The sequence below is a fragment of the Brassica napus genome, chromosome C6 (assembly GCF_020379485.1).
Source record: "Brassica napus cultivar Da-Ae chromosome C6, Da-Ae, whole genome shotgun sequence".
Lineage (NCBI taxonomy): Eukaryota > Viridiplantae > Streptophyta > Magnoliopsida > Brassicales > Brassicaceae > Brassica > Brassica napus.
Window position 1 is genome coordinate 26,551,856 of NC_063449.1, and position 72,089 is coordinate 26,623,944.

Genomic DNA, 72,089 nt, shown 5'->3' on the forward strand with positions numbered 1-72,089 from the left:
GAGTCAATTGAAAAGTTTTAGAGTGATCCAAGCTTGAACGATCACCGTCTGTTTTGCACGTGACTCCTACTTTCAAAGAAGGTATCATTTCTATACACCTTCTCGATGTCTACAACATTGCTCTACGACAAACCAGCAACCCCCGGAGGAGTTGAAGACGTTCTTCCAAGTGAAGCTCTTGAAATTCTCGGAATGATCTACCCTGCAATGCAATCTTTTGAGTGATGAATTTACTGAGATAAGGGAGCCTACAATAAAAAAACAACATTAATAAACCTGAAAATTGTAAACGTTCTGGAAAGTTAACTTTTAAAAAAATATTGATACCTTAACAATGCACTCATTTAATCTTAAAGCTTTATCCCCTTGCCAACACTGCTCTGTTTGCAAGTACCATCGATTAATATCGTGTTAATAATCACATATGATTGTATTGTAAGTGAAAACAATCATTATATCAAGAATAAACATAGGTTTATTGGTCTCCTCGGATTACTGGTAGCCACTTACCATAACAATTAGAAGTTTATCACATCAGGATGACAGGTACAACACCAGAAACTTTAGGAAACCAAATCTTGTTGACCTGACCAGACCAGAAAACAATTAATCTGTGAGGAAACATTTCCTAAAATATTATATGAAAATTCTTGCCATCATTTGATAGGTCCCTTGCCAAGGGCAATCAATGTTGATCAAAACAAGAACACAAGAACAAGAACACTTTGGTTCTCAAGGACAAGTTTACTGCAATTTTCTTTTCATATTCCTTCTCTTCTCAACTCATGCTTAAATACAATACTAAAGAAATAAACTAACTGCTACGTGAAACAAACGTGGGTAAGAAGCAATACACACCCTTAAGTTAAGGAAGCATAATCCCACTAAATAAAATGCAATATGGAAACTAAACTATCTTAACAATTAATTTATGGAGATGGCCACGTTCTCTTAGTATCTTATCAATACTCCCATCCTCCAAACAACCTTGTCCTCAAGGTTTGACACAAAACATTGAAGCTTCTCTGAATCCACGTAGCTTTCTGAGGAGCAAATAATTTCCACATAATAAAACATCCAGAAAACAAACGCTTTCTTGTCTCACAAGCCAACTTTGGAAGACACGTTCAGGTTTGATAAGAAGAATCGCATTGTGGCAGAGTGGAGGTGAATGACTTGTAGCTAGAACCCCTTTTCTGAATACACATGACGGTGTGAACTTCTTATCTCCTAACGGTGGTGGTTTACCAGGAACTGGTTGTTCTTCGTTGAGCATCTTTGGTTTTGAGGTCGGCGGTTCATGGCTTTGGATTGGATGCGTAGGAGCAGTAATGGAGCGCCCATATGTTTTGTGCGCAACGCTTTGGATCCAAAGTCGTGTGATAACGGCTTCAATATGGGACACATCAATGAATTCTTTGAATAAGTCCTTGTTCGGTAAAGGAGCAAAGCTTGAGTCTTCAACAATCTTTGAATCCATGGCTTGAATATTTTTTTCAAAATACTCAAAGCCTAGAAACGGCGAGTCTTCATCACCATTAATCGGAACCGCATCATCATAGACATCATAGCTTGGCTCTTCATCGTCATAGAAATCAAAGATAGGGGCTCCATAGATCTCGGTGTAGAGGTCCATAGATTATGCCTCCAAGGATAGTTTGGTTCCTGCTGAACGTTGATTCGTCGGAATGCCGTCAACAAGAACAGAACTGCTCTGATACCACTGATAGGTCCCTTACCAAGGGCAATCAATGTTGATCAAAACAAGAACACAAGAACAAGAACACTTTGGTTCTCAAGGACAAGTTTACTGCAATTTTCTTTTCATATTCCTTCTCTTCTCAACTCATGCTTAAATACAATACTAAAGAAATAAACTAACTGCTACGTGAAACAAACGTGGGTAAGAAGCAATACACACCCTTAAGTTAAGGAAGCATAATCCCACTAAATAAAATGCAATATGGAAACTAAACTATCTTAACAATTAATTTATGGAGATGGCCACGTTCTCTTAGTATCTTATCATCATTAAACCATGTTAGCCCATTAATCAATCTGATATAGAATCTATAAACAATCCATCACCGACATTTCCTACAGGTTAGTTCTGAATCTATAAGCAATTAAATTGAAAATAAGGCTAACTTTCTCTATAATTGACGCTTTACATTTCCAGTGGTTTTTTTTGCAGTGGATAATAAGTTGGGAAGAAGGTAATTTCGAGGCCAAAGTGGTTTGTTCTGCCTTGCATGTTTGAAGTTGTCCACCCTCTTTTAATTCAATTCCTTCCCAATACTCTGTTAATTTCTCAAAACCTTGTAAGTGATAACATCGGATTTTCATAAAATGGTCAGAGAAGAAGGCTTAAAACAAAACCTCAAAAAAAAATTTGTTCAAAGAATTAACTTTAGTTTCCTTTTGAAGAACTTCATCAGATTTCATAAAGTAGTCAGAGTGGTATGAAAGCAAACCCTGGAAACTCGATCTACCCAGACTTCATCAGATTTCATAAAGTAGTCAGAGTAGTATGAAAGCAAAACCTGGAAACTCGATCTATCTGGGACCCTCAAAATCATTGTACGGAGCCTTCTTAGATCTGCAGCAACCAAATTGTCATTGTATATCAAATCAATAAAAAATTGCAGATGAGAGATGAGGACGAAAGAGTTACTCATGTTTTGATGCAGCCACGAAGACCTGGTTTAAAGCTTGAGTTGATTGCATCTCAAAATATCATGAACGCATGGAATCTTGATCGCCCTTATGTTCACATATTTATACCTAACACACACCATCTCACAGAACTCATCGTGAGCGACTGAATCAATGGGATTTAACACGAAAGCCTTAAATCGGACCGTTTCAGATAATCTGAAGAAACTCAGGCGTCGACGCCGTCAAATGAAGGGGAGAGGATGTGTTTTGTCTTCCTGAGACAATTGTCACTTTTTTAGAGCATGACTTTTTGACCTGTCTGCTGAGAAGGTGGCGCGTTCTGGAGTGAATAAATTCTATTTTATATAAATAGATAATTCACTAAATGTTGCGGATCTGAACGGTGATTGTTTTCATAAAAGTTCTATATATTGGAATAGGTTAAAACGTTAAGTGCTTCGAGTAAGTTTGTTACGATCTATGCTTATAACTTATTAAAGTTCTCCTAATTTGAAAAAAAAAAGGTTCTCCTAATTTGTGTGAAACTTTGATTCATGTTTTCTCACATCTGAATTTAGTTACTAAAAATCTGATTTGAAATTATTTAACAAACTAAATTATTGGAATTTATAACTGGTTATACTTTTATAAATAACTTATTAACCATAAATTTCACATAAATGATAAAGTTAATACCATTATAAATATGAACAATGATAAATTATTTATAAACTTTTACAAACTAACTTCATAAACTATTATAAATAACTTATAAGCCTTTATAATTTTGGCATAAAATATTAATTTATTAAGTTTTGTAGATTTTTATATGATTTTAAATTCTTATAAAAGGGAGTTATAAGATATGAATATATTTATAAAATTACAAAATTATTTTATAAATATTTCGTAAGCTTTATCAATGGTTTTAGAAACCTTTATACATGATTTATAGATGTTTCTTTTATTAAATTATTTTTCAAACCATGATAAATATGGGGAATTTTCTTACACTACCACATTTCTTGTACCATATTTCATTTCTATCTTAACCATTTTTACGATAAAAATTTAAAATAAAAAATACCATTGTATCCCTAACTAATTAAACCTAAAATTAATCTCTTTCTCCCACGACTTTTTCAATTCATGAGCTTCACCAAATCGGACGATATCTCAAATTCTCTACAGCGAAATCTGATGAGATTTGACGACGCTGACGTGTTCTCCGGCGAGATTTGACAAGCTGACGAGTTCTCCGGCGAACCTAACAAACTTTACAAGCTTAGACGATCTATGTTCTATATGTGGAAAATAAAAACTAATAAATGTAATTCACTGAGATTTCATAATTAATGATGAATGAGGATCTTCCTTTAGTATCATTCATGAAAATATCATCTACAATGATTTGATTGGGGTTGTTTCGGAAGATTCTAGAATTGATAACAACAAAAAATAGTGTAAATCTTAACTATATATTACCTTCAAAATTAAACTTTGGTACATAAGAGTTTCTTCCAGTATTTATTAGGAATGATCATCAAGTAACATAATATCTAAACAAACTTCAAGAGTATGGAGGACGTCTTCATCTATGTGTAATGATATACCAAGTATTTTACCACATTTAAACCATGGTATATGTACTTTTTAGCGTCTATATATGTGTTTGGAGTCTATTTTAGAGTATTTTCAATTTCATGTACGTTTTGGAGAACTTTGGTGATTCTGGAGCTTTTTGAAGTACAAAACTGCACAGACGCATCATAAGTTTTGGTATGGATGGAGACCTTCCTTCGGTGAGATTGAACTCAAATTTTAACACAACATAGAGCTTTGAGTTTATTTTCCAATGCCACGGGTGTGAAGTCTATCTGACCGTTAGATCTAAAGTTATGCTTGTTTTACTGACAAGTGGTACGTCTGCTTCGCGAGAGGAAGCTGTCTAGGATTAGAAGGAGTGTCGATCGACAGCACAGCCTAGGTCTCGCTCGACACTGATGCCAGAAGACGGTCCGAGTATATTTCAAGACCGACTTAGGCCTAGAAGTCACCACAATTAATCAGAATACCCTTGGCGGACTCTAAACCCTATTTATGTATTTTATTCTTTGTTATAGGGTTGGAGAAATAGATTAGAACTCCTTCGGAGTTGATCTGGAACTCCTTAAGAGTTGACCTGGAACTCCTGTGGTTTTGTCATTGATTGATCTTATTCTATTATTTATTCAGACTATATCTTGTGTTTCTTCTATTATGTATGAGTAATCATCTTGTTATATTTAGGGATTTCATGAACTTAATGTCAAACTGATAATCTATTAGGATTGCTAGGGTGTGACTGTTTAAAGATCTCTACACCAGAGTAGCTTGTAATAATAAGATTTAGAGTAGTTGGAATAGCACAAGAGTGTAACTGATTATCTGAACCTAGAATCATATGACAATTAACAAGCACGAAAGTGGAATTGATTAACGGAACCCGAACCCTGAATGAATTAGATACCTAGGCGCATACGAGAGTTGGTCTAGGATTTAGTTGAACATTATCCATTGAGCGTTAATACTTAGTTTATACTTGATTAGGCATAAGAACTTAGGAGATAACTTATAACTAAACTTTTTCGATTTATAATATAAATTTAACATCTAAATATTTATAAGCACTTATACTCATGTTATACGTCGGAAACATTCAGACACAACATTCTCCATAAATGACTTACAGTACTTTTATAATATAAGAGCACATGCAACGCAGGGTCCATAGGAGAAATCCTTTAAAAAAAAATATTAAAAAATTGATTTTTTTTGTTTTCGTGTCGGATCGGAGCCGAAAACTCCCAAGCTAAGGATTGATCTCAGCTGAATTTCGTTACTGTGTCGCGGGCCCCACGACACGTGGCGGCCTACGATTAATTTTTTTTTTTCTTAATTAGACGAAAAAAGAAAAAAAATTAATAAAAAAATAAAAAAAGCATTGGAAATCGAGCCTGGTGAGACTCAGCGTTGCATGTGCTCTAAATTACGTGTGGGATTTTAAAAAACATTAATAGTTATTACAGCGCATTATCTACTAATATATATATATTAGTTACTTTAAATCATATACAATATTATTTCAATTGTTTGTCAACTAATATTAATTCATTCTAAAATTATTTTTATTTTTAAACATGATTAACATAATAAAATTTATAAAACCAGCAACCAATCAAGTTATTATAATTCTTAAAATATTCTTATGAGCTACACTTAATTACTTAGGTCATTTCTTAATATGATATTACCAAGTAGAGCATATCTTTTAACATTGGTTAGTAACTTAGTATAGTATTACAAAGTGAAAATGTTTTGTAAATTTTTCCTCCATAAATCTGCATTATTCATTTTTTGGGATTCAAAATCCAAATTTATCATTAATAACCCATTAGTCAAACTATAACTGGTTTTAGTTTATAGGAATACGTGGAATGAGATGAATTAAAAAAAATGGAATACAAGCAAATGGAATGATAGCAGTTAAAGAAATAAGATGAATGGAATTACAAATCCAGTATAACATCTATAAATTAATACTCGATAAATTAATAATCTCTATAAATTAATAAATTTCGCCGGTCACAACTTGGACCGGTTCAAAATTTGACATAAATCGATAAAATAATAAGATAATATCTTTTTAGAAAATCCTATGTAAATATACGGTCCAATTAAAATTATAAATTAATAATTTATATGTATACATATTTTATATAAGTAAAAACCTATTATTATAGGGCTTTTTGCAAAAGTGACTCAAAACTTGAAGTCAAACAGAAAACTAACCTTTTCTTTTGACTCCTTTTTTTTTTGAGATTTTAACCCCACACCTGCATTTTATCTACGAAAATGCCATTAACATTTTGTTTTTTTTTTTTCGAAAATGGCTTCTTTACTGTCTCAACCTCATCTTCTTCAAGTATTTACAATATTGCCACTGCAATGAATAGTGGCAACAACCTTGTACGAACTGTTTGGAGCTTTTAATGCCCTTTAATGCACGTAAATCTCTTTACACTCTCTCTGTTTCAATTGTTATGAACTAAAAACAACATTTCTTTCACTTTCTCTCTATATTCATCCAAAAAACTCAAGCTTTTGATTCAAAATATGGGCTATGGTTGACAGAGCCATATTTCTTTCGTTTTTACTTACGGTTGCTTTCGTTTGAGGTTCTGGGTGGTTGGAGAAGACCCTGTGTGCAAACGAAGTCATCTCACCTAGTTTAAGGTACGAATTTGAATTTTTTTTCAAGATCTGTTCGCGTAGAAGACTTACTAGTAAGTCATCTGTATGTAGAAGACTTACTGATGAGTCTTCTGGTCAAACGGACGACTTAAATTAAGTCGTCCAGCTTTGTTTGTTAAAAAAAACACTCCAGACGACTTATATATACGTCGTCTACGAGAAACGGGCTAGTTTTGCATTTGACCGAATCGTGTCAGATCTTTGACTATTTCTGGACGACTTATAATTCAGTCGTCTCTGGGAAAGTTAAAATTTTAATATTTTATGAAAACTTGACGACTTACGTGTAAGTCGTCCTAGGTTAGTTTTGTAATTGAAAAATAAAACTTCATAATTTAACTTTAACCAGACGACTTAATATAAAGTCGTCCCTCCAGAAGACTTAATTTAAAGTCGTCCGGGGAAAGCAAAGTCGTCCAGAATTTTTCCCAATTTTCTGGTCAAACCTTGCTTATCCCGGACGACCTTAAATTAAGTCGTTTAGCTGGACGACTTTCATCTAAGTCGTCTGGAGAAAGTTAAATTTCAAGTTTTATTTTTCAATTACAAAACTAACCTAGGACGACTTACACGTAAGTCGTCAAGTTTTCATAAAATATTGAAATTTTAACTTTCCCAGAGACGACTGAATTATAAGTCGTCCAGAAATAGTCAAAGATCTGACACGATTCGGTCAAATGCAAAACTAGCCCGTTTCTCGTAGACGACTTATATATAAGTCGTCTGAAGTTTTTTTTTAACAAACAAAGCCGGACGACTTAGAATTAAGTCGTCCCTTTTAATTTTCAATTGCAAAAGTGACCTCTTTAGACGACTTACCTTTAAGTCTTCTGGACGACTTAATGCTAAGTCGTCTGCGGCAATGTTTATTGAACTTCTTCATTTTCTCTATGTTTACTAATGTGTTTTATTTTGAATATTTGCAGATGATTTTTCAGTTACATGCAGTGTATGGAGAATGGTTGTTGAGAGATTTCCGTTGGGATTTTGTGGTTGATGATCTCAAAGGAGCAAGATTGTTTTTATTGAATGAAGATTCAACACATGCTGAACTTGTTGCAATGGCTCAAGAAGATTATAACCTGGACATGAGAACAGTGAGTGTGGAGATTAGCTACTCATTACCAGCAGAAATGATGATGGCTCCAGGCAGTCTTCCCATTCATGTTACAAGTGATAGACAAGTTCGAAACTTGCTGGAGATACTCAAAACCCATAGAGTATGTCTTTGTGTATCAAGCCGCAGCAAGGTCGAAACGGTTTCAGAGAAAAGGGATATTGATGAAGCTGGTGAATGGGAAAAAGATGTTGGTGATAATGATGAAGCTGGTGAATGGGAAGAAGATGTTGGTGGTGATGATGAAGATGTTGGTGATAATGAGTTTGTTGAAGATGAAAATCAAGATGGGGAGGAGGAAAATGGGGAGGAGGATGCTGATAATTCTATTGTTGGTGAAACGGATCAGAATGGTGGGGATTACAGTCTTTATGGAAAGGTTCCAGATGAGGACGAGGAAGATGATGATAATATTTGTTTTGAAGAAATCCAAAAGGCATATGCTAAGACAAATGCTATTGAAGGAGGAAAATCGAATGGTACCATCTATGTCAACCAGAGTTTTGTTAGCAAGGGTGCACTGCTTTCAGAGCTGCGGTTGGCAGCAGTGAGGGGTAAGTTTTCTTTCAGATTATACAAATCAACGAAAACTCTCGTTGTGGCAACATGTCCGGTTAGCTATTGTGGATGGAAGGTCAGAGCGAGTGTCAAACATGGGACAAACACGTTTTGGGTAACAAAGTATGTGGAAAAACATTTATGCTCAGCGGGAGACCGAATCGCTCAGCGGAGACACTGTACTCCGAAGTATGTAGGTAGTCTTTTCATTGATCGTGTTGGAATCATTGATGGGATAACTCCGCAGCATATCACTGATGCAATGAGGAACATGTTTGGCATGGCGCTTGATTACACCACTTCATACAGAGCACTGTTATATGCACAAAGATTGGTGAGAGGATCAGCAGAAGAAGGGTATTCGCGTCTGGCATCATATCTCGAGCAAATCTCCATTGCAAATCCTGATTCTATCACGGCGATAGAACTTGATTCTATGAAAAGATTTAAGTATCTATTTCTCTCTTTTGGAGCTTCTATCAAAGGTTTTAAGTATCAGAGAAGGGTCATTGTGGTGGATGGAACTCACCTAAGTGGAAAGTATGGAGGAACTATGTTAGTTGCAGCCGCACAAGATGGCAATTTTCAGATATTCCCATTGGCTTTTGGGATCGTGGATGAGGAAGATATACCTTCTTGGGAATGGTTTTTCACAAAATTGGCTAGTTGTATATCTCATGACAAGCCTCTGGTGATAGTCTCCGACCGGCACAAGGCCATTAAAAGTGCGTGTGATAAGGTGTTTCCTTGGGCAACCCGAGGAATATGTTATTATCACCTTCAAGATAACATTGTCAAAAAGTTTAAAGGGAAACATCTCATGTACTTGGTGAAAGGGGCTGCTTATGCTCACACGGTTTACGATTTTGACCGGTACATGGCTGAGATACGGAGTGCAAACCCGGAACTTGCAACGTATTTGGAGAAAGCCGACGTCAGGCTATGGTCAAGGGTTTATTGTAAGGGGAACAGGTTCAACATAAAAACAAGCAACATTGCTGAATCTATTAATTCCGCACTGAAGCGAGCAAGAGGATTTCCGATTACGTTCCTGCTGGAGTTCATAAGGCAGAAGTTAGGAAAATGGTATTGGAAAAGGAGACAAGATGCTTTGAGTCTCACAACTGAACATAGCCGGGCTGTTGAATACTTGCTTGCTGTTCGAGAAGAGATAGCGGGTATGATGACGGTCGAACCAATTGATGGATGGCATTTCTTTGTCAAAGGTGGCAAAATGGACTGTGTGGTTGATTTGGAACATGCAAAGTGTGATTGTGGTGTCTATGGAGTGGAGAAAATACCTTGCTCTCATGCTATAGCTGCTGGAATACATGCTGGTTTGCATATCTCCACACTTGTATGTCCACTGTACTCAAAGAATTATCTGTATGCAGGATACTCAGAGAATATATATCCTATCGTGTCACAACATATTGAGGAACGAGAATGCTTTCCTCCAGAACTAAAGCGTGGTCGGGGGAGACCGAAGAAATCAAGATGGCAATCTTGGTTGGAGCTATCTAGGATGAGAGGACACAAACCCAGGAAGAAACACAGGGCACGGAGATGCTCAAACTGCAAGGAAACTGGCCATACGAAACCACAATGTACACAACCAGTTGACTAGTTGTCCAGACGACCTAAATTTAAGTCGTCCCGTCTTGATTACCCGTCCAGACGACTAAATATTTAGTCGTCCAGTGTATTTTATTTTTAGACGACCTTCTACTAAGTCGTCCAGTGTATTTTATTTTTAGACGACCTTCTACTATCCCTTCAAGTGTATTTTATTTTTAGACGACCTTCTACTAAGTCGTCCAGTGTATTTTATTTTTAGACGACCTTCTACTATCCTTTCAAGTGTATTTTATTTTTAGACTACCTTCTACTATCCCTTCAAGTCGTCCAAACCTTCTAGACGACTTATTTGTAAGTCGTCCAGTTGGAAAACCTTCCAGACGACTTATAATAAGTCGTCCAAACCTTCTAGACGACTTATTTGTAAGTCGTCCAGTTGGAAAACCTTCCAGACGACTTATAATAAGTCGTCCAAACCTTCTAGACGACTTATTTGTAAGTCGTCCAGTTGGAAAACCTTCCAGACGACTTATTTGTAAGTCGTCCAGTTGGAAAACCTTCCAGACGACTTATTTCTTCCAGACAACTTATATCATGTTCAAATACAAAAATCATGTTAAAAAATCATGTTCAAATACAAAAATCATGTTAAAAAATCATGTTCAAATACAAAAATCATGTTAAAAAATCATGTTCAAATACAAAAATCATGTTAAAAAATCATGTTCAAATACAAATCTAATCATACATGCCCACGAACTTATCACCATCCACATTTTCTTTCAGATGCTGATCAACAAGCTCCTTCCATATATCCACCGCCATATTATCCCTCATTTTCTTCGCGTTGCACCTAGCAAAGTCTTTAGGGTCAAAGGAGCCCCCGAGCGCATGACATTCAATGTACTTTACAGTGTACACGCCACAATCACCATTGTTGGCCGTGGGTACACCTTTCAGCGGTCTCTCATATGTGTATGGCTCCAACCCGTATTTGACCCGCATTTCGTCGGTGGCTGCGCACTCAACAAGCAGATAAGGGACCATCTGGAGAAAAGGCTCCATTATCGCATCCCATGCGTCTGGTACACTAGATGAAGGTATGCTGTCCCAGACGACTATGTGCCTCTTAGGGATCGATATCCAAATAGCAACCCAATGCTTGTCGTCCAAGTTCACTGGCGCATAGATATCATCAATGTCCTCCCCCCACTTCTTGTTTGATTGGCAAAATGAAGGTATTGATCCGTCATAAAAATACGACGCCCCACCAGGTAGAACTCTTCCTAAACCTTTGTGATCAGGTTCCGATGTTTTGAAGAGCTGATACTGCTCTCTCCAAGACTGAGAAAAGTTGTGATCCAGGAAGCACATTCGCTCGCTCCTGAAAGCTTGTGGGTTCTCCTGATACCTCTGCCTTAGCACATTAATCCAAGCATCTATATGCTGCATATTAAATATAACAAGTTAGAAGTTACCAGACGAAGACGACTTATATTTAAGTCGTCTACGTGGTCGTCCAAGTAGACGACTTTCCAGACGATTTATCTTTAAGTCGTCTGGAAAGTAGTCTACTTGGACGACTTTGTAGACGACTTAAATCGTGTGCAGAAGACTTACGCAGTCTTCCAGCCATCCTCTGGCTGTCCGGAGGAAGTGGTACCACCTTGTTGGTGATGTACGTGGTTTGTCCTCGATCTTAGTTAAATAATGACTGCAAAAAAAAAAGCAATCAGTTTTGGACGACTAAATCAAGCTATTATGGGTAAAGCAATCACTTACGGATCAGTTTTCAACCAATCAGCGAGTTCCTTCAACTTTTCTTTGTTTACTGGCGGAAATGGATTATAGGCTGCCACTTTATCTTTTTTTTTCTCTGCCATATAAGGAGATCTCACAGTAGGAGCAGGTTTCTTCGCTCGTTTACTCTTTGCACGCTTGTCCAATACAACCAGGCTCGGTTGTGAAACTGGATCGCTTGGCTCGGTGGAAGCGAGGCTCGGTTGTTGATCTGTGGAAGCGAGGCTCGGTTGGTGATCGGTGGAAGTGACAGCAACAATCTCTTTGGAGGTGACACCATCTGCTTTATTTACCGAGTTCGCCTCGGTTGCTGTATCCTCCGGCAACCATCTCTGCAATAAAAGTTGCACACAAGTTAACCCTGGACGACTTAAATAAAAGTTGTCTGGACGACTAGTTGACCCTGGACGACTTAAATAAAAGTTGTCTGGACGACTAGTTGACCCTGGACGACTTAAAATTAAGTCTTCCGTGGTCAACTAGTCGTCCAGACAACTTACGTTTAAGTCGTCCAGGGTCAACTAGTCGTCCAGACAACTTTTACAGTCGTCTGGACAACTAGTTAACCCTGGATTTGATACTAACATATTTGATTTGAGGAGGCTGTTTCTTTTGAGGAGGAGGCTGTTTCTTTTGAAGAGGAGGAGGCTGCTGCTGTTTCTTTTGAGGAGGAGGAGGCTGCTGTTTGGTTTGATGAGGAGGAGGCTGGTTACTAACCACGGTTTCATTGGCATGAGGGGTAGCCTGTTTGTTTCTACCCCCGGTTTCTTTGGCAAGAGGGGTAGGCTGTTTATCTTGAGGGGTAGCCTGATTGGTTAGAGGTGGAGGGGTAGCCTGATTGGTGACACCAACCTTCTTCTCCACAGCTTCCAATCTATCAGACAACTTCCTAAACTCCCTCATGCACTTATTAAACCCTTTTTCATAGCCTCAGCTACGCCCTTGAACATAATTTCCAACTCCTCTCTGGTCACCCCTCTAGCCTCTTCTCTAGCCTCTTCTCTAGCCTCTTCAGGAGCCTCTTTACGAGCTTTCTTCCGAGGTCTTGGATTGTCTTCCTCCTCCTCCTCCTCCTCCAACACAACCATCTCTTTGGCCTTCTTCGATGGAGTCACAACCTTAGGTTTTGTATTGACCTTAGTACCAGTGACTTCCCAGCAATCCATGGTCCACTTCCACGGTCTCCGCTCATACATGACTTTAATGATGTTCTCCGCGGGCAGGTCCTCAACCTCAGAGTCCCATTTTGGCCACATTTCACTAATGTCCTTCTCAACAAAGTTGATCACGCGGGTCTGCAGTAAATAGAAGAATCGAGTTAGATATTTGAAAAAAAATACTAAATAGACGACTTAATTATAAGTCGTCTACTAAGTCGTCCAGCTGGAAGACCTTCCAGACGACTTATAATAAGTCGTCTAATAAGTCGTCCAGATGGAAGACTTTCCAGACGACTTAATTAAGTCGTCCGATAAGTCGTCCAGCTGGGAAGACTTTCCAGACGCCTTATTATAAGTCGTCTAATAAGTCGTCCAGATGGAAGACCTTCCAGACGACTTATAATAAGTCGTCTAATAAGTCGTCCAGATGGAAGACTTTCCAGACGACTTAATTAAGTCATCCGATAAGTCGTCCAGCTGGGAAGACTTTCCAGACGCCTTATTATAAGTCGTCTAATAAGTCGTCCAGATGGAAGACTTTCCAGACGACTTAATTAAGTCGTCCGATAAGTCGTCCAGCTGGGAAGACTTCCCAGACGACTTATTATAAGTCGTCCGATAAGTCGTCAAGCTGGACGACCTTCCAGACGACTTATAATAAGTCGTCTGCGCAGTCTTTTGGATTGAAGTAAATACCTGACTCAAGATAGCAGCTTTCATTGATCTGCGGCCTCTGCTGCCCTCGTAAGCCAGTATCGGTGGAGACGGACTGTCTGCTCTGGGACCACCAATACTAGCACCCAATTCCGGCATAGCTGTGTACGTCCAGACTTGAAGAACTTGTATAAACCCATCCACGGTGTAACAGCCAGCAATTTCTTTGTTCCACAAAGAGTCCATCAGCACCTTAAACGCGACTCTCCCCCATGGATAATTCTCAAACCGTTCTAAATCCATCACTAGCCTTGCCAGAGTAGATCGTGTAGCGGTTGAAAACTTTCTCCCTTCAATGAATCCAGTGAAGATGGAGAGGTACGCGAGCCGCTTGCGATCTTCCCTGGACCAATCCCCGCATCTCTTCAGTGCTGCTATTATCTGATCAGTAGTTGGCCCAGCTTCCAGATGAACTCCCAGCATCCCCCAGAAAGAAACCATCTCTGGGGTAACGTCACATTTTGGTGTCTCAAGGTCCTCGATGTACTCGCAGTTTAGACCAGTGAGGTTTTCAAACTCTAACAGTGAAAACCTCAAAGGTTCTGGACCAACGAGAGACCACATCTCATACTTCTTCTTAATGTCCAGCTTGAAACTGAGCATGTAGTGAACCAGCCTTGAAGCCCAACCAAATCCCTGCTCCTTGAACTTGATGAAAACTCCCAAACTCGACTCCTTGAGCTCTTCAAATTCGTCATCAGTAAGAGCTTTCCTAAGAGCAGTATGCAACTTGCTGTTATCCGTATGATACGAAATGCTATTGTGGGCTTCTGGCTCTTCCCCTGATGTGTATAACCTACGGGGGAGTTCTGGAATATCCATCCTTTTTGTCTGCAAAATAATCAAAGACAACAATATAAGTCCAGACGACTTAGTAGACGACTTATAATTAAGTCGTCTGGAAAGTCTTCCAAATGGACGACTTATATTTAAGTCATCTACTAAGTCGTCCAGTTGGAAGACAAAGCCGGACGACTTAAATTACTTACAAGTCTTCCAGTCGCAGAAGGAGTTGGAGTACTCGTCATTGCGGTTATAGATCTGAAAAAATAAACGTGAAACGGTGAGAATGAGTAAATTGATAGAGACAACGTTTTATGTTCATCTTTTCCTCGAGATTGATGACTTAGCGGCGTTAGGGTTTACAGAGAAACGGCGCTAAGGTTTACAGAGAAGAAGCGGCGGCGCTAGGGTTTAGAAGAAGCGGCGGCGCTAGTGTTTAGAGGAAGCGGCGGTGAGAACGTTGGTGACCACGGTGGCGAGGGCGACGGTTTGTTCGGAAATAGTGGAAGCGGCGGCGCTAGGGTTTAGAGGAATCGGCGGCGCTAGGGTTTAGAGGAATCGGCGGCGCTAGGGTTAGAAGAAGCTGCGGCGACAACGGTGAGAATGAAGTGAGATAGATAGCCGACGTTGAGAACGATGGTTTGTTCGGAAATCGTGGGAATTCGAAATCGCCTTTGAGAGAGAACTGTTAGGGTTTTGAGAGAGAACTGTTAGGGTTTCTGAATTTCGCGAAAAATGAAACAAAAAAAAAAATCACCTTATATATTGGGTAAATAATCCGGTTAGCTTTAAAAGTACATTGGTAAACTTTAAGGTTTGGTCCGGTTTAGACGACTTATTCTGGCTGATAATGTACAACAGACGACTTAATATTTAGTCGTCTGTTTTCAGACGACAAAATATTAAGTCGTCCTAGACCCTAAAATGAACCCCTAAACTAAAATGACTAGATTAACTAACTAACCACGTTATAAAATCAAATTATACTTAAATAGTGTTTACTATACACAGAAATGAACACGCATAAGTAATTTTAAAAATTTTCAAAAACGGTTTTAATGCTTTCCAAAATCTAACCCTAAGAACACATACAATACTACAACATATGTTGATGAAACATAAACTAAAGAATATCATGACTCACTACTTTCACTCATCTATGCTGAAAACAATTGAAATTTGTTATATCTTAATTTATACCTCCTAAGACATATGTTAATTACATAATTCCCATTTTTCACTTATCAAAATATTTTTTACAAAATTTTTAAATTATGTTTAAGACTAACTGTCCAGACGACTTTCAGTTAAGTCGTCTGGACGACTTATTTTCAAGTCGTCTAAACAGACGACTTGCGAGGGGTAGAAACGTAAAAAAAATTCTGTTTTTTTGTTTGGTCACAAGGGGATAGTTGTAATTTCAATAGCCTTTTAGGTTACTTTTGCCTTTGACCCAAGTTGGGGTATTGTTTTGGGTTTGACTCCAAGTTTTGAGTCACACTTGGCAATTCACAATAAAATTATCTTTATATTTTCTTAACAATTAATATATTTGACTCCAAGTTTTGAGTCACACTCCAAGTTTTGAGTCACACTCCAAGTTTTATTGTTTGTTTTATATTCACAATAAAATTATCTTTATATTTTCTTAACAATTAATATATTTTTGATGAGATTTAGTAATATTATATCTAAAACCACATTTAAGTTCTATACAATATATATTATATATACCAAATAATATAATATAATTAATATAAATGTCAAATTTTAGAAAATAACAATTAATTTCTATACACTAAAATCAAATATTTTTCTTATCTTAGAATAAATATATCTTAAAATAAATAATCTAAATAAAGAAAATTTTGTAAATTAATATTTCTATAAATTAATAAAATTTCAAATTCCAAACATTATTAATATATAGAGGTTCTACTGTATTTGTGTAACATAACTGGTAGTCTTTTACGGGAATATAGTGGGATGGAAACAAATTTAATTTAAACTTAATAGAACTTTCTAAATAATATAAACCTGTTATTTTATTTTTTCATTCTTCTTATTCCATCCATTCACTGAGACTTTTTGTTTATGAATGATTTTTACTTCATCACATTCCTTTCCATGTATTCCATTGGAATTGATGGAATAAAGATTTTTTTTTCATTCAACTCAAATGGCAATTTTTCTGTGGAATTTTCATGAATGGCTCATTTCACATCATTTTATTCCAAAAAATAAATATCCAGTTGCAGCCTAAAAGGGCTTTTCCGTATATGCACTTTACACAAGCAAGCGAATAATGTTGATCTGATTAAGACATCAGACTAAAAACATTTCAAGAACAGGTCAAAAACGTTCCAAAATTGTAAATAAGAATCAAAGTTTCCTTAATTGACCCACATTTTCCCCCAAAATAGTATAAAATATCCTCCGAGAGCAACATTAATCATCGGCGGCCTCTTCCTCGGGAACCACCACGTCCACGCACACCTCCTCCTCTACCCCGGAAACCACCACCTCCTCTACCTCTGAAACCGCCTCTAACAACATCCTGTTTCAGTCCAAGAGACTGAACCCCTCTCCTCTTGTTTCTTTCCCCGTCCCCATCCTCGTCATCTCTATCTTCTCTGTATGTGGATGAGCGTCCAGCGTTGAAAGAAATCTCCCGAGAACCTCCAGGGCCGAACTTAACATCTTTAGAGGCTCCAAAGTTGCCACGCTGGTTCTCCATACCCTTAACACGCTCGCCCATCGGAAGACTGTCTTCTTTAGCCAGTGATCTCCCGTTGTGGAAAGCTTCAGCATGCCGCTCGTTTTTCACTACAAACAACCTGACACCCAAACCTTCCACATTAGGAAAGAACAAAAACATATAATGTGATGTCTAAACCCTGGAATGTACTTAAAACGGCACCAACTTGGGAGTTTTCAATTTCTTGCTTGGCCTCCCATCGTCTGAACCACGTGATACATCAGAATCGCTGTTCTCATCATCATCTGATACAGCTTCAAAGTGTTCATCTAACAAAGAAGGTTGCTTTGTAGAAGAAGAAGCAACAGGGTGTAGGACACGATATTCATATGATTCTGGATCGATTTGGAAGTCCTGAAACCAACAAAGAGATTCTCAAGAACAGAGCAACAAAAAGAAACAAACAAAAGCCTCCAAAAGATTGTTGTTATTACCGGATTATGGAACATGTTGTCAAACCGACCACATGAAAAATCCTCGCCACTAAGTCCAGGTTTCTTCTTCTTCGACACTTTCTTTACAGCCTCCTCATCCTCAACACTCTTCTTATCCTCTTCTGCACCCTCCTCGTTGTGTATGGTGGCTGCTAGATCACGGTTTACCTTTGGCAAGTTTATCTTCTTCTGCAGGAACAACAACAAAACACGCAGAGATGTATGTAAGAAGCCAACGTACCCAAAATGATGAATCTGCTTAGATGTCAGAAATACTAACTGTGATTCTCAGGCTACGTTCCGCTTCTAGTTTCTTTTGCTTATTGCTTTCTTTGTAATTATCATAAGCAAAAGATTCAACCTCTGCCAAAGCCTTTTAAAAAAAAAGAAAGAAAGAAACATCTTAGAGACTAATCTAAAGTTACTAGTGTATGACAATGTTAAGGACTCACATCTTTGTATAGATGGTGTTTCATAAAATATCCATGCATCTGAGCTTTCAGAAGATCTGTGCCAATCAAAGGAGTCAGCTGCAACTTCTCCAGCTCTTCCTTCGTCACAAACTTGTAATTATCGTAAATAGTTGTCTGTCCAGTTTCCTCCATCTCTTCCTGAGAACACGATTTTAAGAAACAAGTGTTTAGTAACAATGGTCACACCAGATTAGAAAAACATTTGGAATCAGAGAAGTATATACCGTTAGGTTTTCGAGAGGAGAACACCATTTAGGAGCAGGACCAAGTTCAGGTATGAAGTAAGATGGGATAAGGCTAGAGTTTAAAGCGAGAAGCATAAGTCCACTTCCAGGGAACACATAAATGTCGTTTATTTCTCCTCCGCTGAGAGACATATGTGTTGTCGGTTGAATGCTCGTCATACCTTCTCCCTGAAAAAAATGAACACTATCAAAAGCTGTACCTAGCCAAACTTTGTAGTATATAAAAACCACTGTTACTGGGAGAAGCTTACCGTATTCGGATCCCATATTCTAACAATGTGCTTGTCTGTAGTAATCAGCTTTGGTTCTTGAGTGTTAAGAGTCCGTTGCCACTTAATGCTCAAAATTGGGCTCTCGTACCTGCAAGTTATAGAAAAGTCAATGGACACAGAGGAAACAAATCTTAAGGTTATATACATGATGAGGTTCAAGTTAGTAATACTAACATGTGATCCTTCACTTGTATGGGAGCTGAAGTGCGCAAGTCGTATATGAATACCTGTAGATAACAGAACAGCACAATCAACAGATGATAGCTATACATAGCCAAATTGAAATATAATGTAGAATCAAACCTTTCCCGCACTACTCCCGACAGCTACTTGAAGACCTTCACTGTCGTCAAACTCTATAGCAGTAACCTCCTAACAGAGCCAATACACAAATATGTTATTGGAAGCTACAAATGTCTAATCAGTATAGGAACCATGTGTTAGAATAATTACTGCAGCAACATCACCGCCATGTGCAACCGCATTGATTCTAGCAGCAGATAACTTCATTCTCATATCGAAACATTCGACAGCACCATCCTCACCACCACAAGCAATTAGTCCATGTAGATTGCTGGATGACAAACAAATACAGTAAGTACTCAACATTTTCCTAGTTCAAATCATGAGGAAAATGCCAAAGGATACACAAACCACCTAGAAACAACATTCAGCGCTGGGGATTGAGTGCTGAGAGGAGATAGAAATCTTCCCTAAGGAGACAAGGCATATCTCACAAATCATTAATATGGCCACACAGACTAATAACATCTTGTTTATCAAAACTAGCGTACCTGCTCCAAGTTGATTCTGTACAGATCTGGTGAAGAAGCAGCGCAAATCAGATCACAGGACCGGTTATCATATGTCAAGTCCCTCCCCATCCTACATATAAAATTGAGCTTTTAGACCAATTCCACAGTACAAATCTCACAGACAAACAAAAGCTAAAATACCTTGGGATTCGTAAACTGTGGTGTTTCCCGTATTTGGCGTGTAGATTAATAGAACGATCAACACATAAGAAGGCAAGCTTTGAGTAGTCATCATCCAATATCTGAAGAAGAGCCCAACATACACATTCTTGAAACCAGAAACAACAAAAGGGATGAAGCAGTAAACTAATGTTTACCTCGAAATCAACAATTGCAGAGTCCAAATGTCTCTCAAACTTCAAACCAAGCTGACCTAGCTCATAAACTTTGACCTGTGATGGATATGTACCTGATTCATTCAACAACAACAACGATTAATCAGTGAGAACGCACAAGACAAAACACTTCTTCACCACAAGAAAACAACAAAAGAAGATGAAAAATTATTACCTGAAGCAATAAGATACTCTCCATCAGGAGTAGCTTTGATTCTAGTAGTTGCATTCCCAAACTTGAAATCCTGAATCAGCTCCACTCTTTGCATATAATCTTTGACAGAACATACCCACAAAACATTGAATTTTAGAAAATTTTAAACCTAAAGTTACACTCACATCACAAGGAACAAAAAGTGAGTAGACTTTGAGCAGAGAGTTAACGATTACATACGTGGGTTTTTGCGGAGAGCTCGTTGCTTCTTAGGGTTAAGCCAAGTAGCAACATTGGGGGCACAAGAAACATGGTATAACTTGACTCCGTTAATGGATGTCGACTTCACTTTATCTCCATAAGTCGTCATCTTAAATTCAAAGCAAAGTCCACAGTAAGCCTCTACCCTTTGCTTCCAACCCTTGACAGCGAGTTACAGTTAAAACGGAAAGTTAAAGAGAACACGAGTGGAAGGAACCGCCACTTGTTTATATAGGTTTCTGCTCTGGTCGTGCTCCGGCAGAACTAAAGTAGACGACGACCTTATGTTATATAGGTTTCTGGTCTCTATTAGTTTATTAGGCCCATTGAAGCAAAATGGGCCTTTTAAGAACTTTATATTCAGTAGCTGAAACTATGCGCGGGGCGTTCGGCAATGTTTTTAAAACCGGACCAAACCACTATTACATCAGATTCGACCACGTAACTATGAATCGGTCAAATAGTCAGACTGGATCTCAAAATTATTTAATTTTATAAATATCATTAAAACAATCAAAAATATATAAACTAACCATATGAACAAAAAATAGTTTATATATATATATATGAGATATATATTTTATATTTGATATTTGATATTTGGGAAATTGCCAAAAATATTATTTTCAAACAACCACTTCTCATGTTTACACTAACCATTTTTACCTTAATGAAGGGTAAAAGACATTTATAACTTTTTGATTACCTTTAACAAAAAAAAACATATGCTTAACTTAAAACATAATTCTAAACCCTAAATCATCAACTCTAAACCCTAAACCATGAAACATCAACTCTAAACCCTAAACCCTAAAACTTCAAATCTAAACCCCTAAACATCAACTCTAAACCCTAAACGTAAACCCTAAACCCTAAATCTAAACTTAAACATCAACTTTAAACTCTAAATCATCAACTCTAAACCCTAAACCATGAAACATCAACTCTAAACCCTAAACCCCAAAACATCAACTATAAACCTTAAACCCTAAACCTTCAAATCAAAACCCTAAAACATCAACTCTAAACCCTAAACGTAAACCCTAAACTCTAAACTTTATATTTTTTCTGAAATTCGAACCCTAAACCCCAAAACCCTAAACCTTCAAATCTAAACCCTAAAACATCAACTCTAAACCCTAAACGTAAACCCTAAACCCTAAATCTTCAAATCTAAACCCTAAAACATCAACTCTAAGGTTTTAGAGTTTAGGGTTTAGGATTTAGGGTTTAGGGTTTAGAGTCGAAGGTTTAGGGTTTTAGGGTTTAGAATTGATGTTTTAGGGTTTAGGGTTAATTTTTTAGTGTTTAGGGTTTAGAGTTTACTTTTTAGGGTTTAGGGTTTAGTGTTGATGGTTTAGAGTTTAGAGTTGAAGTTTAGGGTTTAGGGTTTAGAGTTGATGTTTTAGGGTTTATAGTTGAAGGTTTAGGGTTTAGGGTTTAGAGTTTATGTTTCGGGGTTTAGGGTTTAGAGTTGATGTTTCAGGGTTTAGGGTTTATTTAAAAAAAAAGGTTTTTTTTTTTTTGTCGTCAACTATTACAGACTCATACGGACTCTGTAAACCAAACCAGGTGATCTGCATCCAATTGAACGACAAAAAGGTTTTAAGATTGATGATTTAGGGTTTAGGGTTCGTATTTCAAAAAATATAGGGTTTAAGATTGATGGTTTAGGGTTTAGAGTTGAGTTTTAGGGTTTAGGGTTTGAATTTCGAAATAGTATAATTCAGAAAAAAAATTAAAAAATTGTTTTTTATTTCTTTAGATTTTTATTTATTTAAATAGTTATTTATTATATATATAAAGAACATGAGCGTAATAATCTTTTGCCTTCTAGTGAAAAAGGTATTTTTGAAAATATCTCTTTAGTGGTGGTAAAAATGAAAAGTGATAGCAAGAAAGTGGTAAACATATAATTTTCCCTTGATATTTATCTATAGTTTAATTATGTGGTATATTTACTAACTTTACTTTTAAATAAATATAATATTAAATCATGTTTGATCCAGTCAAACCATATTGATGACCCAATCTGGTTCAATTTCCGGTCCGGATTTAAAAACACTAGTGTTCGGATACCCTTATGAGTTCAGTTCAAATCTATTCGGGTTTTGATTTTTGATGTTAAAGATTTTAACCCAAATTGGATATTTATAAATTTCAGTTTGGTCGGATATTTGCGGATTCGGTTCGGGTTTGGATAACCCATTTAAATTATTTTAAAATTCATACATACTTAAATTTCTCAAAATTAAAATAAATAAATATATATATATATATATATATATATATATATATAACATAAAAATTTGAATAATATATGCCAAAATACCTAAACTTAACATAGAAAGTAGTTTAGCTTGAATGTTTAAATGGAGAATCAATAGATTTCAAGTAATTTTGGTTTTTGAGTATTATTTTGCTTTTTTAAATATTTAATTTTGACAATTTGTATATATATTTAAGTATTTTGGACAACTTCAAAATATCTTATATAATTTGGATTTTTTTATATTAAATCTAAAAATAATTAATATATTTGAATATATACATGTAATTCAGATCTATTTGGATACCTGAAATATTTTGGTTCGGTCCGGGTCGGTTCGGTTCGGATTTTGTAGATACCAAAATTTTAAATCCTATAGAATCTTTAGCCAGTTTCAGTTCGGGTTATAATACTACCTTTTTGGGTCGGATTCTTTTTTTTTTTCCGTCCAGCCCTAGCTGAGACGATAAAACGAAAGCCGCCTTTGAAAAAATCAAACCAGCGTTTAATGGGCCTATATATTTGTTGAGCCTGTTGAAAACCCTAAATCCTTAATGGGGCTAGTTTATGGGGCTAGTTTAAGAATAACAAGCCTTTAAAATGTCACCGCCGGCTCAAAAGGGAGGGCGAACTACGCATCCGTCCGGGCCCACTCTAAAATCAACCAAATTTAATTACAAGAGGGGCCTAAATTATTTTTTTCTAACCAAGGGCCCATAATTTTTTTAAAATCATTTAATGCATAAAAAAAGTTTTGTCCAGGAGCCTAATAGAAAGTTAAGCCTGCCCTTTCAACAGCATGTCTCCTCTGCTACACGTCTCCTCCCTCTAGATCAATCATATCTGTCTCAGATCAGATTCTCAAGTGTTCATCCTAGCAATCTCTTCGAGAAGTATGACGATGGATCTTCATGGAGTCCTTTCCGACATTGACTCGGCTTTCTCTCCGTCTTCGTCTTTCTGGTCTTGTTGTTTTCAGTTTACTCCTAGGGCTTTAAATGTCCCAACGGACTTTCTAGCTAAAGCCTGTATTTCTTCAAATTTGGGCCCGAGGCCTTGAACCCTTGTAAGTTTAATGAAGTTATGTTGACAAAAAAAGGGGTTTATGAATTATGATACTTGAATTTTCTTTGGAAGCTCAAAGGTATGGGAGTAAGCGATATCTTTTACTCTCTCTTTATTTGTTATAGAGCTGTTCTTTATCATAGGGTTAGATTTGAATTGAAGCTATATGGAACTGTGATTGTTTGCATTGATACGATGTTGTTTGACGTAAAAGATACCCTTGATTATTTGTTGTATGAATTCATTGCCAGTAAGGGCGGGAGCACATGTCAGTGAAACATTTGGTTATCCCTCCAAAATTTTAAAGATTTTATACATAGAAATAGGTCTTCCAATTATTTAAAAAAAAATTATTAACTTTTATTAAATGTCTATAGCCTCAAACTCTCATATTCGGCCATCTTGCCACTAGTGAATTTGTGTTTTATGTTTGTATTTTCCTGAGAAAAGGTTACGCCTTTAGCGTCCGAATCTTTTCTTACTTGGATTAGCACATAGATTCTGAGGCAAAGATGGTGGGCCATATCATATGGGATTAAAGTGAACAAGGGGAAGGAGAGACAAGAGAGGTACGATGAGCAGGAAGAAGAGGAGGAGAAGCAATCTAAGTTTGAGCAGAAACGTAAAGAAAGTGTGAAGAAGAAGGCTAAAAGAGAAAGCATTTCAAACGCAGAGGAGGAAGATAATGAAGAGAAGGAAATAACTGAGGATGCAACAGAGAATATTGATGTGGGAATACGTGTTGTCCTCTCTAATGATAAAAGAGAAAGCATTTGTGCTTGAGAAGGCTTCTCTTGAAGTTGCCAAAGTTGGAAAGGTACATTTGCAAGAGCGGTCATTGTTCGTTTGGATGTCGCTGTGATCACTTGTGATGGAATGTTGTTAGTTTTTCTGTAGCAGCAGCATCTTGTGCATAGTCGCCTTGACATGCAAATGAACAAGACTAGTGTTTGCTATCTTTGTGAAAATAGATAATTTGTGAGCCTCTTGTTTACTAATATTTTTCTTTATTCTTTCTCAACAGAAACCCTGCTGATTACTGACCAGACATCACTCATCAGGTCGGAATTTCAAACATTTTTACCTTGTATTTTATAACAAGGTTGCCACTCATCTTGAGTGATCTTTCTCTCTCTTCAGGCTCTTTTAATGATTTGGATAGTCCGGTCAACAAGGCTGGGTCTGCTGGGAGGTTGAAAGCAGTATATGTTAGAACAGAACATGGTGTTCTTTTTGAAGTTTTCTCTTCGTATAACAAGAACTTACAAGCGGTTCGCTGGAATCATGTGTGAGTTCTCCACTTCTCCCTCTCATCCTCGGCTATGTTTTGTTACTTTTAACCTCTCAGGTAGGCTCTTGATTCTTAATCTCGTCTTGTTGGTTTTTTGCAGTGCAGTTGCTACAAAACCTTAGCATTACTGCAATTGCAGTCCTCAAAAACTTTTACGTGTGATCAAGAACCCTTTTACAAACTATCTACAGGAAAATAGGTAAAATAAAAGCTCCACGTTTTTATGACAACCTGCCCGTGGGCTCCAGGCTAGCTCTGCAAAGCACCGACCCCAATTCCTCACCTGTAAACCCTAAGCTCTCCCACGGTAGTTTGTTGGTGCGTTTGGTGACAACCGGAGAGTTGTTAAAGGGTGAGGTTTTGGGTTCGAGGAATGCCAAACGCATCAACAACCTATCTGAGGAGAAGCTTAGGGCTTACATGTGAGGGGTTGGTGTCGGTGCTCAATTGGTGATAACTTGTTATGTGGGAGGATTGTTAAAAGTTGAGGTTTTAGTTGCAAAGAACGTCAAGCACACCAACAACCTACCTATAGGAAGCTTAGGGCTCACTGATGAAAGGTGGGATCGGTACTCTTCAGAGCCGGTCTGGGATCCATGAAGCGGGCGGGTTACTATAGTTTTGTTATGTTATCTTGCATTATGATGAGCTAAAGATTTTTTTTTCTCTTTTATCAGGCTTGTGAAACACCTATCTACCGTCTGTAATGAGATGGACATTGTTTTTGTGGTGGTTAATGATCTCCAAATATTTCTCTCTCAGTTCTGTACAATATCCAAATTCATTTGCTTAGTTATAGGCTTTAGCTTTCAGCTTCTATATAACCAAACATGTGCCTTATCATTTCAGCTTGGTGCGATGTCACATGGGAAAATAGAGTGTGACTATGTCGAAGAATTTGTGGCCAGTAAGTCTTCTTCTTCCTTCACTCATCCTTTGTAGAAAAATAGGCTTTTGATGATGGAAACATGATCTGGAACAGCTTTTTTATTTCTTGATTACTTCAGTTTCAGGGTATCCTCTTAGTGCAACGTACTGTGTCTCAAGAATTTGCGAGGCAATACCAACAAATTGAAATATAATATAAGAGAATATTTATACTATATTATGGTTCCTTAATTTTTCTCTAATGTTTTGATGGTGGAACCACTTTGATAGTATGAAGTAGATTCTGATCTGCCTTTCAAAAAGAAGGTATATTTTTGTTTTAATTTTTTTTAGAAATTTAATTTTTATATTTGTGTTTTCTTTATAATCATATTTGTGTTTTTCTTTGTAATCATATTTATGTATAAATCTTAATAAAATCCATTTTATAAAATAATAGCAATTTAAAAGTTGATCCGCATACGCTCGGTTCTTTGTAATCATATGCCCATGTACCCGTTTCTTTGTAATTATATTTGTCTGCCCTATATCTTGACCCGCGGGTATAATGTTGGTTTGTAATTTTTTACTTTTTATGTTTCTGTAAATATGTAACTCATATATGGTGTTTTTAATACTATTATATGTGTTCTTTGAGTTAAATCTCAGTTCTAATTTGTGCTTATTTGATATCATTCCAGGTTTGGAGCATGTGAAAGAGTAAAGAAAAGAGTGCCATGAAGGAAGAAGTCATTTTGGAATATCTAACGCAGAACAGCCAGTCGGATCAATCCAAAGGTTGTTCCCAAAAAGAGCAAGCGACTGACTGTTCCCGACTATTAAAGAAACCTCCAAGATTTCAGGGGGTTTGCCCTAGATTTTCTCTCCTTTCTCAGCTGCCGGCGCTTCCATATAAAAAGCCTATGCTAGTTTTACAAGAGACCTAGAACTATTTTGGATTTAGCAACTTGTAAGGGAGAAGGCTTCATCTCTCATTTTCACGAGAAGATCATCCTGAACCCTTGTCTTTCTACTTTATTTTATATGCAGTATTATTCAGAAATCATGTCTGTGTCATCTTGCTTTATGATTGAGTAGTCGGCTAAGCTTGCTTAGGGTTTAGGGTGTCAATCGCATGAGCTAAACGCAAATAAGTGATTTTAACTGTTCTTCATTCATATTGTTCTTACTGCTTGCATTGAATTGATCACTTAATGTTCGATCTCTAGTTTAATCACCTAGCTAACCGCTCAGGAGATAAATTGATATATATTGAATGAGCTTCATATCCCTAATCAGCGAGAGTAGATATTAGGGTATTAAGTGAACTAATCGGACCTGATGTCTAAGGTTTGCTATCGCGTCTTGTTCCAAGTGAGAGCTTAGGACTCAAGACCGATCAACAAAGGGAACAAGTCCGCGATAGTGGATTGTTATAGCCGAGTGATCTGAGTTCTAGACTGCACCTCATTGCACTTGAATAGTTGTTTGGTTCCACATTGACACCTGATGAACAACCCTAAGCCGGCTTTCATTTAAATTGCATTTGAATCTCTAGGTATTCTAGTTACTTGCATCACCATTGATTTAAAACCCCACTTGTTTCCCAGCTTAATATTGAACTCATAAGAGTAAAGAGTAAACTAGTCCTCTGGATTGAATCTCAAATATTACGATTATCACTGTTAACTTGACAGAAGCAAGGATTCATTTTTAGTGTATCAAGTTTTGGCGCCGTTGCGACGAGGACCAGGCTTTTACCTTTATTTTTCGGTTTAATATTTAGTCTGAGATATCTAACTTGCTTTTAATTCTTTGTTGGAACAGATGATCCAAGTGCATGACCAGTAGACATACTCGGAGCAACGCACAAGGACCACTACATCAACTGACCAACGACGAACTCGCAAGATTAGAAAGACAGAACCGTCAACGACCGAGAATAACCGACACCAACATGGGTGATCACGGCAATCAGGATGACCTCACTGCTGCACTGACAATCATTCAACAATAAATGCAGACTCAGCAACAACAGATGTTGCAGATGCAGCAGATCATCCAAAATCAGCAACAAGCTGCTCAAGAAGCAGCTGAGAACGCCACGCGAGAAGAGCGTGGTGCTCCTATTGGGGAGCGGAACCTTCCGCGGAACTTCGCTACTAACCGCTCCCCCATCAACCCTCCTCCTTGCACTCGGCAAGACTATGAAATCAAACCTGCACTGATAAGTCTGGTACAGAAGGGCACGTTCAGCGGTCTCACTACTGACATCCCGATGGACCACATCGAAGCCTTTGAGAGAATCTGCAATTTCTCTCGCTCTAACGGAGTGCCACCAGATTATATCAAATGCACGCTGTTCCCATTCTCTCTTGAAGGGAAAGCTTCTCGCTGGCTCCAATCTCTGCCGACCGGTTCTCTTACCTCATGGGACCAGGTCCGATCAGCGTTCCTGAGCCACTTCTACACAAAGTCTAAAGTCGCGGCTCTATGGCACAAGATCTCCAATTTCAAGCAGAAGTCTGATGAACCTTTTCATGAAGCTTGGGAGAGGTACAAGGAGTACCAGAGAGAGTGCCCGCACCATGGGTTTGACGATGACTATATACTGGAGGTGTTCTATGATGGAGTGAGCTATGAGTTTCGAAACACCCTTGATTCTTCGAGTAATGGAGACTTCATGACTCAAACCACACCTGGTGCGTTCGAGCTGATTGAGAACATGGCTTCAAGTTCACTAAACAAGAACAAGGAGCATGACCGCTCGAAGAGTGTGAACAGCATAGATGATCTCGCTGCAAAGGTGGACCAACTGCTTAAGGGAAACCAAAGCTAAATGTTCATAATGGAAGAAGCAGCTCCTGAGAAGAGTGTCGGTGACCTGGCGTTTGATGATGAAATATCAGGAGACGATCAGCAAGAGGTGAGCTACGTGAATGGGCAAAGATGACAGCTCAAAAACTACCACCCAAACCCTAACGTGAGGAACAACCCACAGCTTTTCTGGCCTAAGCAAGACAAACCAGCTGATCCTGCACAGAGTAACCAAGGTCAGTATTCCGGGTATCAAAAGAACTACCAACCCCGGACCTATGTTCTAAGCCAACCGCAGAACAATCCACGTCAGATGCAGAAACACCAGAACACTCAGCCAGCTACCTCCGCTCCTGTCGCTGTTCCGCAAGATGAGACAAAAGCTATGTTGCAGCAGCTACTCCAAGGACAACAACTTCAAGGACAACAGCTCCAAGGGAAGGCTCTAAACCAGGTTACTACCGAGATCAATACCAGAATGAACCATATGTTCAGCGATTTGAGCACCAAGTACGACAATGTCGCGAGTCATATGAGACAGATGGATATTCAGATTGCTCAGACTGCTGAGAGCGTCAAGAGGCAATGCGGTTGAGTTGAGAAGTGGAAAGCAACTGTCTGAGCCGGTAAAGGAGAGGTTCACTGCGGCTGAGAAGGGGAAGCAGAAAGAGTCGGAACAACCACCAGTCGATACCCCGACAGCTGAGAAGGAGAGGGAACCAACAGTTGGAACCAATTCGCTAGGACCAGAACAACCAGCTGAGGCTGTCCGCCCGATCCCAGAGCCTGTTCCTGCTCTCGAATACAATCCTAAAGTCCCTTACCCTGTTCCAGCAAAGGCTACTCGTAAGTACCGAGAGGAGATGAAGTGCATAAAGATGCTGGAGGACCAAACCGTCCGACTCCCCTTGATGGATGCGATCCAGATGATGCCCTCCATGCGCAGCTTTATGAAGGGATTGATCTCAGGAAAAATAGCATAGGAGAGCGAATTCATGACTGTGTCTAAGGAGTGCAGCGCCGTGCTTCAGAACAGGCAGATAAAGAAGCGAGGAGACCCTGGCAAGTTCGTCCTCTCTATCCAGATTGGAAAGACAATTTTCTCATGCTCCTTGGTTGATCTGGGATCCAGCGTAAACCTCATGCCCTACTCTGTAGCACGAAGTTTGGGATACACGAATTTCAAACCAACTAAGATGTCCTTGGTGTTCGCGGATAGATCAGTTAAGTCCCCGGTTGGTATTCTAGAGGATCTCCAAGTAAAAGTCGGGAACACCTCTGTTCCAGCAGACTTCGTAGTTCTAGAGCTGGAAGAGGAATCCAAAGATCCTCTCATCTTAGGAAGACCGTTCCTATGTACTGTTGGAGCCATCATTGATGTGCGGCAAGAGAAGATTGATCTCAATCTGGGGGGCATAGTCATGCAGTTCGAGATGGATGAGCTGCTGAAGAAGCCGATGCTGGATGGACAGACCTTCGAGGTGGATGAAGGGATTGATCCGCTGCAACCTCGCGACGGGATGATCGAGGAGATTCTTACAGAAGATCCACTTGAGCTTGCACTAGTAAGAGCTGAGGCCAAGCAGAGTGTCGAGAACATTGACGCAGACGGGTATGCTAAGATGCTTGACTCCGCAAGGAGTATGGGAAGAATGGTGGCGAGTCTAAGTCTGGGGGAAGAAAGCAACAAGGACGAGAACACTCCAACTGGAGCGACCCCTTTACCGAACTCGCTTGTTCCGCCGAACCTACCTAATGATCCCTGGAGCAAGTTGAAGGCTCCCAAGGTTGAGCTAAAACCCCTTCCCAAGGGGCTCAGGTACGCTTTCTTAGGTCCGAATTCCACTTACCCAGTCATTGTGAACGCTGAACTCAATAATGTGGAAACTGCATTGCTTTTGTGTGAGCTTAGGAAGTATCGTAAGACATTAGGATATTCACTAGCTGACATACCTGGCATCTCACCTGATTTATGCATGCATAGAATACACCTAGAAGATGAATCAATGACTTCTGTTGAACATCAGAGGAGGTTAAACCCGAATATAAAAGATGTTGTTAAGAAAGAGATAATGAAACTTCTTGAAGCGGGTGTGATCTATGCCATATCTGATAGTAAATGGGTTAGCCATGTTCATGTAGTACCTAAGAAGGTGGGATCACTGTTATCACAAATGAAAAGAATGAATTGATCCCTACTAGAACAGTGACATGACATCGCATGTGCATTGATTTCAGAAAATTAAATGCAGCCACTAGAAATGATCACTTTCCATTTCCCTTCATTGATCAAATGCTTGAGAGATTGGCTAACCACCCATATTACTGCTTTTTAGATGGTTATTCAGGTTTCTTTCAGATCCCTATCCATCCGGACGATCAGGAGAAGACGACATTCACATGCCCATACGGAACGTACGCATACAGGAGAATGCCATTCGGCATGTGCAATGCGCCAACAACATTTCAGCGCTGCATGATGTCGATCTTTACTGACCTGATTGAAGACATTATGGAGGTTTTCATGGACGATTTCAGTGTCTATGGAAGCTCCTTTAGTGTCTGTTTGTCAAACTTGTGCAGGGTACTCAAAAGGTGTGAGGAGAAACATCTGGTGCTCAATTGGGAGAAGTGCCACTTCATGGCCAGAGATGGGATTATTCTAGGGTACAAGATCTCCGAGAAAGGCATTGAGGTAGATAAGGCAAAGGTCGAGGTGATGATGAGCTTGCAGCCACCAACAACTGTGAAAGCTACCAGAAGCTTCTTGGGTCACGCAGAGTTTTACAGGAGCTTCATCCAGGATTTCTCAAAAATAGCGAAACCACTCACCAGACTGCTCTGCAAGGAGATCAAGTTTGATTTCGACAGCGAGTGCTTAGCTGCGTTCCATACGATCAAAGGAGCTCTAGTCAGCGCACCTGTTGTACAACCGCCAGACTGGGATCTCCCTTTTGAGATCATGACCGATGCTAGCGATTTTGCAGTTGGAGCAGTCCTTGGACAGCGCAAGGATAAGAAACTTCATGTGATCTATTACGCAAGCAAAACCATGGATGAAGCTCAATGCAGATACGCTACGACTGAGAAGGAACTCCTGGCTATTGTTTTTGCATTCGAAAAGTTCATATCCTACCTGGTGGAATCAAAGGTGATTGTGCACACAGACCATGCTGTTCTTAAGTACTTGCTCACAAAGAAGGATGCAAAACCGAGGTTGTTGAGGTGGATTCTTCTTCTCCAAGAATTTGATCTCGAGATAAAAGACAAAAAGGGAGTTGAGAATGGGGTTGCAGACCACTTGTCCAGAATGAAAATTGAGGATGTCACAGCTCTTGATGAAGAACACATAGTGGAACACGTCAACGCGATTGGTCTGCGCTTCGCGGAACAACCCCTGAGCATAACATCCGATTGTCTCGCGTACCGGAACAACCAGTAGCCGCGATCCAAAAGCAGTACTCTCACCTCCCCTGGTTTGCTGAGATTTCAAACTTCCTAGCTGCTGAAAAGGAACCACTTAAGTTCACTGGAAACGAGAAGAGGAAATTCTTAAGAGAGGCGAGGCAGTATGTTTGGGATGAACTGTACTTGTGCAAACATTGCAAGGATGGCATATTCAGAAGGTGTGTTCCAAAGGCAGATATTCCAGGGATTCTACATCATTGCCATGGTTCCTCCTATGCAGGGCACTTCGCTACATTCAAAACGGTTTCCAAAATCCTCCAAGCAGGTTTCTGGTGGCCAACTATGTTCAGAGATGCTCAAGCCTACATAGCTCGATGATGTATGTCAGCGACTTGGGAACATCAGCAAAAGGAATGAAATGCCTCAGAATTACATTTTAGAAGTTGAGGTGTTCGACTGTTGGGGAGTCGACTTCATGGGACCATTCCCTCCGTCCTTCAAGAACGAGTACATCCTGGTCGTCGTTAACTATGTCTCCAAGTGGGTAGAAGCAGTGGCGAGTCCCACTAATGATGCAAAAGTGGTGACTAAGATGTTCAGCTCCATCATCTTTCTGAGATTTGGGGTGCCTAGAGTGGTCATTAGCGATGGTGGAACACACTTCATCAACAAGGCATTTCAGGGCCTGTTGAAGAAGAATGGGGTGAAACACAAGATGGTTACCGCTTATCACCCCTAGACGAGTGGACAGGTTGAAGTTTCCAACAGGGAAGTCAAGAACATTCTATAGAAAACTGTCAATACCGCGCGCAAGGACTGGTCGTTTAAGCTGGACGATGCTCTCTGGGCCTACAGAACAGCCTACAAAACACCGCTAGAGACCACCCCCTATCACATGGTCTACGGTAAGGCTTGTCATCTTCTTGTCGAGCTCAAATACAAGGCTGCATGGGCGGTCAAGGTACTAAATTTCGACATCAAGCCAGCAACTGAGAGGCGCATGATCCAAGTCCATGAGCTGGAAGAGATAAGGCACCTCGCCTATGAGAGTTCCAAAATTTATAAGGAGAAGACCAAAGCCTACCATGACAAGAGAATCATTGCCAGACATTTTGAACCAAACGATAAGGTTTTGCTCTTCAACTCCAGACTTAGGCTGTTCCCGGGCAAGCTGAAATCTAGATGGTCTGGACCCTTCACCATTAAGGAAGTCCACCCTTACGGAGCTGTTGAGTTGCTGGACAGAAAGGGAGACAAGTTCGTCGTCAATGGTCAGCGCATCAAGCATTACCTTGCTGACTCCACTATCGCAGAGGGTGAAGAAATTCCCCTAAGCGATCCCCATCAGCCTGATCGGCTGAGCCAAGTCAAGCTAATGACTTTAACTAAGCGCTTGGTGGGAGGCAACCCACTGGTGAGTGTATATATTGTTTTCTATAGTCTATTTTATTTCTTTTCAGATTTAGTTTGCAGGTCAAAAACAAGAAAAACCGAACACTTCAGTCAAAACAACCGAAGGACTGTTCTTCTGGTGGAACAACCCATCGTCTGTTCCAGGTAAGTGTTCCAGACCCAAAAACAAAAAAAAATAATAAAATAATAAAAAACGAGAGAGAGATAATGGAGAGCGGTTAGGGTTTCGCCTATTTAAGACCCCACCCTTCCACTTTCCCCTTTCACTCAGCCGTACACTCCTCCCTTTCTTGCAATTTTGAAGCCATCACCAAAACTTAAATTCTTACTCTTTTTAAGTGATTCTTGCTTCTAATCCAATTGGATTTTCGAGTTCTTTCTGTTTTTGCAGTCCATTTGCTCCGATTATCACGGTAAGAGGCTCGGCAATCAAAATACAATCGCGATTTCGGTTTGAAAAGCTCATCCTTCTAAACCGCTTTGATAATTCGATTCATGTTAGAAATAGCTTGATCCGAAATTCCCTTTTGCTGTTAGGGGTTATTTTAGAAGTTGAAATTTTGTCTCTTAGCCCTAGAGAATCACGGTTTCATTTCCCCTTTGTTTGAGCAAGTTTCGATTTAGACAAAATGTTGCATCTTGATATACATTGCTCATATGAATTGTGATTGTGAAAAGTTGAAATGGTCTGGTTTGGCGAGTTGATGTTCAGGTTTGTTGAAGGCGGGTTGCTTAGAAGGAAAAAGGAATAGTTCTAAAAGAGGATTAGTTTGATTCCTTTTCTTCTATGCAACCGAGGATTGAACTAATGAAAAACTTTTGTTTCCCTTGCAGATGCCTCCACGCACCAAGCAATCGGCCAATAGAAAAAAGAAGACGAACAACACGCCCCCACAACGAGCACAACAACCAACCTCCGCCTCTTACCCATGGCCGCGAGAACAGGAGGACGAGCCAATCAATCTCGATGAACCTATGCTTTTAGATTTCAATTGGAAGGGTGGGACAAGGAAACAGCTAGTCGGTACAACACTCTCCTCAAGGCCGAGATACTACCTACCCGTTTTTGCCACGCCGAGACTCTCGTTGAGCTCGTTATCGACGAGGATGTCTTCGAGACGCTGCAAGCGATGGGGATCGCTCCCCTTTGTTATGCTACGCACGAGCTCTACCCTGACCTTGTCTGCCAAGTGCTCGCCACTGCCACCATCAGCTATGAGGACTTCTCTGCTCCTTCCTACGCCAACTGCTCCTTCTCATTCATGGCTGATGGAGAGTATTGCTCACTATCCCTCGACAAACTCAACGAAATCTATGAGATCTCGAATGGAAACTTGACACCTGGCAAAGCCTACCAGTCGCAGATCAGGAACCCGACACTTAGAATCATTGCAAAGATCATTTCAAACCTCCTGTTCGCCAAGGATCAGACTTCCAAAGTGACAAACGGGGAGATGCAAACCCTGTATGCAGGTATTGAGGATGAGGTCCGCGCTTCAGGGTCTGGCATTCCAATTCAGAAGTTCAAGACGAACCCAGGCTTTCATTTCATCACCATGCTTTGCGAGAGGAGGCTCTGTCTGATGCACAACACGAACAAGAAGGAGATAAGCGGTAGCTTGCTCACGCCGCTTTTCAAGCATTTCGGCATTGATCTCAGCAAATACAAGGTGAACACGGAGATTCAGTACCTCGACATCAAGTACCTTATGGCGTGCCACATCATGCGAGATGAGGATACCCACAGCTTCTTCGACAAGGAGGGTACCCAGCTGTTCACCAAGCTGCCTCACCCCAAGATCACCAGGCTCAGCGTGTTCGACAACATACGCTTCCTCCCACCACTTGAGCTCCTATGCACTGATCCTCGTGATGCTGCACCTGACGTGGATATGGTGGATGTCGAGGACATTACCCCAGAAGCTGACCCATCATACGACCTCAGAGAGCTGGCAGATGTGACAGATGATCAGGCTTACCGACGCTGGATGGTTGACTCGCAGCGGAAGAACAACAGTCTCATGCGGAGGATCTTCCATCTCGTTACCGGCGGCTGCATTGGCGGAAGTAACCAGCGACAGCCACCAACAGAGCAGACTCCACGATCGCACCGTCCAGGAAAGGCGCCTATGGGAACATGCACTTTAACCGAGGAGGTTCATCGCTCGAGCAACAGGCGTTCGTTTGATCTGGCCGAGAGCGGCGAGTCCGACTAGTCCGCAAAGACTATTCTCTATCCATTGTTCTATCCATCTGAACTCTTTATTTTTATGCTTTGTGTTGTTATTTGGCTGACCTCGATTTGGTTTAAAACCAGGGATGGTGTAAATTAAGTATGGGGGAAGCACTTGTTGTGTGATGATACTCTATGTCTTTATTTCTGAGTCAATCCCTATGTCATTTGAATGTTTTATTGAGTCAATTTAGGATCGAGTCAGCTAAAACTCTTGTGGGAATTAGGACCTTGTGTTGTGATAATCTTTTAACCACCTCGTGCTCTAACTTTCTTATCCAGTGACCTTAGCAGTGATGAAAGACCCACACTTGGACCTGGAACACCCCTGACTTATCTCATTTGATTCTCCAGAAGCTCTCAACCGATCAGGTTACACTGGGTAGACTCAACTCCACATAACTTGAACCTAATCTTGACTGAAATTCTTCTTGTTATGAGCACTAGATCAGGGAAACGAGACTTATACTCAGGACTTCTTACTCTTTTTACCAATCTTGCTGATCCTGAGTGGCTAGCTCATCTTTAGCTAGTTCCCACCTTGCGCCTAAGTCTTTATTTTTACCCTCATGCAGTGTCATATGTGCAGATATGTGCAAAAGGGTCAGAGAGGAAAGGATCGACACAGTCTCTTACTCGTTAATGCCATACACTCAGAGAAGAGAGATCAAGCATGAAGAGAACAGTCGAAGAGACCATGCTCTAACAAGAGAACAGTCTATGAGTGCATGTTCTAACCAGAGGAACAATGGCGACCAGTGAGAAACAAAAGAATAGACCACCAGTGGCTGCGAAACATTCATTTTGTTGCATCTCCCTCGCAACCCCATCACCTTGTATGTAAGAAAAAAAAATAATATATATAAACACACGCCACTGGGAAGGATGAGCAAGGAGTTGGTACCAATTTTTGAGGAGTAGACAAAGGAAGTCAAAAACTGAAGAACAGTCCCACGGTTGATCTGAAGGAGAGAACAACTGCACCCATGAAGCAGAAACGAGTAAGGGCTGTGGACATCAATGGATCCGTCCTCTCCTACTATTTTGCGCGATATCCTGCATCCACTTAAATTTGGTAGCCCCTAAACACTCTTAGCTCCACCATGAAATAGCATGTTCCTTACCTAGCCCTTCTACTCTGAATAGTGCCTGTGATGAGAAGCTCACGCTGTTCTTAATTGAATTTAAGGAGTTTTGTCTCGATAGTGTACCCTTTTTCAGGTATGAAATACAGAGTATGGAGCTGATTTTCGAACAGCGATCGTGGGTGTTCTGGTAAGGGTGAGTGGTCTGAGTCTACAACTTGTATGGTTCAGAGATGTGTGGTAAGAGTATGGTTATTGAGGTCAAGCGAGTTTCCACTCTTTCAACCCTTTCTCCCTGTTCTTGAGGCTTGGCCTTGTTCGAGGACAAACAAGGATCTAAGTCTGGGGAATTGATATATGGTGTTTTTAATACCATTATATGTGTTCTTTGAGTTAATTCTCAATCCTAATTCGTGCTTATTTGATATCATTCCAGGTTTGGAGCAGGTGAAAGAGTAAAGAAGAAAGTGCCATGAAGGAAGAAGTCATTTTGGAATATCTAACGCAGAACAGCCACTCGGATCAATCTGAAGGTTGTTCCCAAAAAGAGCAAGCGACTGACTGTTCCCGACTATTAAGGAAACCTCCAAGATTTCAGGGGTTTGCCCTAGATTTTCTCTCCTTTCTCAGCTGCCGGCGCCTCCATATAAAAAGCCTATGCTATCATTTCTAATTCCTGACGCTAGTTTTACAAGAGACCTAGAACTATTTTGGATTTAGCAACTTGTAAGGGAGAAGGCTTCATCTCTCATTTTCACGAGAAGATCATCATGAACCCTTGTCTTTCTACTTTATTTTATATGCAGTATTATTCAGAAATCATGTCTGTGTCATCTTGCTTTATGATTGAGTAGTCGGCTAAGCTTGCTTAGGGTTTAGGGTGTCAATCGCATGAGCTAAACGCATACAAGTGATTTTAACTGTTCTTCATTCATATTATTCTTACTGCTTGTATTGAATTGATCACTTAATGTTCGATCTAGTTTAATCACCTAACCAACCGCTTAGGAGATAAATTGATATATATTGAATGAGCTTCATATCCCTAATCAGCGAGAGTAGATATTAGGGTATTCAGTGAACTATTCGGACATGATCTCTAAGGCTTGCTATCGCGTCTTGTTCCAAGTGAGAGCTTAGGACTCAAGACCGATCAGCAAAGGGAACAAGTCCTCGATAGTGGATTGTTCTAGCCGAGTGATCCGAGTTCTAGACTGCACCTCATTGCACTTAAATAGTTGTTTGGTTCCGCATTGACACCCGATGAACAACCCTAAGCCGGCTTTCATTTAAATCGAATTTGAATATCTAGGTATTCTAGTTACTTGTGTCACCATTGATTTTAAAACCCCACTTGTTTCCCAGCTTAATATTGAACTCATACGAGTAAAGAGTAAACTGGTCATCTGGATTGAATCTCAAATATTACGATTACCACTGTTAATTTGACAGTAGCAAATATTCATTTTAGTGTATTAGTAACATTGTCTGTAATTTTTTCTTATATGTTAAAAATGTTAATTTATATATAGTTATATAACTTAGGGTTATCCTAATTTAGTGGTTAGTGTATATTTACAAAAAAACGTAGGGATATGCGGTTAGATAACCAAATTTCAAAATTGAGCTGAGAATAATAGATTTGATTCCTGGAATGTTCTTGTTTGTTAAATAAATACTCATAATTTGAATTAGATATGGGTCATATTGTTAGGTAACAAATAGGAGTAAAGAAAAAAATACAAAAATATATTTACACATTGGAATAAAGAAAATTATATACGTGATATTATTTTTGGGGATGAGCATTGAAGTTCCTATAATTATGGAGTAAAAATATATATATCACGTTTTATATTTAGACGCAGTTTGACGATTCCACGTGGTATTTAGAAGGTGGTTATTTAGATACAGTTACCAAATAATTGTTACACTAAACATATATCAATATTTAAAAGGTGGTTATGGTTACGTAGATGCAATTATAAAATAATTAGTTGCACCAAACATATATCACTAGGTCATGTTTCTGATTTAATAGAATATAGATAACGCATTTCCTCGCTTCAACTACGAGATATGGTGTGGTCCATGTGTGGTTTCCTGTGATTCCTTTTAATTAATTACTATTTTTATTTAGTTTTAGTTTTAAGTTCCTATTTTTTAATTAAATCATAAATACAATTCCAATCCGTTATATAGCTATACAAAATAGCCAAATGATTAAAATATAGTTAAAATATTCACTTATTATTACGCTATATTGTGTTTTATTCATAAACTGGTTCAAACCAAAACTTTTTTTTTATAATTTTGAATTAAAAGTTGTAAATTAAAAAATTATTTCAAAAATACTTGAAATTGTTTTTAGTATTTATTTAGCAAAAACAAAAATATGTTTTCACCAATCAAACATTATATCAAAACCGTACTTATTTTGCATAACGTATAAACCACAGTTGTACTGTACCGTTCTTTCATTCTGCACCGCTAATATTATTAAAACCGTAGCTACCATTCGAACCCTAAATTTCTGTTTGTGTGCACTTTTCTCATCATATTATCAAAGTTCTTAAGTTCTTAACTTGTCAAAATTTACCAAACAAATGTATTGATGTGAAAGAAAGAGTCATTTGATTATGGAATAATGGATTATGGAAGTAAATAATATAAACCATATATAACAGCGATGAAGATTATGAGAACAAAGTCTTAGTTATGGAGACACAGAACCAACCTTTCTATTATACTTCCATATTTCCGTGAAAACTTCTCCTGAAACTCCATTTTACAGCCGTCTACCCATACAGAGAAAGATGAACCGAAAAAACGTTATTAAATACTTTCGTTAGCGACCAAAATAAAGTGGATATCTCAAGTAAGTTTACAATTCCAATATTACTTTCCTACCTGATGAATTTGAATACACGCTATGTTTTTTTCTGATAAAGCGATTACATCATGCATGCTACGCTAGTAAATGGATAAAGTACCTTTTTTATTTAAAGTTGATATACATAAACATTAACGATTGTAATGTATCTAAGAGATGATCAAACGTCGAAATCAATACACTTCTACATAATGACAACTAAGTAGCTGGGCAAGATGTGGTTTGATTTAATCTATACTATATCGAAACATGTTTTTGTGGCTATTTCTTTGGATGTATTGCGATGGTACAGAGGTTAACTTAACATCTAAATATTGATAGAAACTGTTCAAGATGTAGTGGTCTATTAGAGTCGATAAATAAAAAAATTTCTAATCCTCCAACCTTATAGGTTTTGACTTTATCAGTACTGTTTGTTCTTTCTGAGTTACCGAGTATATTTAGATACCAAAACAAGAACTTTCTGTTTGGAAGGAGATTTTTGTGGTTCATTGAAATCACAATTCGACACTTCCCATGGATTTGTTCGTTGGAAAAGTGAAGAATGACAAACTCTAAAAATCGTCTCTCTCGTTGATACTCCTCACTTGCTTCTCTTGAGACATAACGTTGGAGAAAGGCCAGGCAAAAGGAGGAAGCAGAGGAAGATCCTGACGATTCTCCCATCAAAATTTTTGAGGTAGAATCCGCTTGGATACCCCAAATCCTAGATAGAATCTCTTTGGATATCCTGAATCCCAACTTACCAAATCAATACTTCATGGATCGATGAAAAATTAATAGATCCGCAGGGTGGAACAATAATGATAAACGGGTGTTAAATCATTCGGATTACATGGTGGTATTACAGAAGCCTCTCGACTCTACATAATGAGATGGAAAGATTGCTTTGTGCGGCATCGTGCTTGAGAGCTATGCATGTCCACTATCTGATTTGAGATCGACTGCTCAGATTTAGTGGATATGACTATGAACCCGGTGGACTGGATAGCCTTCGCTTCAGAGGTTAAAGTGCCTCAGAGTTTGAAGGAGGAATTTGAAAGTTTGAGTATGTTCCATATCGATATGAGCAGAAATGTAGGTGCAGATTCACTATCAAAAGAGGTTAGGTTCAGCGGCGTATTATTTTTCAATGTAAATCAGACACAATCAAATTGAGGTGTTTCTTGGAAAATATTTTTGTATGATCAGAAATTGTTTGTATGGATAGTTGACAAAAAAAAAAACTAAAACATTATGGTCAACCCTTTATGTAATAATTGTCATAAAAAACTTCGGACAGGTTAGGTCTATAATTAACTTTTTCTTTGGGGTCAATGGCTAAAAACATATTAAAGACAATTAAAGAGAAGAACTGCATTTGTTGAATGAATAATCTATATATGCATGTAACTGAATTGTGAACCTCAGCAGTCGACAAGGCAGACGAAGAGACTTAATTAGCCGGAGGCACACTCATCATATTTTATTCTAGGGTTGTGACATTCCATCTATATTATTAAAAGAGAAGTACCCATTTGAAAATGTTCTTATTTCATTAATTAAACTCCCTATTTTTTTGCTTGTCTTTTTCAGTTGCATTTATGAAATATCGTAAAACGAATAAAACTGCCTAATTTATTACTTGTCTTTTCAGTTACATTAATGAAATATGCTTAAATGAATTTAAACTTCCTATTTTATTGTTTGTCTTTTTCAGTTACCTTAATGAAATATCCTTAAATAAATTTGGACATAATGTCATTTAATCAACAAAAAAACTCATGAGTTATCCTTACGTGCATAATTTTAATAATGGAATAAAATGGAAATTTTAAAAAACGTGCATCATTAAAATGCTACCTAAAACATACAGCACTAATATATAACATGCATCAATAAAACTAGAATTTGACTCACACAATTGTACGGATATTATTTTCAGTTGATTAAATTAAAAAAATAATTATTTATTCAAAATATATTTAAGAATGGCTATATTTTTAAAATTATATGGTATTATTTGCTCATAACTCATTTGTCATTTGCTAAATTGTTAGAAATAAATTTTTAGCATAATATAACTCAGTTGTCATTTGCTAAATTTATGGTTTTTATTTATATTTTTTATTATTTAATTATAATATTTTCATTTTATATTTGAAAGAGAAATGAATTTTCTTTCAAACAATATTTTTGTAAATTTTTATTTTTAAAAATAACCAATTTAAATTGTTATTATCATTGAATATAATTATTTTTGACATAATTTGAGTTTTCGTTTACATCAAAACTTATCATATTTTAGGATAATTTTAATTTAAAATGTAATTTTCATATTTTTCAAACAAATTCTAAAAATATTTTTTAAACATTTTGTTATAATTTTTTTAAAAATATTGAGTTGCATTTCAAATAAAAAGGTAAAGATATTCAAAATATTCTAATTAAAATATGTAAAATTTAATATAGTTTTAAGGAAATGGTCAAAAAAAAAATTACACATAAAAAAAATCAAGATTTTTGTTAACTGGGAGGATCATTATTTATATGATATCGCAAATGAAAGAAAAATTTATGTTTTTACAATTATCTAATTAACTATGTATACTCATTTTTTTATATTTTTTTATATGATATCACACATTCGTAAAAAATAGATAGTTTAAGATGCAAAAAAAATATTTACTTAATGAATATAATATGAATGAATTTTACAAATACATCATTTAATAAAATAAATAATTAAAAACTGAAAATTCATATCCGCGCTGGCGCGCGGGTCAGGATCTAGTAAGCTTTATAATACTCCCTCCATTTCATAATATAAGTAGTTTTGGCTAAAAGCACGAAGATTAAGAAGTATTTTATAATAAATAGGTTAGATATAATTTAACCAATAAAAAATAAGTCTATTTAACTTGATTGGTCACACTGTATTCAATAAATGTAAAATTTACCTAGAAATACGAAAACTACTTACATTTTGAAACAAAAACATTTCCCTAAAAATACTTACAATATGAAACGGAGGGAGTAGTTGTTAAAGAAAACAAAAAAATCAGCTGCGGCACATGACCCGTAGACTTGGCTGTGCACCCTGGCACTGGCAGTCGATGAAATTCACGTGAATCCAAATGTATTTATGAAAACTAGAAACCCAATTATCTTATCAAAATACATGTAATGCTTCTCTATAAAAGATAAAAGATTCACACACCTAATCTAATTCTGTAAAAGATCAATAAAAAGGCCATTTGATCGTAGTGTCACCAAGAGAGATAATAAACAAGTGCCTCTTGTGAATCAAACTCTAAGCCCTCTGGTCCAACGTCGGGGATAGGAATGGTCTTACCAACATGGAAAACGTGTTTTGCGCCCTTTAAGTGGTTTGGCCAGGCCGTTCTTGAATAAAGTCTATAAAGTAAAGATTTTAAGCGTCAAATGTTATAAATATTTAGGGGTGCTAAAATCTAAAATCTTTTCGAGTTTAGGGGTTTATAGATTTGTCATTTTTATTTACAAATGAGCCAGCGTCCGTATTTATCTTCTTCTCTCTTTATTTTCTGCAATGATAATTGTAGGAGATGGATTTCACCCCTCTTCAAGGTCCATCAAATAGATATTCGGATGTCAAGTTAGTTCAGGACATTGGCTTAAACTTACAGCTCTCGACTAAGTGCTGATGATCGGCTTGAGACTGCTTTACTCGACGCCGCAAGCTCGGTGCACCAGCTTGGCTCGGAAGCCCGACCATCAGGCCCAGTTGCTCGGCCCGAGATACGTAATTCAGTCATTGGGTCAGGGCGATATAATGCACACAGAAGAAGAGTTTATCTATATAAGGAGGAAACCGACGGAAAAAAGGATCTAAAATTTTATACACACTTAGCGGCTACAAATTAGAGCTTAGTCGATGTACTTCTTTTTGACTTATACTTTTCCGGCCAGCTCTCTGACACCGGTTTATTTTTCCATTTATGTTTTTATTGTAAACTGTTATACGTTCCTGATTAATACAAACGCATTTGAACTAATGCACCGTCGAATTTAGTCCGTGTCCATACCAATTCTTGATCGAACTCAGCTTCAACAATAACACGTGATCAAGATACGATCTTTATTAAAAAGAAAAGAGTCTTTAGTTTCGTCCTTTCTAGCAGTTTTAGTTACTTTTTTATTAAATATACATATAAATAAATAATAATAAACTTAATTGTGGTGCTAGATCTACATTTTAGTTATTTTGTTTATATAATTAAAAATGTAACAAACATAATAGTTATAAATAGCAACAGACAATGTTTTTTGGATGCGTGTCATTTGAATCTGATATTGGGTCTGATTTTATTATTGTTGACCAGAAGAAATAACAAACGACGACTATGATAAGTTAATAACAGAAGCGGCGCCATTCAGCGTGATCTCGTTATCTCTCCCTTTGGCGAATACGTGGAAAAGAATATGTGCGAGTGATGCGACTTTGTTATAAAAGTAATGGAAAATTTTCTCTTTATCTATAACACAGAGGTTTTTTATATAGAAAATTACATCGTCATAAATAAATAGAAAGATTACAAATCATAATCTCTTGGTTATGAGCCATCCACAATCTGATTCATAACATTCCCCCTTGGATGCTATAACCATTTAGATCTTCTAATGTGCTTTAATGTTGCCTCATTAAAATCTTACCAGGAAAACCCAATTGAGACAAAACCATAGTGAAGGAAAAAGAGTACAACACACATTACTCCCCCTGATTTGGACATTACTGAGAGGTTCCAATTTTCTGCAATCCGTGGATGATGAAGATCTTGGGCAGAATATGCTTCGTCCTCGAACATGATAGTTGGTTCTTCTTTACCATCGGCCATGCCACAATCTGATCGAACATATTGAGTCATCGACCTCAAATACACACACACGAAATCTTGGATGATGTTGCTGATATGCGTGTACCACCATGTGTAAAACATAACCTGTCTGAAAACAAATCAACAAAACCAAATAACCCCTCTTTGGGCTAGTTAGTATAAAATAAACCAAAATCAAAGGCTTATTCATCGTCCTTCTTATGGACCAATCAGATCAGTGTCTAAAACAAGACTTCTGTGTCGTCCATCTCAGGACTAAATGGACTTCTTTATCATCCACCTTTGGACTGAATGGATCAGTGTCCAAAACAAGTGATCTCACGCCCATGTACTAGTTAATGGGTGAGACTGGTCCATATTAAATCTCTTGAGTACCCATTTCTGTATATACTATTTGATGCACAAGGATTTCATTGTTAATGTACTCAAGCTGTAATCCAAAAAAAAAACTTTGTTTTCCAAGATCTTTCATCTCAAACTCTTTCTTGAGATATTCAACTGTTTGGGAAATTGTATCCAGAGGTTCCTAGGATATTCAGATCATATACTTTGATGATTATCAATATTGTTCTCGAGAACTTGCTGTACTTTCAGCTCAATACTCTCTAGTACTTTCATTATCAAGTGGACCATATAAATATGCAGTCACTACATCAACTTGCTGCAAGTCTAATTTTCTCTCTTATATAGCCAGACTTATGAGAAATCTAAAAGGTTGCATCCACCACATGGGAGTATGTCTCCTCATAATCTATTACTGGTCTTTGTGAGAATCCTTGTGCAACATCAGCTTTATATCTCACAATTTCTATTCCTCACAAGACCCATTTATATCCACTGGTTTTAACATCATATGGCGTCTTAATCATATGGCCAAATACACATTTCTTCTTTAAACGATTTAACCCCACGTTTCCATTCAATCCAATCTGTTCTACGAGTGCGCACTCTTATATTGACGTGGGTTCATGATCCTCGCTTATATTCATAAATTCAAGTGCTACCTTGTATGCAAATAAATCATCTTATGTCGACATTCTTTATTGGTTCCATTATGTTCCAGACATGATATAATCGATTGAGATTCATTATTATCAGGACCTTTAATACTTTGCAGCTTGGCGTCTCAAGCTACATTGTTTGGTACATGTACCTTAGAACCGACCGGCCTTATCTCCATGTCTGGGATGGTTTCCTTAGTAACTTCGGATTTGGATTTTGATTATCACTCTCTGCACCTTTCTTTTGTTTCCGAGGATTCTTATCTTTTGGAACCTATTTGGTCTACCATGTTTCATACGTTGTCTAGACTCTGTAGCAACTTGACTGTGTCTCTTCTTGGACATCAAATTCGTTGGTGCTTTACAAGCTGGTTTATATATGACTTAGTCATTCTTTTTCGGGTCAGCAAATGTGTATGGCATTTGATTAGCTAGCTTTGTAAATGTATAATCTTTGGACGTATATTTCACATTCTTTAGTCCGAGGATCTTGCCAAGACATTGATGGTTGATTCTATTCTATTTCTTTTACCATTCTTTTACCAGCTTTATTATTTTTTTTTCTCCTGGTCTTAAAATAATCCGTGTTCCTGGCCTCAAATATAATCACCCATAGTTGGCTCAAAGTACTTTATTATTGTGGAAGAATCATATCCAACATATATCCCCATCCTCCTTTTGAGGTCCCATCTTAGTTCTCTGTGGTGGAGCAATTAGTACATAGACAGCACATTCAAATGTCTTATGATGGGGTATGTCTGGCTCTTGACCCGTTAATAATTGTGATAGGGGATATCTATACTCACTAAATGGCCTGATGCGTATTAACTTACGTGCATGTAAATTTCGTGTGGCCAAGCTGTGAATGAGAGTTTTGACCTCATAAGTTATGGTATATCAATCAGCTATTTGCGTTTTAAAAGATTTCGGCCACACTTACCCCCATGGACATGTATCACAGAATTGTCCACACTTAGCCCCATGGACATACCATAATCATTTAAACGTTTGGGACATGTATTCACCAGTATTATCTAGACATATAGTCTTTATTTATGAAAAAGGGGCTCGTAGCCGTTTTACTGGTGATGACCTAATGAGTTTCCCTTGTGTACATGCTACACACGTGAGATTCTTTGGGATAACTCTTCTTATCTTTTAATATGTGTCTTTTGAATATCAATTTTTGCATCATGTTTGGACCAGGATGGCCAATCCGGTCGTGCCATAAAGTGTATATTTTCGCAGGTTTTTAGCCTCTATCATACTGATCTATGCATAGTCTACGTCAGTAGAGAATGCAGGTATAGTCTTTAGGACTTATTATGGCCTTGGGCGATTTTATACATATATCTGAAGGAACTCATTGTTTCCTTCGCCCATTGTTTCAATATGGAAACCATTCATTCTTATATCTTTAAAACTCAATAGGCTGCTCTTGCTCTTAGAGCGGGGTGAATATATGGCATCATTGATTTCTAGATGCATACCCTTAGGCAATAATATATTAGCCTAGCCATAGTCTTCTTTCAGACTGGCGATACCTGCTTTAGTACTTATATTGGCGTTTTTCAGTGTACTCATATAGAAAAATTATTCATTCATTTAATCTAAGCAGACAATGTAATAGAAATAAATTCAAGGAGATAAAAATCAGAGAAAGCATACAAGCAAAGCAATCACACAAGTTTGATGTCGAAATCAGATTATCAACTTGATTCTTTTAGGCAATCATAAGTCTCATATTCCATAAGATCATCTTGATCATGTTTCGAAATTATTTTCATCATCTTTATAGACCAAGTGAGTTTCAGGATTCTTCCCTTTCAGACTCTCTTTGATAGAGGTCACAAAAATGTTTGGGAGTCCTTCATATCTTAGCCAAATGGTTCCTCATTCCACATCTATGGCACACTGCTTTGGTCGAGCTTTGTGGTTTAAAGGATATACCACGGCCACTGCCTTAACCATGGCTCAAATTGGGTTGATACCCACGGCCGCTGCCATAGTGATTCCCACGGCCAAATGTGTTATAGTGGTCATGGCCACGTCCTTTCCACCCTCCACAGCCATGACCGTGTGGTTTATCATTCTGGACGTGGTTACCCTTTTTTTTCTGCGGCCTTATTGGTATCAGGTAATGGGGTTAATCCATGAGGTCTCAATTCACTGTTTCTCATCAGTAATCCATTATTTTGCCCAGCTAGCAATAGACTCATCCACAGACTTATAGTCCTGGATTCTGGGATTCCTCCAATCAAATAGGGTCTTTGGTAATAACACCGTTCTTTGGTAATCATATCTCGATTTTTAACTCTGTCCAAAGGTCTAGAGGATTCTCTATAGTCAGATACTGATCTTTGAGACTCTTAATAAGATGATGGCTAATAATTAATATTGTCATGTATCAATCTTTCTCATTGGCATACTTGTCTTCTATGATACATTCACCAAGTCTTTTTGACTTTAGGATAATCTTTGTATCCAATGCTCACCGCAAATAATTATCTCCAGAGAGATTTATGTTGGGAATGTCCTGAAATCTGTTGTACTTACTCTAGTTAAAGTTGTAACGTCGAGATTCGACCATCATATAATATTAGGTGGTTATAATGTTTTGCTATAAACCGCTTATAATCTATGAATTGAGAATTCATTATTAATATTATATGATCCTACATGGTCACACACCTAAGCAAATTGGATCAAATTATTATTAAGTTTAATTTGGATTAAACTATTATTAGAGTTTTGATGATCTTCTGTTTATAAGATAAATAGAAATAATAAATATGTATTGTGTATTGGACCTAAATCTAAATTGGATTTGGATCACTAAGCCCATTACGTTGACGTAATGACCACGTGATGTAATTAGGTCAACTCAACACATATATGTTTATTATTTACGTTAAAGATCATCTCTCGGCCGCCAAAAAAAACGAAACCCTAAGCGACAAAAGAGTTTGTCAAATTCTTTGCGATTTGATCTCGACGGCATTAGCATCCCGTATCGATCCAGTTTGTGTACGTGTGGATACCGGTAGAGGCACGACGTTTGCAGTGCTTGAAATCTCGACTTGGTTTATTCATCTTTCCACTGCGAGTAATTAGGTATATTCAAAACCGCAAGATCTAGATTTATTTCAGTATTTACATGAGATTCGATACAACTGAATTCATAGCTTGATTTATAAATTGTTACTGAGCCTACTTGTTTAATACTGAAACTGAATCTTATTTTATTTATATATTGATATAGAGAAATAATTTTGGTCGATCTTGTTAAATATAAATCGTAGGATTATAATAATCTGATTGTAATCGCTCGTTTTTAAATTGTTTCGAATTAATTGTAGTTGAATTGACATTCGTAGATATTTTCAATCTGTACATGTGAAATTAATGATTCATGCAAGAATATTAATTTAGTCACCCAGAATTGTTCGTGCGGTTGATTAGTGCTTTGAATAAAGTAATATGCACTAGCTAGATATCAATGAATTGCATATGTTGTTTGTCGCACGTGTACGTATCGTAATGTGATCATGCATGTTTAATTGTTAAAGGTTAACAAGTATTATTGTAATACATACATGTATGTAATTTCCAAAGCATGTGATTTTCAACTGTTATAATTCGCATATGCAAATTTTGAAACCCGATTGATTCAGTATTGGTTCAACCGGTCAGTCCAATTAATTTGGTCATTTGACTAGATTTTAATTAGATTAAATTCTAAAATCAAATATATAAATAATTAATTTATTTTAATTAGATTAAAATTATTTTAATTATTTGTAATCCAATTAAAGTACATATAAGATATGTATTAGTTATATTTATATTTTATATTAGATATAAATTTTAAATATAAAAGTAAATTGGATTAAAATTTATTCCTCAATAAATTTCAAGTATTTTTGATGTCTACCCAATCTTATCAACCATCAAGGTTCGTTTCGTTGTAAGATGGGCTTGCCAAAGCAAGGTGTCTGCAATTACATGAGTGAGGTGGATGGTAACGGTTACCATATGAATTAAGATTGGTTTACTTGACTAGGTTATCAAAACGGTTTTGGGCTAGAGACATAGGTTGGATAAGACATAAGATGTCATCTGACAACCAAGAATCATATTGGATATAATTAGTAAAGTGTTGCTTACCTAAATAGCTATACATTCGGGCGATGAGCCAAAGTTCACTCGGATTTTAGTGAAATATGGATCTTGGATATTATATCCAGTTTAAGGAAAATGTTTTGAATAAAATATGAGTTTTCTTAATTGTTAAGATTTCTCTAATTCCTGAACATCATATTAATATTCGTTATTCCTCTATTCCAGCAATGTTAACTCCTCACAACCCATTTTCGTTCCAATATGCCCTTAAGAAGGACAAATTTAATGGATCAAATTTCCTCCAATGGTATCGAAACCCGAGAATTGTTCTCAAACAAGAGTTTAAACCCTACTTGGAAGATCTTAAAAGGAAAAAGACTTCTGAAACATCGTCTAAGGATATTTATGTTATAGAAGTAAATGTTACTACTTCTGGTTCTACTTCTTGGGTATTGGATACCGGCTGCGGTGCTCATATTTGTATCAATATGAATGGCCTAAGCAATAGTAGAATTTTGGAGAAAGGTCAAGTGGACCTACAGGTGGGAAATGGAGCAAGAGTTGCTGCATTAGCCGTGGGAACATTTCATTTGTCTTTACCTTCAGGCTTGGTTTTAGAACTTAAGAATTGCTACTATGTACCTGCTATAAGTAGGAATATTATTTCTATTCCTTGTTTGGATTTGGAAGGATTTCAGTTTTCGATCAAAAACAAGTGTTGTTCCTTTGATCGTAATGATATCTTTTATGGTAGCGGTCCATTAGAGAATGGACTTTATATTCTAGACCAAAGCGTGCCTGTCTATAATATCAGTACCAAAAGATTCAAGTCTAACGACACGAATCAGACTTTTCTTTGGCATGTCGTTTGGGCCACATAAATGAGAAACGCATTCAAAAGCTTCATAGTGATGGACTTTTGAGCTCATTTGATTATGAATCATTTGAAAAATGTGAATCTTGTTTATTGGGTAAAATGGCTAAGGCTCCTTTTACTGGACACGGTGAAAGAGCCAAAGACTTGTTGGAACTTATACATACTGATGTATGTGGACCAATGAGTATACATGCTAGAGGAAACTATCAGTACTTCATTACATTTATTGACGACTTCAGTAGATATGGTTATGTTTATCTAATGAAACATAAGTCTGAATCTTTTGAAAAGTTCAAAGAATTTCAGAATGAAGTACAAAATCAGCTTGACAAGAAAATAAAAGCTCTTCGATCTGATCGAGGTGGAGAATATTTGAGTCAAGCGTTTAATGATCATCTGAGAGAATGTGGAATTGTTTCACAACTCACTCCTCCAGGAACACCACAATGGAATGGTGTGTCCGAAAGGAGAAATCGAACTTTATTAGATATGTTTCGATCTATGATGAGTCATGCAGATCTTCCACCATCCTTTTGGGGATATGCTCTAGAAACGTCTGCGTTTACGCTGAACAGATGTCCATCAAAATCAGTTGAAAAGACTCCATATGAGACGTGGACTGGAAAGGTTCCAAATTTGTCTTTTCTGGAATTTGGGGTTCTGATGCTTATGTCAAACGTATGTTTACAGATAAGCTTGGACCAAAATATGATAAATGCTTATTGGTTGGTTATCCCAAAGAAACCAAAGGTTATTACTTTTACAACTCCACTGAGAACAAAGTGTTTGTTGCTCGTAGTGGCGTTTTTCTTGAGAGAGAGAGTTTCTTTCTAAAAAGAACAGTGGGAGTAAAGTACAACTCGAAGAAGTTCAAGAAACACAGGAAAATGTTTCATCCTCTCAGGAAAATGATCAATTAGATTTACGAAGAGTCGTAGAATCTACACCTGTGGAACCTGAGGTACGTAGGTCCGAAAGGACACGTCACGAACCTGTTAGATATGGGGTTTGGGTGACAGATCATCATGATCTATTAATAATAGAGAGTGATGAACCTACGTCCTTTGAGGAAGTTATGATGGGCCCAGACTCCGATAAATGGCGAGAAGCCGCAGAATCCGAAATGGACTCCATGTCAGTAAACAAAGTGTGGACTTTGGTTGATTTACCTGATGGTGTTAAAACCATTGAGTGTAAATGGATTTTCAAGAAGAAAACTGACATGAATGGTAATATACGGATATACAAAGCTAGATTGGTGGCTAAAGGTTACAAATAAATTCATGGTATTGACTATGATGAAACCTATTCACCAGTTGCAATGCTTAAGTCCATTCGGATTCTCCTAGCAATTGCTGCTCATTATGACTATGAGATTTGGCAAATGGATGTGAAAACAGCTTTCCTTAATGGAAATCTCGAATAGGATGTGTACATGACACAACCTGAAGGTTTCACAGTCCCTGGAAGTGCTGGGAAAGTATGCAAGCTTCAACGTTCCATTTATGGTTTGAAGCAAGCATCTCGGAGTTGGAATCTTCGTTTTAATGAGGTTATCAAAGAGTTTGATTTCATTAGAAATGAAGAAGAACCTTGCGTTTACAAGAAGACTAGTGGGAGCGCAGTTGTTTTCTTTGTGTTGTATGTAGATGACATACTTCTCATTGGAAATGACGTTTCTATGCTTAATTCTGTAAAGACTTGGCTTGGAGGTTGTTTCTCAATGAAAGACATGGGAGAAGCTGCATATATTCTTGGAATAAGAATCTATAGAGATAGATTAAATAAGACTATTGGATTATGTCAAGATACTTATATCGATAAGGTTTTGCATAGATTCAAGATGCATGATTACAAGAAAGGCTTCTTGCCGATGTCCCATGGCATAACTCTCAGCAAGACTCAGTGTCCGTCGACACATGATGAGCGAGAGCGCATGAGTAGAATCCCATATGCTTCTGCTCTAGGATCTATCATGTATGTCATGCTCTGTACTCGTCCAGATGTCGCATGTGCTTTGAGCATGACGAGTTGATACCAGTCTGATCCAGGTGAAAGTCACTGGACAGCAGTCAAGACTATCCTCAAGTATTTGAGAAATACTAAGGACAAGTTCTTGGTCTATGGAGGAAGTGATGAACTTGTTGTGAGTGGTTACACTGATGCCAGCTTTCAGACGGACAAAGATGATTTCCGATCACAATCTGGTTTCATCTTTTGTCTTAATGGAGGAGCAGTGAGTTGGAAGAGTTCCAAGCAAAGCACCGTAGAAGACTCAACAACTGAAGCTGAATACATCGCTGCTTCTGAAGCAGCAAAGGAAGCTGTTTGGATTCGGAAGTTCATTGCTGAACTAGGTGTGGTTCCGAGTATTTCTAACCCAGTGGATCTTTATTGTGACAACAGTGGAGCCATCGCACAGGTGAAGGAACCTAGATCCCACCAAAAATCCAAACACATTCAAAGGAGATATCATCTCATTCGTGATATCGTCGATAGAGGAGATGTGAAGATTAGCAGAGTCTCAACGGATGCAAATGTTGCTGATCCATTGACTAAACCTCTTCCACGACCTAAGCATGAGAGTCATACTACTGCTATAGGCATAAAGTTTCTTAAGATGTGATCTTGATTCTAGTGGGAGACTTTTCTTTTATGATATGATGTTCAGGTTTACATACATTTGGTTATGTTTTAAAATTAATGAAATTGTTTCAGATTTATTTTATTATTGGATAATTAAATAAAAGTTCCAAAATAATTTATATCATTCTTATAGGTCATCAAGTACGTGACTTGATCATGAAACCCTATAGGTGAGAGATGTTATAAATTATTGAGGTCCCTAGTCAAGGTTGTTAACTTGGGACATTAATAACTGAGAATGACTAGTATGTGAGGTGATTGATGACTAAGTTTCATGGAGTCATTCAATATGTGGTATTGAAGTCAATCACATGGATATGTGTTAGAGAACGCATGATCGGAATGACCCGCTATGAGAACTCTACAAGATTGTTATATGAGTTTCATATGAGTTTCTCATTACGACTATAGAGTATAGTCCTTAGACCTGAGTTCGTCATGATTCTTTACATGTGGATTAGTTCACTTTGACCTTGTCAAACGTCAGCCGTAACTGGTGATTATAAAGACATTGATTAGGTGTTCTATGAAATTTGTAAGGAACAGGGATGGAACAAGATGGGATTTGTCCCTCCTATATAACGGGAGATAAATATCTTTGGGCCTATCGAAGATTTGATACTGAGAGATGCATGGCCGTGCTCAAACGAGGTGAATGTCAATCGTTTGTTTTATCAGTATAAATCAGAGTTCGATAAAAGTGATTTAGCTTAATAAGGATGACACTAGTTCTTGCCTTATGCTAAGATTGAGATATAGAGACAAAAGGATTATGGGAATAAATGATTCCAGTACAAGTGGGAGATTGTTGGGAATGTCCTGAAATCTGTTGTACTTACTCTAGTTAAAGTTGTAACGTCGAGATTCGATCGTTATATAATATTAGGTGGTATAATGTTTTGCTAGAAACCGCTTATAATCTATGAATTGAAAATTCATTACTAATATTATATGATCCTACAGGGTCACACACCTAAGCAAATTGGATGAAATTATTATTAAGTTTAATTTGGATTAAACTATTATTAGAGTTTTGATGATCTTCTGTTTATAATATAAATAGAAATAATAAATATGTATTGTGTATTGGACCTAAATCTAAATTGGATTTGGATCACTAAGCCCATTACGTTGACGTAATGACCACGTGATGTAATTAGGTCAACTCAACACATATATGTTTATTATTTACGTTAAAGATCATCTCTCGGCCGCCAAAAAAAAACGAAACCCTAAGCGACAAAAGAGTTTGTCAAATTCTTTGAGATTTGATCTCGACGGCACTACCATCCCGTATCGATCCAGTTTGTGTGCGTGTGGATACCGGTAGAGGCACGACGTTTGGAGTGCTTGAAATCTCGACTTGGTTTATTCATCTTTCCGCTGCGAGTAACCAGATATATTCAAAACCGTAAGATCTAGATTTATTTCAGTATTTACATAAGATTCTAGGCAACTGAATTCATAGCTTGATATAAATTGTTATAAACTGGTATGAATTCCCAATAATTTAGTGCAGAAAAATCCATGTTGATTTTCGACATCTCAAATCATATATCACTCAATATTTATGTATAATTTTCATGTGGCCTTACTCTTAAAAACAATCAATTCGGATTTCAATCTTGTGAGGACAATGAGACTATCAATCTTAAAGGCATTTAATCAATCTGTCAATTTCTAGCAAGTTTCAGCAATACAATTTCTATGTGCTCATAATAATATGGTTTATCAAGACAAGCAAAAACAGATTCAATTAATCATGTAATTAGGGTTTAACAATCAATGGATTTTAGCAAGACTACTAAAAAGATTTATTAATCACTCAATCAGTTTCAAGGCTGATTTTAGCAATACTAGAATATAGATTTCAAGCATGAATTTCAATGAATCAGTTTCAAGGCTGATTTTAGCAATACTAGAATATAGATTTCAAGCATGAATTTCAATGAATCAGTTTCAAGGCTGATTGGTATTTAGCATAAACCATGTGTAAAAAATTTATCTAGTATCCGAATTTATCAAACCTCAAAAACATATAATCAGATCAATCAATTTAATCGATCTTAGCATACAATCTTAAACCTCAAGACATTAGATTTTATCATAAAACTATCAACCTAGCATACGGATTCTCAATTCTCAAAGACATCCAAATCAGATCAATATAACCTATCATACGGATTATTTATGGTTTCTATTTAAAACATATCAGATTACAAAACTATCAATCCTAGCAGGTGATATTAAATCTCAAGAATCATGCAATCAGATCATTCGGATTTTAAACAAGTAAACATCAATCAATCTATCAACCTATCGGATTATATAAGAAAAGCAAGCTAGCAACCTATCGGATTCAATCAATGTTTACCTATCGGATTCAATCAATGTTTTAACAGGCTGGTCGGTTTAAACAATTTTAAATCAGATGAACAATTAACCAAGCAGGATGAGAAAATAAATCTATCAATTTAACGGTCAAACAATTCTAGCAACATAGCATAAGATTCAATCAGATTTAAAACCTCAATGATCAAAACCGAAAACTGTTTTGATTTCAAAATATTCGATTAGGGTTTTAATATGTGATTTGATAATTATAGTATATTAATTCTGATACTTATATTATTTAGGGTTTATAGATATAGGGTTAGGGTTAATCGGATTTTAACTTGTAAAAATCGATTTTGGGTTTTAATTATGTAGGAACATGATTTAGGGTTTGGGGTATCGAACTTTTAGAGCTTCGATTTACTCAATTAGAATTTTTGATCTATTACCCTATGGTTTTGATTCATAAAGATTAGGGTTTTAGGGTTTCATTCTTTATCAATCAATTCATGTTCGATTATGGGTTCTTAGGTCTTGAATTACCTTTTAACCCTAGATGATTGTTGAATCGAACCACCAAAGGAGTTGAGCCGCGAGCTGGACACGAACGGGACGCGAGCTGGAATGGATCAAGTCGCTTATATCGGGTCGTAGACGTCCTTTGTTGCTTGATCGGGAACGCCTTAATCATCGGACGCGAGCTGTCTGATGCTGTCACGAACGAGGAAGAGGTCGCGTGCTGGAGCTGCTCTCGGGTCGCGAACGTCTGAGCTAGGATCAGGAACGCCTTGGGCTGAAGCTGATCGGGAATGCGAGCTGGAACAGATGCGGGAACAAGAAACGCGATCGGGGTTTAGGGTTCGTCGGATCGCCGGCTAGGGTTAGGGTTTTAGGATTTTTCGATTTGGGTATTAGCTTAGGTATTTAGAGTTTCGTGCTGATAACGTATTATAAAAGTAATGGAAAAGTCTCTCTTTATTCATAACATAGAGGTTCCTTATATAGGAGATTACACCGTCATAGATAAATAGAAATATTACAAATCATAATCTCTTGGTTATGAGTCATCCACAATCTGGTTCATAACAGACTTAACATTTATTAAAGATTTTTTTATTTATAATATACTTTCCATTTTGTAAAGATGCATGTTTTAGAAAATAACTCGTTTAAAACATATATATTTTGTATTTATAATACATTCTATATCAACTAATTATAATTAATTATAAATTTAAAAAATTTAATGGTATTTATTGGTTTAAAATTACTAGAAATAGTGAATCACAAAATATGAACTTTTCAAAATGTGTCTATTATTTAGACAGAATACTCCTCGTGGAGTAGATCTTGCATCCAACCAAGTCTTTGACTAGAGAACATGATAATTCCCACTACTGCTGGCAGGCCAAAATAACTATTGTAACACCCCCGAACCGCCCTACACATATGGTCGACCAACCGGCCAACAATCAAAAAAGAACATGACCGATCGACCGTCCAACACCCAGGGTTAGAGATGAATGAGCCAACCGGCCAGTCAACAATCAAACAAGAACAAGACTGACCGTCCAACCCAGCACCATGGTTCGGAAGCGCTACGTGATGGGTTAGGGACGATCCGATTATAGTTACAAAATTTACTCCACGACCTAGACCAATTCATCCACTAACTCGTCCCGCTGCGTCAAGGCACAAGGCTTTGCAACCGTACCTAGAGTTAGTGTTTTCCGTTAGATCGAGGCCTAAGGCTTTTCAACCCGTAATATGACCTAACATTGTGTTAGACCGGACTAGTCAAATATCAGAGTACTCATGAAGCGCATATAAAACAATTTCTTTATTGATTCGAGAAATATCCATACATTGATATAATTCGAGACCGGTCCCGGCCTAATGCCAAATCGAGTCAACTAAACACAAATCCACAATACCGTTAACAAAAGGCATGAAAATCTACACCGGCGGTCTTAACGTCCAGCACCCAGCTATCCGATCATCCTTACCTAAAGCGACCTGCAAAAAGGACAACGGAGTTGGATGAGTAACCTAATGTTACTCAGTGAATTATAATCCCCAACTAACAAATACAACCACTCGCTATCCCACCCCAAACAATCTAAAGCAAGAGGTTCACCTAACAACAAATCAATCCAATTCAATAGATAAGGAATATCAGAAATATGCAGCAGATAATAATAGCAAGATAATTAACGATATGAAATCATAACCGCTAATGACTTGCTAACCACTTAAACTCAAACTCAAATCAATCTAGGGTTCAACAACCCTCTACACCCTCTACACTATAACTATGGCCCTTTGTGACTTAGTGTTCCTCCTCTATCCTCGGCAATATCCTATTTCCCTACCACAAAGGCCAGAAGAAGGAACTTTCAACCGAACGCGGCCCACAGTACGTTCGGGTCACCGCGCGACAGCCCCAGTTCGTTCGGGCCACTGCCGGTTGTCACACGACGATTACGGGCCACAGTACGTTCGGGTCACCGCAAGACAGCTCACGGTACGTTCGGGTCACTGCCGGTCACTACCCCGTCGTGCAACCACTAAGCCATAGGCCATGACCCCGTCTTTCTGAGTGTTCTCGATCCAGCGAATAAGGGGCTTCCTTAAACCCGCTGGGTACGAGGTCGAGGAAACACTAATCCATCTCAAACATGCCTAGCATTGTGGGTTACACAAATGCTATATGGCCAATACATGACTAATACTAAACCCGGTAAAATAACACAAGGTTTCAAGTAGTAATCACAACCCCAATCAAACACATTCTAGAATCTAGCATAAAGACTAATTCCAGAATACCTAACTATCCACAACTTAACGATATCATCTAAGCATTCAGCATTTGCTAACAAACCAATCAACCTAACCATTAGCATGCTACTACGATTCTCAAGCAATAACTAAGCATGCTATCAACTCAATCAACCAAACCTCAACAATTAACTAATCAAACCGTTACTCAACTAGACCCGGCCCCCTGCCATGATCCAACTTCCAAGTAACGGGAACCTGCATGAAAACAAGTCAGCAATCAATTGATCATAACTCACAGTGTTCTTTGCCGATAAGCAGCTGGTTGATCGGAGAGGACTTGGCCAAAACCCAACGGACGACTTGACTGGACTGTACTGAACTGATCTCGACTAGGACAGACCCTCGGCTTGATCATGAAGACACTAACAGGTCTGGACGGACTGATCTGGACTCGGACAGAACCTCTTTTAGCTCCTGGACAGTTCTTCGGGCTTCCCGGTGGAGTATCGAGCAGAACTTCGACTGATCTGAAACCGTGGACCCGAACTAACTCTGGATAGCATCTCCACTTGATCATAAAAGGAACTGAGTGGCCTGGACGAATTCACTTGGACAGAACCGTTCCTAGGCGCTGACTCGAAATCAGTATAGAGCTGACCTCGAAAACTCTCTAAAACTCTCGAAATAGCTCGGAATCACTTGCTTTCTTTTTCTACTTTTTTCTCACGTATTTAACTGGATTTGGACAGGTCTGGATGTGTTGAATTGAGCAGGGGTTGTAGGCTATTTATAGAAGACAGCATCCAATCAGATTCAGGTTAGTGGCCGCCCGTGTGTCGCTTCGCATGTCTCCAGACGCATGCGCGGCGGCACCTCGTGCTCCACATGGCTGGCTGCATGTCCAGGACACATGCAGGACGCCACCACTCCTCCCAGATGTCAGGCTGCATGACTAGAACTCATGCAAGGCGCCACAGCAGCACACACACGTCGATCAGCATGCTTCGGTTGCATGCGCGGAAACACCTCGTGCTTGGTCGATCCACCTCGTGCTCCTACATATCAGGCTGCATGTACTGCTTCCATGCATGGAGACACCTCGAGCTTCTGGAAACACTCAGATTGTTAGATGGTTGACACCACGTTCTGAACCCATGCAACAAGCCACCTCGAGCTTCTCGGTCCATTGGCCTGACTTTGGTCCTTCCGGTAAATTTCTGACCCGCGATTAATCCCAAATATTTTTCTGCTCCCATTCTGATGAGCTGAATATTTTTAATAAACTCCAATCTGAACTCTGACCGATATTTCCCGATCCTTCGGCTTCATCGAAAACTTCCATAATACCGAAATTAGGGTTTTTCGTCCGATTTCGGCTTTTCCCATCGTGCTTCGATCCCGTCGTGCTTGCTTCCCGTCCTGATTAATTCCCGTCATTCTTCCAATGTCTTCTAAATAATATTCCGCTGATACGAAGTTTTTCGAAAAACTTTGTGCTGAAGAAACGTCATTCTTCCAAAACGTCGAGCTTCTAAACCGTCGTGCTTCAAAAAATGTTCTACTTCCAAAACATCCGTTTGATCAATCTAAGACATCTTCTAACTATGGTCGAGCAACTTATTCGACTCATAGTTCACTCACGATCAATTCTTCGCCCACCTCGTACTTCAAAGCTTTTCCATCGATCCATATCGCCCAAGACTCGAGCACCACAAAGATGCTCGACCATTCTCTCTTTTTTTTTTAACGGGTTTCTACAACTATCTTGTAGAATAATATTATTTCAAAAAATATCTTTTTTAACATTTTTAATGTATTAACTAATGGTGAACTGTTTAAATACAAAAAAAATATAATTATATTTTTTTAAAATTTATTGTTTAAAATTTAGATAATAATCAGTTATAAAAAAATCCATTAGTAACCAAAAATTTATATAATTTTATAATATTTAAAAGGTTTAAAATATTTTTTTGAAACAGAAGAAATACGTTATTTTGAAAATAGTAAGAAAAAGTTGAGGGACATCAGATAAATATTTTTTAAAGGAATTTCGGACACAACAAACGTAATATTTATTACTTGCATAAACTGCCTCAGGTTAGTTTTTCTTATGTTCTCTTGTAGAATAACCGACGTTATCTCTTGCAGTTTTAGTTATTCTCCGTGTGTATTTATCTTTTCTTCATTTCTGGTTGTATATTTACTCTGCAAAGTTAGGTAACATTATATAAGAAAAATAAAGACAAATTTGTACGTTACTCCTAAAGTAAACAAAATTAATATCTCTATACAACTTTAACATGTATAAAATAAGAAAAACTAACCTGAGAAAGGCTAACGGTTCAGAGATTTTGAGATGATGAAGTAGTTGAAAGATATATTATAGATTTTTATTTTATCTAGTTTTTCAACAAAAAGAGTAATAAAATTCAATTATTTGAATATATCAACAGTTTTTTTAAAAAAATTCTTTATATTTGCATTTTTTAAATATAAATTTTAAACTAATGCTACATGTCTAATTTTGATTTACTAGGTGTCTTGTGCTTTAATATATAAAAGATAAGTATCGTTTGTATACTAAAGCACAAGTCATTCTACCAATTAAGTTTTGCCACATCATCTAAGAAATAAAAATAATTTAAAATAAGAAAACAAAAAATAAATGAAAAGCAAAAGGATATACGTTGCACATTAACGAAAATCAAAAATGTATTTTCACTCCACTTTCTTGCGGTTTTCTTTCCCGGTTTCACACCTTCACGATCCAACAGTTTCCAAATAACTAACCTTGATTACATTATTTATATTCTCTTTCTCTGCTGTGCTTTAAAAAGTTAAATCTCTTTTCTGATTCAGTAATACACATGCTTGATGTAGGCATGCAATGCTTTGACTAAAAGATAAGTTATTAGTTCTTTTTTTTTGTTCTATCTTAATCTCTTTGGATCTCACTCTTTTTCTTTTTTTTTTGGGTAAAAATGTTAAAATTCATTACAAGATTTTTAGTTTTTTACAGATAAACAGGGGAAACAAGAAGCAAAGTACAAAATTAAATCTAACAGAAACTCAGACCAATACATAAACAGGACCTAAACTACAAGCAAAGCAACATCACAGGAAGAAAGCATCAAAGATAAAGCCATAACTTGCCACAGAATCGAACCCCCAGTTAAAACGAGATATTGGACCCGGTAGAATTGGGCGTACCCGGTGACCAACTCTTAAAGATCGGGAAGTCAAAAACAGCTCGCTAGGCCCACCTAATCCATGGCCTTCAAGGACAGACCGCTACACCTACAACCAAGGACACCGGCCGAGAGAAGATCGAGCTTTATTTGGAGAAGGAGCACCCAAAGCCGCCACACCGCCATCGAACCTGCACCGGAGAGACAAGACAACAACCTCCACCCTAAGATGAATGTTCTCGAGACCGCCCTAGATCAGCCCCAGACTGTTGACTCCGCATGTTTTGCCACCGAAGAGCCTAGCTGCGGTTGACAAGACCAGCAACCATTCTCGCCGCACACGCCCCCGCCACGGAGAACCCGTCGAAGACCAAACCAGCTTGGAAACGAAGGCAACTCCGTGAAGCTCCTGAGAGAAAGTTGACCGGCCCAAAAAGAACGCCGCTGGAGACAAGACCGACAAGGGGAAGAAGCACCGCAGCTCCACCGTCAGAAGGGCCCCAAGACGCCTTCAGCCAAGCCAACTCACTCACCCATCCGAGAAGACCGAGTAGAGAGACAAGAGATACAAGAAAAATCCCGCATCCAAAGCTCAGATCTGACACCAGATCGAAGCCCCCGCGACTCCACTCACTCAAAGGAACCAACACATCCACTCCTCTACCATGTTTCACCGGGATTCCAAGTCTGACGCGCCAGATCTAGCTTGCGCGGAGACGCGAAGACCTAGAACCACCGAGAAAGGAAACAAAGCAGAGGAGGGAGAAGAGCGGCGAGAGGAGAAACATGGAACAAAAGGGGGGTGGGCGACCGGCGACTACAGAGAAAGAGGAGCGCTGCCGGCCACCAAGGTGAAGAACAAAATAGGGTTTTATTTTTTTAGAGGATTTAGAGAGAGAGGGGAGTTAGAGAGAGAGGGTTCCGTTTTTAGTGGGTTTTGTGAAAACTGCTGTGAGTAAACTTTTTATAGTGACTGACCACACCCCGAAAGACCCCGCATCCAGGAAAACCCCTTAGAAGTTTTTGGAGAGGTTTCAGTACCACCCTGCCGACAGAGTGTCGAACCCGCGACCTTAGGCAGTCGTGTGTGAGAATCCCTTCAGTACTGCCGCTAGGCCACCTGAGGTATCTCGAATCTTACTCTTTCCTCTACTTCTAATATGACTTTTTTCTACCTCCGTCAAACCTCGATCGGTGACATGCAATGTTTTTTTTTCTGGAAAACTGAAGATTGTTTTTCTTTTCAAACCCAAAAATCTACGACCAAGGTATGACCCCTTTTTGTCAGTTATGAGATTTTGCACCCATTAGAAAATTACTCTAACTTTGCCCCTGCTTCCAGATTGATATTTATCTGTTTTCTGGTAAAAATAAAATAAATCATGATGATGACACTTATATTATCATCTTTTCGTAGTTTATGCTGAAAGGCTGTTTGAATAGCAAATATATATTTTTGGTTTATTTACCAAATGGTCCAATGAACATATTTTAAAATTGAAAATTGCTATTTAACACTCAGTCTGCTCTAATAAACTTAGAATCTGGTTAAATATTTGCAGTCTCGGGGTGGGAGCGGAAATGAATTTCCAAAATATGATTAACTAGGGGTATTCTGGCGCTACGCGCCGGGGTCGAATATTTGATTTGATGCCGTTTTCCAAAACCTTGTGTTGTTGGTATTTAGTTGTGATGAGTGTATGTAGATGAGTGTTGTTGAAAGGTTCGTCATGTTTAAAAAGTGTTGTAATTGGTATGGTCTTTAGTGGAAGTTAGTGTAATGAAACTGTTTATATTTTGGGTCGATAAATGAGGGTATGGTTCGATTGTTAGAGTAATATCTGTTGTTAAGGACTAATGTTGTTATTCCAAAATATGGTTGAGCATGTTGTAGTAAAAAGTTGTATGAAGAGCTAATGCATTTTTGTGTTAGAAATATCTTCAGTCTTCGATAACATAAGTGATTTTTATATTTTAATACCCAAACGAACTTAAAGTTTCTAATCGATCGTGATAAGCATTCATACTTCATTGCATGGGAAGAAAATATATTTTTTCCGTGTTAGAGGTAATATATGTTTTTTTTTTAAATTATTTTAAAAGAAAATCAAAATGGAAACAAACTAAGCTAGGATTAGTAATCGAAAACTCCAAGCTTTAACGTGTACCACAATTCAAAAATTGGAAATTAAAGGTTATGAAGAACGTGAACGTGTTTATATAAAAACTGAGAGTTTTTATTTTCTTAGGATGTTTTTGTACGTAGCTTGCTTTGAAGATTTGTTTATATAACAGTGAGGAGGATATATGGTGTTTGGTTTTCTCAGATTTAGTGGATTGCAACGTTGTAAGTGTTTTCATAGAGTTAGCGTAAGCGATAATTTGACATTTATTGTTTTTTCTTGTTTGATGACATTTACGTTATAACGTGACATGTATTCTGAATCAATTGATAGGCAATGTTTAATAAACTTTTTGACTGAGTATTTTTTCTCTGCAAGCTTGTTAATTAGTTTTTTTCATCGGAGATAGAAAATGGATTAATCTTATTAGGTTCATGGACTTGAGAAGGGAAATCAAAACATTGAACTGCAGAATATAATTAAAAAAAGAAAACAAATTTCGTTATCTGCTTATAGTAAAAGCACGTTGCACAGCGGACGTTGATGTCGTCACGGTGACAGTTGATTGTTGCCCTTGTCGTTGCGTATGCAGTAAGGTAGGTGTCTAGGGTGGCTACGTTAACTCCATGCAGGGAGCGCTTAATGTTTTTCCAGGACCTGTCTGCGCGGCCCGTGTTCTGTTTCCAACACAGCTTTCCCATCATTGCTTTTCCTTCTTCCTCTTCACCCCTGCATAACATAATCATTCCGTAAAGGTAGATTCCGTTGTCATACAAACCTTGAGCTGCGATTTTGATATGGGACAGTCCCACCGAGGTATTGTTTTTGTGGAAGTACTCCTGGATTCCACAGATATAATGGGCCTTTAAGTTTCCCGCGGCGAGGCAACGGTCCATGAGGTCTTGGTACCTTCTCAATGAAACGAGGGGATGAATGGTTAGTGGTCGTAAGTTGATGTTTTCGTAGACCTGGGGCTGTGCTGCCGCTATTGCCAGAATAGGACTCGCCTCTATGATTTTGCGGACGTCTTTGCGGGAGTTTTAGCGAGACGTGAGATAATTTCAGTCTGAAGTTCTTGTGGGAGGCTTTCGAGTCTAGAGTGATGTTGTGTCTGGATGGACATTGTTTGGGGTGCTTTTTGTTTTGTTGGTAGTCATTCCGCATCTGTGAATGGTGATTTTATATAGGGTGGAGTGTAGGGTTTTTGAAGACGATGATGTTTCGGCTAACTTCTATCGTGTTAATGACAGATTCGATAATAATAACATTTATTGGGACGTTTTTTTTTTGGATATTTTCCATTCTCCTAATTACACTAAATAGTCGGTGTTGTGAATCTTGCGTGGCGGTCACGATTGTACACTTGATTAGGGTTTTATAATGATTGATTTACGTATTTCCTCAACACGGTAATGGGCCTAATACATTTTCTTATTTTTTCTGGGCTTTGAATTACATTAATAATTTCCAAGCGTTAACATGTAAACATATCTCTCTTTAGATGGAAGGAGTAGTTATTTGGGCTTCGGTTTAAACGGAAGCGAGACCACGCGCACTCCTGCGTAGATCGCGTGACAAACACCTATACACTACCGGATCGACACGTGTCATCATTTCCCCCACTCTAAAAAAGGACGTGGATAGCCTAAGCAGGCAGATAACTTGGCTTTATTATTAAAGATGTAGACGGTTGTGTATCTATAAAGCATGTTTTACAACACATAAGATAGTTTTTTATATTTAATCATAATTATCATGAGAACTGTTGTAGGAGAAACATAACCAGAGCTAAAAAAAACCTTGCAACCAGTATAATTTAAATATATTTTCTTTAAATACAAATAAACCAGATAAAATGTTCTTAACAAATTAGTCAGTCAAAAAAAGAAGAATGTTATTATCATTCTAACTGAACTCAAGTATATATGCTGTCTACAAATTTGCAATACATTTGGATATTAGCATGAATCCTGTTGATCATAAAGCAAAGATAAGTAAACTTATGAATGTAAATTGTTGTAAATGTAAAATGAGGTTGCTTGGTGAGTGGAGTATTATGCTCACATATCATGCACTATCATTTCTTTATTTAGTAAGTGTATGAGAGCCTCTCCTTAGTGCAAGGGAGCCTCACTTAGTGCAAGGGAGCCTCACTTAGTGCATGAGAGCCTCTTTGTTTTGGCTCCCCATTTGATGTATATATAGGTACTCTTGATACATGAAACAATCAAGCAATTCAATTCCTTCTTTCTCATTATCTTTCAAGAAAGTCTCTCATTAGTCTTCACGTTCTTCATTTAATTTCTCTTTTCTTTCTTAATTCTCATAAAATCTCATGGTATCAGAGCCACAAGCTCTTGAAACCTAAGTCTTCCGCAATCTTTCACTTTGTTTCTATTTATTTTTTTTTCTTAAAAAAAAAAAAAAAAAATTACTTTGTTCTTCTCATTGCGAAGCTGTTCTTAATGGATTCTGGAGGAAATTCAAAGATGGTTGTGATTCCAGTTACTCTCAAGGGAGCTAACTACTTACTTTGGGCAAGGCTAACTAAGACAGCTCTTGGAGGCAGAGGTCTCTGGGAAATTGTTGAAGAAGGCAGAGGCCTTAAGAAGAAGACTATCCTAGGAGAGGATGGTAAAGAGATAGTGGTGGCTGAAGCTGGTGATAAGAAAAGAGTTCAAGAAGATCTCATGGTGTTATCTATCATCCACAACAGTCTTGAACCCGCAATCTTGGAAGCTTACTCGTACTGTGAAACTTCTAAAGATCTGTGGGATACACTTCAAAAGGTGTTTGGAAATGTCTCCAACATCAGTAGTGTGTTTGAAGTCAAGAGGGCTATCAACAACTTGTGTCAAGAGGATACTGAGTTTGATAAACACTTTGGAAAGTTTAGGTCTTTGTGGGCTGAACTATAGATGTTGAGGCCAAGTACTTTGGATCCTGAAGTACTGAACCAGAGAAGAGAGCAAGATAAAGTCTTTGCGCTTCTCTTCACTCTAAACCCCGCGTATAATGACTTGATCAAACACATCCTAAGAGGACATGAGCTCCCATCTCTAGATGAAGTGTGCTCTCAGATCCAAAAGGAGCAAGGATCAGTTGGACTCTTTGGGAGAAAGGGAGAGCTCATCATGGTAAATCAAGCTGAAGGGGCAGAGACCAAACCAGAAGGTGTAGCTAACAAGGGGTACTACAAACCAGAAGATAAGAAGATTTGGGTGTGTGATCACTGTAAGAAGAAGGGTCATGGCAAAGACAAATGTTGGATCCTCCATCCACACCTCAAACCTCAGAAATTTCGGACTCCATATGCAGAGCAAGGGCAAACTTCTCTGGTGAAGTAGGAGAGCCATCTACTCCTAAGCGCACTAATGGTGCTAGTGAAGGAAAGACACTGTCTTTCAGTGGCTGCTCAGCTGTGAGAACTACACGAGATGAATCTATCAAGAAGTCAGACCTTGAGGCTCTCATCAAAGCTCTAAAAGAGTCTGGTAACACACTTGGTATTTCCCTTAGTGCATCATATAAACCGCCTAGAGTTATGGTTACTTCTCTACATGCATCTCATTCATCTAGTGGTATTAAACCTTTAGTCATAGACTCAGGAGCCTCTCACCACATGATTAGTGATGCTAAGTTGATTAGTAATGTAGAACCCGTATTAGGTAATGTAGTGATTGCAAATGGAGATAAAATACCAATTAAAGGTGTAGGAACTCTTAAGCTATTTGAAAAAGATACAAAAGCATTTTACATGCCATCTTTTGCATCAAATTTATTATCTGTCAAAAGAGCTACCACTGATTTAAATTGTAATGTGATTTTCAGTCCTAATGAGGTTGTTTTTCAGGATATTGAGACTCTTAAGTTGATTGGAAAAGGTGTTACAAAGGATGACTTGTACCTACTTGAAGACACCAAGACTGTTTCAAATTTATCTTCAGCTTTCAGTTCAATTCCTGTTTTAGATAAAAGTGTTTTATGGCATGCTAGACTAGGTCATCCCCATTCTCGTGCACTAAACCTGCTGCTTCCTGATATTTCCTTTAAAAATGATGGCTGTGAAGCGTGTATCCTAGGCAAACATTGCAAGACTGTGTTTCCTAAGTCATCTACTATCTATGAAAATTGCTTTGATCTTATACATTCTGATGTTTGGACTGCACCATGCATATCTAGGGAGAATCATAGATATTTTGTCACTTTTATTGATCAAAAATCAAAATATACTTGGCTAACTATGATTCAAACTAAAGATAGAGTGCTAGATGCCTTTATTAATTTCCAGAACCACATAACTAACCAATTTAATGTTAAGATCAAAGTATTCAGGTCAGATAATGGAGGGGAGTATACAAGCAATGCGTTCAAAAATTACTTAGCCAAGAATGGGATCATACACCAAACCAGTTGTCCATACACACCACAACAAAATGGTGTAGCAGAGAGGAAGAACAGACACCTCATGGAAGTGGCAAGATCTATGATGTTCCAGACTAATGTACCTAAGCAGTTCTGGAGTGATGCGGTCATGACAGCATGCTACCTCATCAACAGAACACCAACAAGGGTGCTAGATGATCTCACGCCATATGAGGTACTAAACAATAGAAAACCATCTATTGATCACTTTCGTGTGTTTGGTTGCTTGTGTTATGTTTTGCAGCCAATGGAGCAAAGAAATAAGCTTGAGGCTAGAAGTACTAAGGCTGTGTTCCTTGGTTATTCTTCAACCCAAAAAGGCTACAAGTGCTATGACCCAGACATGAGAAAGGTACTAGTCTCGAGAGATGTAAAGTTTGTGGAATCAAGGGGATATTATGAAGAGAAGAGTAGGGATAAACTCAAGGACATCTCTCAATCATCTTCTGATAGGGCAAACAATCTGAAGCGTATAATGGAGAGTCTTGGCATCAATATGGCTCAACCATCAGAGACTGGAACTGATCAAGAGGATACACAGGTTCCAAGGACTGTGATTGAAGTGGTTGATCACGCTGGAGACAATCCCTATCCTGAAGGAGGGAGACAAGATGATACACATACTGGTCAGGATCATGATCAGGATGTGAGACAACAAGAAGAGACAGTGGAGGAGCCGCACACTGAGGTACATTCAGGTGGAGATGAACATGAGCAGCATGTTACTGAAGAAGTTCAACCACTTAGGAGAAGTACAAGGGAGAGAAAGCCTGCCTCAAACTGGATCAACAAAAAAAAATTTTACTTCAACAGCCAAGCAGTAGCTCATCCTATACAAGCAGTATGTTCTCTTGCTCACTATCCCACAGAGCATCAAGCTTTCATCACCAACTTAGATCAAGAGTACATTCCAAGGTCTTATGAAGAAGCAATGGTAGATGATGAATGGAGAGCATCCGTCGAGGATGAGGTCAATGCCATGATCAGAAATGACACTTGGTATGAAACTGAACTCCCTAAAGGCAAGAAAGCAGTGACAAGCCGCATGATACACACTATCAAGTACTTAGCAAATGGAAAGCCAGAAAGAAAGAAGACAAGGCTAGTAGCAAGGGGATATACTCAGGTGTATGGAGAGGATTATTTGGATACTTTTGCACCAGTAGCCAAGCTTCACACTATAAGGATCATTCTCTCATTGGCTGTCAACCTAGAGTGGGACTTATGGTAGATGGACGTGAAGAATGCCTTTCTTCAAGGAGAATTGGATGATGAAGTCTACATGAGACCACCACCAGGGCTTGAAAACCTTGTCAAACCAGGGAATGTGCTGAGGCTAAAGAAAGCAATCTATGGGTTAAAGCAATCACCAAGAGCATGGTACCACAAGCTGAGTACAACTCTTAATGGAAGAGGATTCAGCAAGTCTGAAGCTGATCACACCCTATTCACCCACACATCTCAGCGTGGGATTGTAGTCATATTGATCTATGTGGATGACATTATCATTACCGGAAGTGATAAGGAAGGTATCATCTTAACCAAAGCCTTACTTAAATCCTCTTTTGATATTAAAGACTTGGGTGAGCTAAAGTACTTTCTAGGGATTGAGATATGCCGATCTAAAGAGGGGCTATTCATATCTCAAAGAAAGTACATACTTGATTTGTTGAGTGAGCCAGGTGATCTTGGAGAAAAGAAAGCAAAGACCCCACTAGAAGATGGTTACAAAGTGCTGCGACAGGGGGAGTTTGAAAATAAGCCTTTTGGAGATGAGAAGAAGTACAGAAGAATGGTGGGAAAGCTCATCTACCTTACAATTACAAGACCTGATATTTGCTTTGCTGTGAACCAAGTAAGCCAGCAGATGCAGGCGCCAAAAATTCACCATTGGAACATGGTGGAAAGGATATTAAGGTACCTAAGAGAGGCACCAGGCCAAGGAGTTTGGATGGGATGCAACAAGAGCACTGAAATAGTGGGATATTGTGATGCTGATTGGGCAGGAGATAGAGTTGATAGAAGATCAACCACTGGATATTGCACATTTATTGGTGGCAACCTTGTGACTTGGAAGAGCAAGAAGCAGAAAGTAGTGTCATGCTCAAGTGCTGAAGCAGAATATAGAGCTATGAGAAAACTCACAAGTGAACTGATATGGATCAAGGGACTGCTTAAAGACTTGGGGATTGAGACTACAACACCAATCACTATGCATTGTGATAATCAGGCTGCCATACACATCGCTAGCAACTCAGTCTTTCATGAGAGGACTAAACACATTGAAGTAGATTGTCACAAGGTGAGGCAAGCTGTGGAACAGAAAATCATCCTCCCTTGTTACACAAGAAGTGAAGATCAGCTGGCTGGCATCTTTACCAAGGCTGCAAGCACTAAGGTTTGTGAATTCATACATTCTAAGTTGGGACTCGTGGATCTCCCATCACACTGATCCTTAGCCATGAAGTGTTCTACTCTTTTTCCTTAGCTTGGTTTTTTTTATGCCATGAAGTGTTCTACTCTTTTTCCTTAGCTTGGTTTTTTTTATCCCATGTGGTTTTTCCAAGCTAAAGGTTTTAATGAGAGAATGCTTCATGGTTTCCAAGCTTGATACCTACCTGTGTCAAGCTTGAGAGGGAGTGTTGATCATAAAGCAAAGATAAGTAAACTTATGAATGTAAATTGTTGTAAATGTAAAATGAGGTTGCTTGGTGAGTGGAGTATTATGCTCACATATCATGCACTATCATTTCTTTATTTAGTTAGTGTATGAGAGCCTCTCCTTAGTGCAAGGGAGCCTCACTTAGTGCAAGGGAGCCTCACTTAGTGCATGAGAGCCTCTTTGTTTTGGCTCCCCATTTGATGTATATATAGGTACTCTTGATACATGAAACGATCAAGCAATTCAATTCCTTCTTTCTCATTATCTTTCAAGAAAGTCTCTCATTAGTCTTCATGTTCTTCATTTAATTTCTCTTTTCTTTCTTAATTCTCATAAAATCTCAAATCCATCAATAAATTTTGTTACAAAACATACAATTTTAATTGTTTTAAAAACATACTATTTTAACATAACAAACTAATCATCTTCTTTTTCCGTACGCAGTACGGGTATAATACTAGTATGTGTATAATTTGTCAAATGACCATACGATCGAACAGACAAAAATATACATTACGCCTCTCTCAAATAATTGAACACAACAAACTAGCTCTTCTCTGTTTGTAGTTAGTCCACTCCTTCTCGCTTTTTTTTTAACTCAACATCCACTTTTCTTTAACCAAAGAAAGGTATACATAATTTTACATCACAATAGTGTTTCAACCACACTTACAACAAAGATATTAGTATCATCTAGAATCACTAACATGGATCCTACACTACCAATCTAAACCTTTGCTGCAATTTTTAACCCCTTTGAACACGACACTCTTCTTACGACCCAAGAAGAGCCGGTTCTTAGACCAACTAATTGAGCCACATGAGACAAAAGCATTGTACACCATTGATGATAAACAAAAACCAAGTTACATATTTGATTTTAGCATTGGTCTCTTTAGGGTAATAGTGGAGCACTGGACCAACACTTCTCATCTTTCGGTGCATTCTTGGTTAGATTCATCGCCTCCGGTTTGGATGCTTCGCTCCTAACCTAAACACGGAACAGCTCCGTACTGAAAGGCGGGTCGAAACAAAATTACGTTGAAGTGCGAGGATGGTAATGAAACCGTAGGACTAAGGAGATTTAGTCGGCTCCGACAAAGTTCCAGCGCATTTCGACCAAAAACTCCTTCCCTCCAGCCAGCACTACCCCGACCCTAAGCCATGAGCCGAACGAGACTGTCCGGAATGAAAATCGGGCTTTGATATCGGTTAGCGGCACAAGGACTCCTTCTCGTTTTATCTACTAGTTAAGTCCCGTTTTTTTTAATTCTAGTTATCGCCACATTTTTTTCCTCTTATGGTGCTTCTCAAGTTTATTA

The 72,089-nt window shown here is 38.1% G+C and overlaps 2 protein-coding genes, 1 long non-coding RNA gene and 1 other non-coding gene across 6 annotated transcripts; 2 read left to right on the forward strand and 2 right to left on the reverse strand.

Moving 5' to 3' along the window:
* Positions 1-16,536: 16,536 nt before the first annotated feature.
* LOC106430458 (nucleolar protein 10-like) lies at positions 16,537-20,895 on the reverse strand. 2 transcript variants are annotated; one of them, XM_013871245.3, is made up of 16 exons: positions 20,388-20,892; positions 20,169-20,267; positions 19,976-20,067; positions 19,800-19,900; positions 19,638-19,728; positions 19,501-19,556; positions 19,297-19,417; positions 19,147-19,215; positions 19,018-19,070; positions 18,823-18,931; positions 18,551-18,739; positions 18,306-18,464; positions 18,134-18,226; positions 17,854-18,042; positions 17,586-17,773; positions 16,546-17,498 (listed from the first exon to the last, which is right to left on the reverse strand). In XM_013871245.3, exons 1-16 carry the CDS (start codon positions 20,515-20,517, stop codon positions 17,114-17,116), a joined length of 2,124 nt encoding a protein of 707 aa, XP_013726699.1. In that variant the 5' UTR covers positions 20,518-20,892; the 3' UTR covers positions 16,546-17,113. The 2 variants fall into 2 exon arrangements, with proteins under 2 accessions (XP_022566903.1, XP_013726699.1); XM_022711182.2 differs by lacking the exon at positions 18,134-18,226 and having other exon boundaries at positions 16,537-17,498; positions 20,388-20,895.
* Positions 20,896-23,210: 2,315 nt separating this feature from the next.
* On the forward strand, positions 23,211-27,429 carry LOC106430456. Of its 2 annotated transcripts, XR_001285998.3 has the most exons (8): positions 23,211-24,559; positions 24,767-24,803; positions 24,883-25,030; positions 25,134-25,232; positions 25,711-25,794; positions 25,883-25,940; positions 26,041-26,227; positions 26,602-27,429. It is a non-coding gene; the product is annotated as an uncharacterized LOC106430456 (long non-coding RNA). The 2 variants fall into 2 exon arrangements; XR_001285999.3 differs by lacking the exon at positions 26,041-26,227 and having other exon boundaries at positions 23,214-24,559; positions 26,602-27,427.
* A 959-nt stretch (positions 27,430-28,388) lies between these two features.
* Positions 28,389-28,495, reverse strand: LOC125589418. Its single transcript, XR_007325610.1, has one exon. It is a non-coding gene; the product is annotated as a small nucleolar RNA R71 (small nucleolar RNA).
* Positions 28,496-29,712: 1,217 nt separating this feature from the next.
* LOC106430448 lies at positions 29,713-32,864 on the forward strand. The gene is made up of 5 exons (XM_048759786.1): positions 29,713-30,637; positions 31,066-31,162; positions 31,301-31,933; positions 32,327-32,450; positions 32,514-32,864. Exons 1-5 carry the CDS (start codon positions 29,713-29,715, stop codon positions 32,862-32,864), a joined length of 2,130 nt encoding a protein of 709 aa, XP_048615743.1.
* The last annotated feature ends 39,225 nt before the right edge of the window (positions 32,865-72,089 follow it).

Coding starts and splice junctions, on each gene's coding strand:
- LOC106430458 (XM_013871245.3), bottom strand. CDS start 20,517: ATGACGACTTATGGAGATAAAGTGAAGTCGACATCCATTAACGGAGTC. Junction 19,901..19,975: donor CTGCAATTGTTGATTTCGAG/GTAAACATTAGT, acceptor GCTCTTCTTCAG/ATATTGGATGATGACTACTC. Junction 19,418..19,500: donor GCGCTGAATGTTGTTTCTAG/GTGGTTTGTGTA, acceptor TTTGTCATCCAG/CAATCTACATGGACTAATTG.
- LOC106430448 (XM_048759786.1), top strand. CDS start 29,713: ATGACTGTGTCTAAGGAGTGCAGCGCCGTGCTTCAGAACAGGCAGATA. Junction 31,163..31,300: donor AGGAGAATGCCATTCGGCAT/GTGCAATGCGCC, acceptor AAACTTGTGCAG/GGTACTCAAAAGGTGTGAGG. Junction 31,934..32,326: donor AAGAAGGATGCAAAACCGAG/GTTGTTGAGGTG, acceptor AAACATTGCAAG/GATGGCATATTCAGAAGGTG.